This window comes from Uloborus diversus, chromosome 1 (assembly GCF_026930045.1).
Source record: "Uloborus diversus isolate 005 chromosome 1, Udiv.v.3.1, whole genome shotgun sequence".
Lineage (NCBI taxonomy): Eukaryota > Metazoa > Arthropoda > Arachnida > Araneae > Uloboridae > Uloborus > Uloborus diversus.
Genome location: NC_072731.1, coordinates 220,415,585 through 220,487,673, shown reverse-complemented (window position 1 = coordinate 220,487,673; position 72,089 = coordinate 220,415,585). Strand labels below are relative to the sequence as shown.

The 72,089-nt window shown below is 32.2% G+C and overlaps 1 protein-coding gene and 1 long non-coding RNA gene across 2 annotated transcripts; one reads left to right on the top strand and one right to left on the bottom strand.

Annotated features, from left to right (window-relative positions):
• Positions 1 to 20,869: 20,869 nt before the first annotated feature.
• On the bottom strand, positions 20,870 to 32,398 carry LOC129234171 (uncharacterized). The gene is made up of 4 exons (XR_008581534.1): positions 32,239 to 32,398; positions 29,870 to 29,887; positions 24,843 to 24,869; positions 20,870 to 20,897 (listed from the first exon to the last, which is right to left on the bottom strand). It is a non-coding gene; the product is annotated as an uncharacterized LOC129234171 (long non-coding RNA).
• An 8,422-nt stretch (positions 32,399 to 40,820) lies between these two features.
• LOC129234170 (neuropeptides capa receptor-like) lies at positions 40,821 to 68,631 on the top strand. The gene is made up of 5 exons (XM_054868084.1): positions 40,821 to 40,912; positions 61,065 to 61,355; positions 64,033 to 64,308; positions 65,671 to 65,802; positions 67,820 to 68,631. The coding sequence occupies exons 1-5, from the start codon at positions 40,864 to 40,866 to the stop codon at positions 68,440 to 68,442; spliced, it is 1,371 nt and encodes a 456-aa protein (XP_054724059.1). The 5' UTR covers positions 40,821 to 40,863; the 3' UTR covers positions 68,443 to 68,631.
• The last annotated feature ends 3,458 nt before the right edge of the window (positions 68,632 to 72,089 follow it).

Sequence of the window (72,089 nt, the reverse complement as noted above, 5' to 3'; positions counted from 1 at the left end):
GTATGTGCCTAAAAGTAGTAAGAAAAATATTTAAATTTATTGCTAAAATTAAAGCACAGACAAAAAGACGTAAATTACAAAATGCTAAAACGATATAAATTTAATTCAAAGAAATGCTTTTCCAGATATACTCGTAATATGCATTTTTAAGATTTAAATAATTATTTCTTTCCTTCTACTGTCATAGATTTATGCTTTTAGCGCAGAAAAACAACGTTCGCAGCATTAAAACAAAAGTAAGTGTAATTATTTTCGCTTTTCGTACTCTTATTCTGAAATTATTACTTAGTATGAATCACCAGCATTATTTTTATTAGTGCAGAAGTATTGTTTTAGAAGTAGTAGAATAAAAACATACAATTTATAAAAATACTTCAAAACCAATGGAACAAACATATTAATCTAAAAAAAAGAAAAAAAAAACACCCTTATAAACTAAATACAATAAGCCAAAATAATAAAATACCAGGTTTGTTCCAACTTCTTTCATTTAGAACTGTAAAAACAAATTTCTGGAATTGAGATGAAGGGCAGCCGGAATAAAAGCAATACATAAAATATTTTTAATATTGTCACGATCACAACAACTTTAATATACAGAAGGTCCACTCATTACAAAAATGCTGAAGATGGACTTCGTTGGCTTAAAAACAGCACTGTGCATAAGTAATCAAGCTTTGAGACATGCGCTACAGTTTTTGGATTGCAGATTTAACTGGAAGTTTGGTTAAAACATTTATAGTGTTTTTCAATTCTTATTCAGTAGTTTCGCATGCATTTTCCTCAAAATGTGTTTAACGTCTAACTCCACAATGAAAACGTGCTGTCATATTGATGATGCCATTTAGTATTGCGACCAACTGTTAATTTAAACATCCTGTTTTTATTGTTCACTTAAACATAATCGCTCAGCACGTAACTTAAGAAAAATCACGTGGGAGATGAGCATGCACAGACATATAAAAGTAGCTTATTTTGTTAAAATAATCTCTACGTTTACAATGTAACTGCGCTGTTGTCAATGGGCTTTTTCAAATACATTTGGATGGAGTAACTTTTCGTTAGGAAGTGAAGTATTTCATGAATTCGCAAGATTCTAATTAGTTGAACTTCTTCTATAAAGAAGATGTACCAGTAACTTTTATTTAACTTATTTTACTTAATTTTATTGTCCATCGATATGTCGAATTGCATCATGCGTATTTAACTAAATTGATCTTTGAACTAAATATCTGTAGAAGGTTTACCAACCCTCATAAAATACAGAGAAAAATCTCCAAAAGATGAGAAACAAAACTAAAAGAAACAAAATATATCCAACGTCAAAAGGAAAATAGTTGAAAGGCAGCACATGTAACTTTGTTAAACAAGAAGCAGTAGTTAACCGTAAAAGATGTTGAAGTTTCAATTAAAGGAAAGCATCAATCATTGTTGGTGACAAGAAGTAGTTTTAATAGGGATCGATATTGTCATTATCGTTAATGAAACGGATAAAATGGTATAAAAAGAAAACCCACTTTCCGTTTCAACTTTTAAGTGGTCTTTGCTCGGCAAACCATACTGAAAGAAGATGGAATGCTAGTTTTATTGAACGAGAAATATTTTTCTTTTATTTTGGTGGTTTATAATTTCCATGTAAAGGAATACGTTAGTTTTAATTACAACAGCCTTTTGATTAAACAATGAATGTTTAAACAACTACCAATATCCGTCTAAGATTTTTCTGTGTTTTCATCATTTGGTGTATGCAGATAAAGATGAAATTTGTTTGCTGGTTAAATTGGTCTTGATGAAAATTTTCAACTAGTCCAAGAATGATGGATGTTGGAAGAAAGGATTAATATCAAACATGTCTTTTTTTTCAACATGAATTTAAATGTTTTTTTCTCTTTGAAGAGTAAGACATTTTGATAAAAAATTAAAACGTTCCTGTCTGAAACAATAACCGCTATTGTGACACTCTGAGATATATCTTTTTTTTTAATAATATAAAAAATAATAGTATTTACATTCTATATAATTCATTTATTTATTTTTCTGTAATTTTTTTGGTGGATTAAATCATTATAAGGTAAACTACTTAAACGAGAATACTGCAGTGTAAAGTACAGAAGTCGTATCTGTACTTTTAATCAAAATTAAGTTCCGGTCACCAGGTCATTCTTTGTCACTTGTTTTACCTAAATACAATGTTTTATTGTCATTTGTCAGAGTTAAATATATTTTTTAACTATTTAAAAAAGTTGCTTGTCAAACAAGGAGGTGCAAAACTTTAAACGGGAATTTCTCATTTTGAACTCAGCTGCAGACATGGGCACCCACATTAGTTTTAAGGGGGGGGGGGGGTCATAGACATTTTCCTCATGGTTTAGCATGATATTTTCCCCATGTAAAACAATTTCAGTACAAATTGGATTTATTGAAATTTGACATTTTTAATAACTTATTGATTAATGGCTGGAGAAGATGTTTTTGCATTTTTACGAAGAAATAAGTACTAAAAGCAAGAAAATTTTAATTTCTCAGGGGGGCGCTTGAGCCCACACTTGCCCCCCCTACATGGGCGCCCTTGGCTACAGATACGACTTTTGCACTAACTGACAAAATTTCCTAGAGCAGTTGAGTCCGCTTAATGGGATAGTCCAACGAAAAACTATATCAATAAGCGGGGCATTCTATTATCCGGGATCACATAATCACATTACTATTGTTTAGTTTATTAAAAATCATTAAATTAAATGGGATATTCATTTAACTATTTACGTGGGCTCTATTATTGTTACTATCATACGGTTTTAAAAATAAGACGTTACTTTTTTAAAAGCACAGTTAAAACTACCAACCGTTTCACCCTTTTTCTTAGTGAAACCTGCATTTCCAGGAGTTTGGGGAACAATGGCAACATTTCGTTTTTTATCCTAAGCTGCTTTTACGAAAATCCTTTCCAAATATTTGAGTAATATTAACAGACACTTTCATTTACGCCAAGCTTACGATCAGAAAAGTCCTATTTCTAGTCCTAAGTCAAATCTGAAAAGAAAATATTCCTTCTACTTCTCTCAATAACATCATAATCTTCTCTTACAAAGAACTTGCAAACGAAATGTTTTTTGGGCCAGAAAGTTGTGCTTTTCAGTTGCAATATAGTTCTTTCTACATTTGCATCGTTAAAAATTTAAAGAAAACTTGCTTCGTTTGCTCTATAAATTAAAGGAATACACACCTACTTCTAATTTTGAACATCGATGTTTTAATGCCCCACTCAAAGACGAAAAACTAATTCAATCATTTTAGTTAGATTTAGATCTAGCGAAAATAAAACAGCGAAAACAAATTAGTTAATTCAAATTAAAAAAAAAAAAGTTGAAAGTAACGTTGAATGGGCAGCTGGATTTTAGTGTGCCTAAAATGTCCTTAACCTTCCTTAGTGTCTCTAACCTTCTAATTTTATAAAAATAATAAAATAACAAATTTTAATCACAGAGGAAAAGAAATATGGCACTTTTTAACAAAGAAATGTTAGCAAAGTTTAGGCCAGTGGAGGCAAATAAAAGTATGGGTAAATAGAAACATTATTCCCCTTGGGTTGATTTTTGTAGCGAAACTATTCGTTAATGCAGACGAGGCAACATGCCACATACAATCGAAGAGTAATAGATACACCCTTAGAGAAAATGTCCCCAAGGCGTTATATACATCCTTACAGTACTGGGTCACTTGTTTCTAAACGACTGTGTAAGTATCAGCATTGTTTGAAGAAGTCACAGTGAAAAAAGTTGTTAACCAAAGATTAGTGGTCATTACTTTGACCACTTACATTGTTCTTCTGTTGTTCTCTTGCTATCACTTACATTGTTCCATTCAGCTGATCCACAATCGCGAGATAGCTGTAGGAAACAGTTTTATTACTCACGTGTGTAAGGTTGCAAAACAATTTAGTTAACTACGGGGCTCAATATAAAAGCCTACTTTTACTCAAAAGAAAGAAGGTACTTGATAAAAGTTTGTATTAAATTAAGAGCAAAGTGCAGTTCCCCCCTTCTCTTATCGCAATAAAAAGAAACCAATTAAAACGCGCAAGAGAAAGGCATTTAAAAATATGGAAAACATTCCAACTCAAGTTAAAGTACGTCTCTCCTGAAGTAAATTAATTAAACTGAGCTATGTCTTACATTTATAACAAGATTTTATTTTGCTTTAAATGTAATGCGTAGCTTAATTCGAAATTAATATTAAAAAAAAAAAATGCTTAGTGCTCGTTGAGCGGGTTTCAAACTAATTTTGTCGCAAATTTCAAGGCTGTAGGGGCTATGGAGACTCCTGGTATAGGAAAAAAGCCGTACTTAACATTTGAGGTTTCTTCTTCAATTTAATAGTCTGCAGTGACATTTGGCTTGATAGCTCTGCCTTTGAATCGAGTTAAGCAATCGATATTCACTAAAACAGAAACGCGTACATCTCCTGTTCTAATAGAATTGAGAAAATTTGAGCAGACCTCATGTTTTTCAGCAAAAAAGCTGTTTCAAATGACATGAAAAATAAAGGAGTGATTTCGCCCTCTTCTACGGAACTTTTTTGTGAAATTTAAATTAAAAAAAAAATAGTTACAAAAAAGGATACTAGTTCTAGATTTAAAAAAATAAAACAAAACAAAACAAAAACGTTCCGAGGTTACACTTTTAACTTTGACTAAATATAAGTAACTTTGTACTAAATTTCAAGGTTATAAGCGATAGGGAGCACTAGATGGTCTCCTAAACACAGGACAGCCACGATCCTAAACTATTTAATTTCTTTGACAAAGATTATACAAAGATAACCTCGCCTTCGCTAAATTTTCGATGTGCATTTTAGGTGACCTATTCACTCCATGAACTGCACTCTGAGATACGTGAAAACATGCTTGCCATTCTTCCTATACTTTCAGAAGAATAAATTTTGATGTAAATTGTACTCTTGTGCGTGTTTTGCATATATTTTATGAAAAATTTGTATTATTTGTCTTACATTTTTATTACATTTGGTGGATTGAGCGGGTCACACGTGACCTGTTGGCCTTTGTTGGTGTATAATAACCCCCTAGTTTCTGGCGTAATAGGGAACACGAAGAGCAAATGGAAATATGACTTCATTTACTAATTAATGCTAATGAAGTCAGATTTTTCATATTCAGTTATTCTAATAGAGTGTTTGGATGCAATGGACTAAATTTTATCGCTCAATTCATTCTAAAGGAAAGGTGAAATCTAAAGCTAAGCCATTGAACTTTTGTTTTTATTTCGCCACCTTAACGTTAATATTTATTTCTTTATTTTTTACTTAAAGATCAGTGATTTCGGCGAAAAGTAACTTTCTTGTTAGCGCTGTTTGTTTTTCCTTTTCACTCTCTTTCTCTTTGCTTCAAACTTAACTCGGCGATAAGATTTCTTCATCGCTCTCATTTTCTACCTTGACACAAATAAAAAGAAAAGTTCTATTTCTAGCTCGGCGATCAAAACCGAAGTTTTTTGCTCATGTCAGTAGGCGATTATTTTTCTGTTCGTTCTTTTTTGCACTTGCACTGTGTTGCATTTTCAGTTTGTCTTAACAAGAAGAAAAAAAAATCAAGCTAAATGGAGAACAAAGATTGGTCTTAAGGAAAATGATTAAAAAAAAAAAAAAAAACGGTATTCGGCCAAATTACTAGGGAGCATGCGAATAAAATCATAACAAGAAGTTTGCATGCAACTTTTTTAATTGTCAACCAAAAGTAAAGATTCTTTCGACAGCACTGTATACAAAACTTTGTTATAAGAAAACGGATATTTAATACACTGAACATTTTTAAAAATTAAAAATAAAAAAAAACCGCACACGAATATCCAAACTTTCTTTTTTTCGTTTAATTTTGAGTACATCAATGAAACAAATGTAAAGTCTAACATCGTTGCTTAAGGTTTAAACCACAAAATAGTTAAAATGTTTGCCTTTTTAAACTATAGTACGAGTATTTTAAAATAGTGTTCATATCCAATTACTTCCTCGTACGCCTGTTAACTAACCAGCTTTTATATACTTAAAATAGTTTCATCCCATAATCATTTTCAAGAGTTAGAGATAATAATCATTATTGCGCTTTTGATCCTTTCCTGGTTTCGACTGTATTTTTGGCATTTCAGATCTAAACTTGCAAGAACATAAACTAAATAGAACGACTAAATTGAACCAAAATGTAATATAATAGTTTCTTTAGCTTTAGAGGGAGCATGACGACAGCCTAAATTCTTCCACCAAGTTTTCTACGAAGCGACTCTGGAACCAACTAATGCATACAGTGTAATGTATCCAATTATATTTTTCCGCAGGATTTTGTTTGTAGTAGGATGATTTCCATCTCTAGCAGGCGTCCTTAAACTACGGGCATCTTAACTCAAAAACATATTTGTCGTCTTAACCTTAAGCATAGGACAACATGCCCATCCGCCTAACCCCATGCAGCAGGAGCAGGTGGGCCCCTTTAAGAGACTAATAGAAAGCCCATACTTCAAACTTATTATAACTAACTTGTTTATAGTAAAATCCCGATTTTTTACGAGCGGCTAATCCGCGGTATTTTACCCTTGGGAAAAAAAGAATATCGACGAGGATAAACTAAATGTAGATAAATGCATACGGTTTAACTTAATGAGTGCAAAATCTGTTTTTAGACATTCCTATTGATTTCTCTTCCCCCCCCCGCCCTTTCAACGACATCTAACCTTCCAAAGGTCACCAAAATCTGACTATATAAACCTGATTTTTTGATCTACAATACTTACTGATTTTTGAATTACATTACTTTAAATTTTAGATCTACAATACTTTTACTGACTTTTGAATCTTCACTACTTACGCACGTAAACGAAAGACTGTATTAGTTTTAAAAAACATCCTCCAATCTAGTTCCAACTGTTGTAGGTAATCTGTTTGCACGATTTGTTCTCTTATGTGTATAATCCGTCGGTAATAATGAGTAATCCTTTTTTAACCTTAACCTGAATTTTTTACCTAAATTCTTATTGTTTTAGCTCTATTTTTAATGTATGCTGTTGTTATTGATATTTTTTAGCTATTGCATACACTATAATCGTTTAAACACAGGTTTCAGACTATCCGCGAATTCGCGTATCCGCAGTTATCATGCCATCCTATTCCGCGAATAATCGAGAATGTATTTCTATAGCACCACAACATCGACTAACATGACTAAATAAATAATTTGGAAAAAATTTTCGGATACTTACCAGAGCACTCGAGATGACAAAATCATTTATAAAACACCATTTAAAAAAGTTGTTAATCAACGAAAACTATTCGTGCTCTCTCAGTATGAATGTGCTTTCTTTCGTACCTACCAACTGACCAGCAAGCTGCTTTTCCGCATGCTTGAAGGTGACGTTTTACGGCATCTTGTACGATACGGCGTCTTACCCCACTACAGCATAAATAAATCAAGAAATAAAAAATAACTTTTATAAGCAAGTAATGTTTAATTTCGTTGTGATCAGTTTTTCCCTTTTGTTAAAACTTTAAATGTGTTGTCATTTCTAAGCAAATATTTTCACTGTTTTAAGTAAGTCGGATCCCGACTTACGCGAGAGATGCGTTCCAAGACTCTTTGCGTAAGTCGAAATTTCGCGTTTTGGTAAAGCGTATGCAAATGGTTTTTTAATAACATATTGAATTATTTTATACACTGTTAACCACCTTTCAAACTGTTTTAGACCAATTTTTTAACTACATATTACCGTTTCTTACTTAAAGAGCTGGATTTTTCTGTATTTTTTTAAATGCTGCATTATTCAATATAAATTATTGTTACGATGTACAAAACCAATTATCAATGGAAGAGAGAGACGTAAAACCAGTACAATACGTACAGTGTGCTGTAGTAATAATAAAGCGCTTTACTATTATAATACTGTATAGTAGATGCACAGTTATAGTTACATTTATAACTTAACAGTTGAAGATGGTGACTTTTGCTGCGCAATCCGAACGTTATTCTAATACATTTTTAAATACAATACGTTCGCATTTACTTTTATAAGGTTTATATAATGCCGCTCTTTCAAGGTTTCTCCAATTCAGCGTAGAAGAGCAGCATACAATTTTATACTGTTTAAATTTTGCTTAGACACTACTCCGCGAGCTTTAGGTACATAAAAAGTAAGTTCTGAACTTATACGGATTACATTTTCTTGACTTTAAATTGAAAGGTGTTGAAGGTTAACTCATAGCAAATTGTCGTGCTACATTCAATCCACTTTTTAGTTGTTCAAGCATATCAAGAATCTTTTACCTTTTCTTAAATTCTCACAAACTTTCGCTTTTTGCTTCCATCTTCACCAACTTAGGTGCCACAATATTTCATCATGGTTCATATTTAGAATAAATAAATGAAAAATGTGTATTGGTTATTATACATCCTAACAAAGCGATGTTAGACTAGTGTGGTGTGTGAGAACTTGCGTAGTCAGTGATGCAAAAAGGATGAAAGTACATTCACGAAGTCAATATTTAGTAGTCAATAACGAAGCACCACGATTCGTTTCCAAATATTTTCGTGTTGCAAGCGAGAAATTCCATTTAGCTCTAATATTCCTTGCTCGTCAATAAACTCGCGTTATAGCCATTTCGCATAAATCAAACAGCGATATAGCAGTAGTCGACTGTATTGTTAATTTTATCGACATGGATGGAAGTTAATTCATAATCATGTCAGTGTTATGAGTTTCGAGCTCTTTTGATAAAGAAAACATATTAACCCGTAACAGGGGAGGTGAAAAAATAGGACGTAACAGGGGACGTGAGGTCTCAGAGACCGCTCCATTTACATTTTTTTTTCTTTTAAATCGTGTAATAACGCGGATAAGATAAATGAACCTATATCCGCGGCTCTAACGTTAAGAGCCATGTCTACTACTGCCGAAAATTATAACACTGAAGGGGAGGGGCAGTCTCGCAGAACGCTTCTAAAGAATGCAATGAAATTAAAGCAGATGCACTTGCCTAAAGATACTCATAAGCAAGGACAGTGTTCAAGGTCTCAAAACAAAAAGCTATTGGGAAAAACCATTTAATTAGACTGAAAATGAAATAGAGGTGATCGGATGAACTTTCGAGCGGTCTGTGAGACCGCACCTCCCCTGTTAAGGGTTAAAAGCTTAGTTTTTTTTAATCATTATTACTAAATTAAGCAGCACCAGATTATTTTGCTAGTATGTGTAATAATTTTTCATTTTCTCCTGAAAACGTCACGATATTTGAAAATCAACGTTAGTCAACGAAATTTTGTCATGTACTAGTATTTCCTTGTTTTATAAATAAATAAATTTAAAAAAATACATAGACAAATTTCTACGAGAATTTCTTTTTCGTTAATTTTTGACAATGAAACTGATAACAAAAATGTGTATCAAGTCTTCGTTTTTATCACATGATTACTTAAATATCTTATTGCAATACATTACATAATTTTATTTCAGTAAGATTTTTTTTTATGTATATTAGTTTAATGTGTATTGTATGTTATAAATTATGCTATCGTACTGGAGATTATTAGATGCAAAACTTAGATTGTTTTAAAAACTCATATTGGGTACATCGCATAGCAGAAGAATATGTGTAAAATTCTGGCCTGCTTTATATTTACACTGTAAACGAAACCATTCTTTAAACTGAAATTGTGGAGTTGAGAGATGTGAATGATTTTTTTTTATTTGATCCCAGCTGTAAGATTCAAAGGCTTTGCAAAAGTCTTTTTACTTCTTCAAGAACATTCATTAAAATCAGGAAACTTCGGAATAAACTAAACTTGAAAAAGAAGATTTCGTAATTTAATTGGAATACTATCTACCATTGAACTAAATCAGGAAAGTAAATAACACAATTTCTCATTTGTTTTATTTATCTTTTAAAAAATGATAGATTCATGTTCATGAACAAATCGTGAAGCCTTATTTAATCTCTGAATTTCGTTTCATTCTCTTTGATCAGTTTACTGCGGGTGTATATGTAACTTTTAAATAAGGAGATGAAGATTAAATTATATATAAAACGTGACTATGCTAGGCATTGAATTTTTCAATGTAAAAATGGTTCAGACTTTTTGAATTCGAGGTAATTCAATTTTTATTAGCATCATTTTTCAGAAACGAATCACTTAATTTTAATGTGGAAGTGTGGTTGATGTAAGTTTTCATGTAACTTAATAAATCCAAACGTAAAAATGTATACGTGTTTAACAATTCTCTTTATCTTTGCCGGCTAAATTTTGCGAGTCGTCGGAAAACCATGAATAAAACAATCTCAATTAACTTCCTATGCGTGATAGAAATTTGTTCGTGCACTTTGTTTCAAAACTTTCTCGAATATCTTTTTATTATAGAATACAACTTTAGTATTTCAAAAGCATAATTGGCATACAAACGAAATTGAATTTGACGAATATTAGAGGTTTTCAAATTCCTGCTTTGACTTTGTTTCCTATAATTAGGCTCTCCTAAATAAATGAGACCTTAAATTCCTAAAGGTCCCTATTGCAAATAGTATTAATCAGTAAATTAGTTTCTTTTCCCGTTGGTACGATGTTGTACCAGTGTTTTGTACTGATATATAAAGGCAATTGGACTGTATTATCTTCCACTATTTTCTCTCGTTACCACTGCTTGTTCGGGACATTTGTAAACATACTGTTCTAAAGTCTATTAATACTGTTCTAAAGTCCATTTACAAGAAACATTCCTCATGTGATATAACGTTCTATTACCATATCGAATAGTAAGACAGTCGATGTCCTGTGACAAAAGATCTGAATTTAAATGGTTGTCTGACACATATCGTACCCCACAACATAAACGATGCTTCATCTCAAAAATGTTAAAATACTACAGATATCGAGTTTATACTGTAAATAAAATACTACTAATTAATTCAAAGTATACACATAAACTTGCTATTCTTTCTTGCTACAAAACTCACACCGAGTTAGTTTACATACCTGCTGCTATATATAACAAATTGTGAGAGAAATTTAAATCTTCATTGCTAAAAGAAAAGGAAAAAAAAAAGAATATATATATATATATATATAATATATATATATATATTCATTGTAAATGTTTTGCGCGTATTGTAGCATTTGAGAATAAATTGGCTAAGAGTAGTATTGCGTAAAACCTAGATTTTCACCAACGTTGCTTTTTTTTTTTTTAACTGTGTTTGCTGGAGTGGGATATGTTCTTAGATAAATATATATAGCTAACTTTTTGATTTTTCTTTAGTCATGAAAAATGAGAACACTTGACACATTTTGAAAATAGTGTGAGAATAAACATTGGAAGGTTGAAAAAAAAACGTCTAGCATGAGTTAAACATTTGATCCTATGCTTTTGTAGCTCTTTTCGTAAGAATTTCACCGAACTTTAAGATGAGCTTTCAAATTGGCTTTTTCATGATAGCTGTGAAGGCTATGTGGAACTTGGGTCCAAAATCAATGTATTTTTTTTTATCTAACGTATTATATGAGTGTTTTTAATGTAAATAAATGCCTGGCATGTGCAATTGAACATCCTATTTAAGTAAGTGCAGAAAAGCAACTACTTTAGTACGGAACGTTTGCTTTAATTTTGTAAGCATTGTTTAAGATGAGTAATTAAGTAACAGGACTGCGCATGCTCTAGTCGTTAGACTTGATGGAGAGGAGTGAAAATAGAATGCAGTTGGTAATTGTTCTTTTAGTGCTGTTGGCTCGTTATTTCCTCCCTCTATCTAGTTTAGTTTTTTTTTTTCATTATTTTTTGAGTAAGACGTTTTCGTAGCCAAGTGCCGCTATCATGGTAAACTTAAAAATCGAGTATCACGTAAACTTGAAATTCCTAGTGAAAGTTTTGCAAACATCTCCTGAATAAGAAAAAAACTCCTTTGAGTTAAAAAAAAAAGAAAAGAAATAGCAACGTCAAAAAGCACAAATTGCTTATTACTGAAGACACGTATTTCGGCTTTACAAGGAACAACTTTTTCAAAGCAAAATAAATTAGTTTATAACTGAAAAGATATCCGACAAAAGCCAAGATCCAAATAAACAAAGAGCTGAAAAATAAAAACAACCAATTAACCAAACATTAATGAGAAAATTATAAACTAATAAAGAGCCAATAGGAATATACACAAAGAACACGAGCTTTCTCACAGGTATGATACGCAAGAAAGAAATAATTCGATTGGACGAAGATTGTTCTTGACTTAGTTATTTCTTACTTCTCTTCATTGTTTGAAATTTTTGAAAGAGGTGTTTGGCATGTTACGTAGTCAAATTTATTTGAAAGGCATTGGCTATTTTTAGGAGGTACAGAGGACGTTGAAGATGGTGAACGTTCTGGTCGAACTATGACAACAAGAACTAAAGAAAACATAAAAAAAAAATAATGAAATTTGCACAAAAACCGACGGTTGAGTGTTCAGATGTTGTGAAACATTAAGAACACTGACAGAGGGACAATAAAAATTTTCCTTACCCAAGATTATACAAAATATAGGAAGTAAGTTTGCGCACAATTTTTACCAAAAAATAACATCCTCAGTACTCTCCATGAAATAGATCTTGGTGAATAAACACGTTAGTGTGCTTGATCATCTACTGTACTCACTATACTGATCACGACTTTATTACTGCATATATTTTTAATCATTCTTATCTCAAATCAAGATTATTTTTGAGAAATATGTTGTTTCTAAAATGTTAAATAACTTTTAATCATTTTGTAATAAATTATCCTCATTATTTATCTTCTTGAAGTAACACCATTTTCTCTTCAAAATTGTATTTTAAAAAATCATTTATATGTTTTCCTTTAAAATACAATAAACCTTAATTATGTACACAAAATGTTGATTTTGATAGTGTTACTGTATTTTGTGTTGTCAAAATTACTATCAAGCCAGCTTTTGTTCAGGGTTTCTTTGCAGGACGGCGATGAAAAGTCACTCTACATCTCCCACCAAAACCGAGAAGGTCTTGTTATCGTTCGGGGGAGAAGTGGAGGAGTTTTCTTACGCACCACATATCACACCATGCGACATCTATTTGTTTTTAAAAATGAATAGTGCATTATGGGGAGTATATTTTCATTATACATTTGAATCCGCTTAGTGGAATAGCCATGTTGCCACAAAAAAGATCCTAATAAGCATTATGTTCCATTAACCGGGATAAAAAAAAAACTAATTATATTGGCTTGGTACATTGAAAATGTCTTATATTAAGCGGGATATTCTTTTAACCGATGCTTTAATAAGCGGGCCCGACTGTAGTAGAAGTGAAAGGGAAAGCGGCAGACTTACCAAAATTATGCAATACTAAATGAGCAACAACTCAGCTTTGAACAAAAGAAAACTATAATGCAGTGATGTGATAATAAGGAAGGGGAGTATGTTGAAAGGGACTAAAAGGTATTTGTATATATTTTCAACAAAGCTCATTTTGTGACCAGTGCTGTTACTTAAATGTTACACCTTGTAGATATAAGATTCTTTCCTCCACTGTACTTTATTTTTTATTATTTAGTTTTATAGCATCCACGCTTTGAAGCAGACTAAATTACGGTTCTTAACTGGAAATGCTTCATTTTGAAAGGTAAGAACATTCTTACAAAGAAAGAATCTCTATTTATAAAGTTTAATGATTTTAAAATTATTGGCAATCGCTGTAACTGGCTTTTGCTACCGCGAAGTTGAACAGGGCGTAAGAATAATAGTCTATCTACAGTGGCTCCCAAAAGTGTTCGTACACTTTGAAATTTTTTAGTAAAATCAAAATAAGGCGAAACTGAATTTGAATATGAAGTCGAATATTTTTTTCACATCATTCTTATGTCATTTTAAATACAACCCAGTAGTTTTTTTTTTTTTTTCAAAATATTGATGGATCTTCTTTTTGAAATGGGTCAAAAAACGAAAAGACAGAGAAATAACACGCCACAAAAGTCATCGTACACTCAATTATTTACGAATAAATTCATGATTAAAAATATCATATGCCGTTTTTTTATTGTTTTTGTATTGTGTTAAACCTTAAAAGTCATTTGGCTTTATTTTTTAATTTATTTATTCCTTAATATTGTGCTAATTACTTAATGGCTGGTATTCGTAAAAAAGAACAGACACCATTCGGAATTTGAATTTTTCCTCACAGTAGCGGTAAATAGCTTTGAAATGTCTCAAAATTAGTTAATTTATTCCATTCTATAGTAAATTGGAGAGGAAGTTGCGGGATTGGGAATCCCGTGGGATTGAGAGTGAAATTCCACAGGATTAATCCCGCTAAATATCCTGTGGGATCCCGCAGGATTCGAGATCGGGATTTTGGGATTAGAAACCCTATATTTCATATTTCTATCTCATTCTAAAGTTGTTGAAAAGATCAAGTTTACATTTCATAAAAAAACAGTAAACTTGAGTGAAAGCAAGGTTAATATGCAACAGTTAAATCCGAAATGACAAATTAGAATAATTTATGCTTGTACCCGTTGCCTCTCCAAACGTTTCGTAAATTATTGTCACTTCGCCAACTTTTGTATGCCTTTTATCTGTGTGTGATACGTGAAAAAATAACAAAACTCTAGTAGAAAGAAGATGAACTTTATTGTTCAAAAAACAATAGCTTCATCGAACAGAAGTATAAAAGAACATTCTTTGTTGAAGAATCAACGCCACCAAAGAAAACTCCATTCGAAGTTCCATCATCCATGTTTACTCCAGAGGAATTAATTTTCCTCATTCTGAAAGAAAAATAATCAAAACATGAGATTTAGTTGATTATTTGAAAGCAAAAAATAAATTTAAAAATACAGAATTTATAAATTTTGAGAACAAGAGAAACAAACCTTTTCATTAAAAGTAATCTAGAATTCGAATAAAATTCAACAAGTAAAATTGAAGTAATTTTTTTTTCTCATTAATAAAAATTATCCATTCCAAATATTAAAACATCTAACACTAAACATTAATAAATAACTTTGGAGTTTTAAAAATTATCTTTTTCATATGTGTAAAAAAAAACTATTATTGGCGCAACACATGCATTAATCCTTAAAAATTTATTCAACGACCTGATGAGCAAAAACCTTGTTATTTATACCTCGATACATTATCTGCATCAATAAATGATTTTAATAGAATGTACAAATTTATTAGTTTTTAATATATATATATATATATATATATATATATATATATATATATATATATATACCGTCGGTACCATGCTAAACTAACGAATGTGAAAATTGGCATTTTTCAAGAGTGCCAGAACACTGAATACAATTTTTCTCCATCTGATGCTTTTAGTTATTTTCACTTTTTTGATCCTTATAAATACTTTAAAGTGTAAAAGTATCCTTTGAAGTTATTTTAATTTTAATAATTTGTAAAAATATTAATCAACCATCGAATTTGGAAAACGCGATTTTTCACATTCGTTAGTTTAACATGGACGATATGCGTTTTAGTTTTGAATTAACCTAATAATTGCTAGCTATTTATGCGTCTATATTTTATCGCAAAATATTTTTATTATAAATGAAAAATTATCATATAAACTTTGTGCTGCAATGTGATTAAAGTGACCCCAACACAACCGAAAGAAGCGAGAGAACTGAGTTGAGTTCTCTCGCGACTTTCGGTTGCGTTGGGGAGCTTTTTGCACCGATGAAGATGCTCCATTGCAGCCTTGAAATAAGATATATGCTGTATTTTCCTTACATTTTGTGCTTTATTTACGTTGGTTTTTCACTTTAATCATATTTTTATTATACTTCTATGTAAGTAGCTGTCTTGTGTGTTTTTAAGTTTGGTATTTAGTGGAAATATCCTAAGTAAGTAAGTGATGCGCAAATTGTTTTATCTATTTTAGCAACGCATGTCATTTCTTCACTATTATAAATACTTCTCTCTGAACTCCAAAATTTTTAATTATACAAGAAATACATTTGCATTAGTATTGGGTGAATTACAATTTCCCCCCGCTATCTCGAATGAAAATGCCATGAGACTCAATATTAGGGCATTCGATTGGACTCTGATTGAAGAGTTATCTTATTATTGTATTTTTTAAAAGTGTCTATTTCGAAGAATGAAGCGGAGAAAGCGTGATTATTTCTTATTCTAAACATTACTTTAAAATCAGAAATATTCAGGTGCTCTTTGTACAAACGTTTGATTTTTGAACTCGTTTAAGCATCCTATATAGAAATAGTTTCTTCTAAACAGATATACTTAGACATTGCGTTTCTTCTTACAATGTGGTGTAAAATAACTTGTCTGAATATGGAATTTTAAATAATTTACTTAAGAACTACTAAGATAATTGAAAATTTGTCAAAATACAAGCTTAAAATAATAATAATAACATCACTGTTTAAAAAGCATTCTTTGAATGTACTTCGGAATTAGCAATTTAAATGGACATTAAAAACACAATGATACAATATGAAATCTTAAGTTATTCACTTAAAAACTAGAAGATAATTGAAATTTGTCAAAATACAAGCTTAAATAATAATAATAACATCACTGTTTAAAAGCATTCTTTAAATGTACTTTGGAATTATCAATTTAAATGGACATAAAAAACACAATAATACAATATAAAATCTTAAGTTATTCACTTAAAAACTAAAAGATCATTGAAATTTGCCAAAAAACATGTTTAAATTATGATAAAAATAATATCACTCTTTAAATATACTTCAAAAATATCAATTTATAAGGTCACTAAAAACACAGCGATACAGAAAAAAAAGTGTTCTTACAAGCAGAAGCTGAAATGAAAAAAAAAACAACTTATTAGTATTTTTTGTATGTTTAAGAAGGAAAAATACATGTTTATGACATAGTAAAAACACATTTTTAAAATCTATCAATAATTTGATTTAAAGCAGAGGCATATAATCTTTTAGACTTTGCAGAACGCTTTGAGTTTACGTCTCACTTGAAGAAACCTCTGGATCAAAGATTGGGGAAAAAAGGATAGTATAATCGTAGTTTTTTATGTTCTCAAATTTGCAAAATTATTATTGAATTTTTTCTTATTAATGTTTAAGCATCTCAGTAAAGTAGATATTCTTTTTTTTTAAATAAACAAAAACAACAATATTTTAAATCATAAAAATAATAAATCGATTTTTTTGATGACTTCCCTATGCTTATTTTCTATTGTCAAGCATTTTTACTCTGAGACAATTTTATTTTGTAGATGTAATGATACCTTATTTATCATTTGGAGAAAGTTTTAAGTAAAAATAGGACCATTTCTAAAGCCAACAGCCTCTAAGATTTCGATCATTTAGGAAAATTAATTTTTTATCATAATTTGTGCTTTTGATTAATGGTTAAACGAATAGAGATAGCTTACAAAACCCCTGACGAAATTTCAAAGAACCGTTGGGTTCTGCAAAACCCAAGTCCAAGACCTCTGCTTTAAGCTGAAAATCATTTTTCTCATCTTAGTTTAAATATAAATGGATCACATAAATGGATAGAATAAATGAAACAGAGATACTTTTTTTTCTTTCTTTTTTAAAAATATTATATGATTTATTTATTATATGATTATATGATTAATTTATTATGTGATTAAAAATGATAAATTGTCATATATATTTCAATTATAATATATATGATAAGATAAATGATCTTTATTGCTTTAAGAAAATAAAATGGGGAGGGGCAAATTTATTAGCATATATCGTCTCCTCAGAGCTACAGTAGGATACCATAGCGTTATTCCTGGGATCAGTTGTCTTACTGTTGCTCTGAGGCGACGATATAGAGAGATCAGATATTGTAAATAGCAATCAATGAAATTAAACACACAAATAAGGAACCGGGCCATTCCATTAAAAAGTCAACCTTTTGTCTCGCAAGTGACGGCTCATATATTTCATTAAAAAGTATTAATTTTAAAGGGTAATGATGCTATTTTTTGCTTAAAAAATCATTCATAAGTTTGCAATTTGCTAAGCAGAGAAAATTCGTTCATTAATGTTTTAAAGTATCATCTTTAACTAAATATATGTGGCATCACATGCGGGACAAAATAACCGTTTTCCGTGGAATGGCATAAAAACTTTCATTTCAAATGTTGAAGTAGTACATTTATAATTTCTTTTCTAGAATTCATTATATTTTCTGGAAACCTTAAAGCAGTAACTAAAACACTGAACGATTATAAAAAATCGGCCACTTTGCCGATTATTTATAATTGTCAAAATTAAAAACTCGCTGCATTTTTATTTTACTGTTGTTGATGGTTAAAGCAATGATAAATTTTAAATATTGTTTTGCAATAATGCACATACATGCAAAGTTACACACGTCTCATGTGTCAATAATTTTCTCCATGCTATCTTTAACATAGTGTTTTATGGCTGTCTTATACTTTTCATTAAAAAAATAATTTAAAAAAAATCCGGGGTGGAATGGCTACTAACTTAAAAATTAACGTGTAAATAAAAGAGTAGTTTTGGTTAATAATGTTTAGAAAATTCCGCTAAAAAACTTGAACAAAATTTTAACCCTTCTGAAATTGAAATATTTCACCTTAAAAAATCAGTTTAATTGTAGTTAAACGACTGATAATTAATGCGCTGATTAAATTTAACCAATTGTAGGTAATCGCTCTATTTGCTTATAAGTGCATCGCAATTGATAACGAACGTAACTTCAAATTCTCTAAATTTTTCAGACCGTTTGGAGAACTGTAAAAAAATATATTGGTATAAGTCGACTATTTTGTTGATTGCTTTTTAAACAGATAAAATATTTTTTTTTCAATAATTATCTGCAGCAAAACCATGGTATTATTAAATAAGCCATCACTTAATAGAGGAAAGCCTGATTTAAAAACAAGAAGTAGTACTTACGAGTAGATACTGAAATGAAACAAAGAAGGACATAAGTATTGCAATGCAGAACATGAAAAAACAAACATTACTTTAATTAAACACTGAAAATAAAAGTTTATTGGAGGCAGTGAAAAGCAATGGGTGTAAGTGGAAATTTTCAAGTTTTGGGTAAAACGGGCTAACTTTCTAGGTAACTTTCATTGAAAAGTTTTTTTTAAATCAGGCTGTACAGTAGCACGTACCAGGACATTTAGTACTATGTCTTGAACCAAGACAGAGGAGAGATTTACATACTATTTGTACTGGTTATTTTTTAATATTGCCACTTACATATCTTTACTTCTTTCTACCTCATTTGTAAAAAACCATACAGAAATAAATGTGATATTAAAAGTGAAAAAATATGATAATTTATCAGTACATCCTACTTTAGACAAATTTTTGTTTGCGTTTTTGTTACTCTTATTAAAGATTAAATATATGTTCAATGTCAAAATAGCATTATTAGCATGTTAGTGATTTCTCTTCACAGCCTAACGTGATATAAATAACAACCATTAATGTTTTTCATTCTTGAAAACGCTCCGTCAAAAATAACAGTAATGCTCTAAACTGTACCACGGTCGGATGCCTATGTTATTTCCGAAACAACTTCTTCTTTAACCCCTTCAGACCTAGTGTCAGGCATACCTGACATGAACTTTAAATTACTGCTAATAATTGAAAATTTGATTACGTTAAGCGACATTTTTGTAACTGACTCTTTAGTTTCTGCTTATTATTATCTGAACCAGAACTTCTTATTTTGGTATTGGCAACACTTCCAAATGGCGATTGGAAGACTGGGATTGGCACGTTTTTTTAACCATGGATTCTCGTCGCAAGTTTTATTTTTTGACTTACTTTAAATCTCTACTAATAATAAAGCTGTAAGTCTCGCTGTCTGGATCTCTGTCAGGATCTCTGTGACGCTCTTAGGGTTTAAACCGTTCTGCCAATTATCTTAAAATTCCGCACAAAATTAGTTTGTAGCATGGGGCAGTTATTAGGAGTAAAATTAGTTTGTAGCACCTCGAAGCAATTTTTCAAAAATTTGAATTTGTTCTTTTCCTGTTCCAATTTTAAGAATATTTTACCGATCAAATTATCATAACATGGACGAGGAAATTACCAAATTGTCGCAACGTGCAACCGTAACATGGGCGAGCAAATTAACATAGCAAACTGTCGAGGAATTCATCATCCATTATTTGTAAATATACTAGCTAAACAAATGACCTTTCAATTTTCTACTACGGGCAAAGCCGAGCGGGTACCGATAGTATATAACATTGTATTTATCATTTAACATACTTTTATTTTGTTTTGTTATTGTTTGATAAACATTTTTCAATACAGTTTTTATGATAAATTATCGTTTTTTTTAAATTTTTTGTTAAGCTAAAATGGATATGTCACAATGTATGTCCGAATTTAAATACTTGTCATAACTTTTTTTTTTAATTTTGTTTTACCTACAAACTTGACATCTTGTTTTTAAAGAACTCTTTTATTTAAAAAAAATAACTATTTCGTAACTTCGACCGAAGGAGCAAGTTTCATAATAGTGAAAACGAAACAATGTGGTTGAAATGGAGTCAAGTACTGTTTTAGTCTTATGGAAGGGATGTAAAATACGGATTTACTCGTACACGTTATCCTACTAGTGTTACTACCTCATGCTTCGACATAGGTACAACTGAACGACTAGGCAACAAACTTATTTCTACTTAAATAAATCATTCAATCTGCTTACTGAGTATTATTATATTACGCGGTTAAATTGATAAACATCAGCATGTTTTCGGAACGAGATCATGTCGGATGTAGGTATGTATGCATAAAAATACACATTTTACATTTTGATTTGTTTATGTTGCATATGAATAGGTATAACATGATATTTACCTGTTGGAGTTGTAGCATCAACGTCAGCTACATGGGAGTAAGTAAAGAATAAAAAATAATTATTGAAAATCATAAATACAAATTATCAATCAGCTTATCAATATGTAGGTCAAAAAAGTTAGAAATATTTACTTCTTTTAAATTTTGGATCAATTGAGCAAACATAAGATTATTTTTTTCCTTTAAATATGAACAACAATTTTCCTTGTAGCATTTAATAAATGATGCGAGTGATATAATATAATTATGCTTGTAAAGTAATCTTATCATTCCCCCTCCACTACCCATATTTAGTATAAAATTAATGTAATCTAATTCCTTCAGTTCTGAAAAAGTTTTCCTAAAATGAGGCACATAATTATAAAGGCACACATAACACTGGTGAACAAAGGTTTCGTTACATGAAAGATTTATAATGTTCCTGGGGCTATTTTTAACGCTGATTTCAAGTATCTGCTTAGAATTTTTCCGTCACCCACGGTTTTTGTGTAATTATAGGTTTTAAGTTATTTATTTTTTCCATGTTTTCCTATAACACTTAATTATAAAAACGGAAACCTGATAAACAAACATTTTGCTAAATGAAATATTTATGGCTTTTCTAGGGTAATTTTTACAGCTGATTTCAAATATTCAGATAGAACTTTTCCATCACCTACATTTGTTGTGTAATCACAGGTTTTAAGTGATTTATTTTTTCCGTGTTTTTCAACATCACGTAATGATAAAAGCTCATCAATAACAATTAAATTCTTGTCATAATCAAGAGAAAAGGGGAGATAGATAGTCACTATAGTGGTAACATGGTAGTCATCCTTAATTGCACCCTATTTTCGCGATATAACACCTGAATTGAATAATTTTCTGTTTTTTTACATTTGAATTCCAACATAAAGAATTCATAGATTTAACTGTAAAGAAAATGCTTTAGTATACTGTTATAGTGTTGACTCTAATGTATTTGTTTGTATTTAATATGAAACAGATGAGACTTGGTACTAACTCTTTCGAAACTAATTTAAAAGCTATACTATTGCATGGTCGAAACACGCTGCCTTTGGTATCTCTAGCATATTCAGTCAAAATAAAGGAAACATATGGAGATCTTTTTAAGATAAAAATTAATACAACGCATATATTAGGATAATTACATTCTGGCCTAAAATTAAACTAAACAAATTTTATTGACTGCTATTTTTTCATAAAAACAATGATGTTTTCTCCTCTGCGAATGTGCAAATGGGAAAGCAATAGCAAGAAAAATTTGTATATATATATATATATATATATATATATATATATATATATATATATATATATATATATATATATATATATATATATATATATATATATATATTGCGACAGGACCCTACTTTCTAGAAACGGCTCATGTCCTCCCAAGCCTGCCCCTCCTCCTGGGCGGTTACGTGTGTGTATGTGTGTAAGGACCGTGTAGACGTGTGAGTATGCAGGACATGGACGCCACCGCCTAGGAGGAGGGGATTCCGGTGGACAGTGCTGCTAGTGGAGGCTAGGACCAGAGGAGCAGCTCCGTCCTCCGGTGGACGGCGGTGCTGCAGAGGCCCCTGGTCCATTCTGAAAAAGGAACCGCACATCAAGGACGGTCAAATAAAAGCAATAAGCAATCGTGATTGCTCAGAAAAAAAAAGACTGGATCTGTTATTCTACTTCTCTTTCATATTAATTTAATCATTTTCAGAAACTTTTTATTAAGACTTCGTAACACTGGTGCTGAATTTAAATTCCTCAAACCAGTATTTCTACGTATTATTCAATTAAGGTTTAAATAACGCATCTTTGGAGAGATTCTCATTGTCCAAGTGAATAAATACTTGCTGATTAATGCCAGACGCTTATGAAGGATGTTCCCGATGCCAAAAACAGAAAAAAAATGAACAAGAGAGCTAATTTTTCGATCATTATTTTAGTAATAGTCATTCACGAGAATATGCGCACTTCTTTCAAATTTCTGTCTAGTGTTACAAAAAATCTGTGGGTGACGAAGAAAAACTCTTTGCATATTTGAATTCAGCGCATTATTTTACACTAAGATCAGGTATTTTTCACCATGAAACCAAAAAAAAAAAAGATTTTAAAAGTTTTTTTTTTTTTTTTTTTTTTTTTTTATTTTTATTTTTTTTTTATAGACTAGTGTTATTAGAGTCAGAAAAGCAAAATAAGTTAAATTTGTGTCCGAAGTGATATTGACTACCACAATGCTTAAGCAATTTACACGTAAAAACTGGGTCTTAAAATAATTTTTCCGGAATTAAGAATGAAGTTCTATGTGCGATTTGTAATGGAGACTAAATTAGTTTTTAATAGTACGGATTATATGTTAAAACAGTTAGTTAACTGAAGTGTATACTCACTTGCATGCTAGAGGTAGATTTCTTGTTCAGACGGATTCTAACGCACATCGCGACATTAATTAAATCAGGAATGTTTATCTGAAAGACTATTAGAAGTAATTAACTAATTTGTGCATCGTTAAGCATCTTAACTAAAGTTCGCCGTATCAACTTCGTGCCAATCACTGTGTTGTACCTAGCTATACGTGCAAATGCGTTGTTGATTGATGCGTGTCTTTTTCTGTATAGAGGCATATTTTACATTTTGCTTTATAATAACTAATAACAATAAAAATATTTAAGTGCAAATGCCAAAAATAGTTTTTAGCAAATAAAACGCGCATAACTGATAGTGTAAAGTGATAAGAAAGTAAAAATCTTGGAAATAGATGACGCCAATCACTAAGCGCTTAGTTAACCATTATCCAGCTTTTAGATTGAGAATTTAAAAAAAAAAAGTTTAAATAAGTTTATGCGATTAAATTTACACACGAGGATAATCTCGTGTATGTTAGTAAAATTGATAACGTAAATCTCAGAATATCTTCCGCAACTCAAGTACATTTATAGATTGATTCTAAAATGAATATCGTCAAAATTCCCAATTTATTAAACAACTACTTAGTAAGCTGTGATTATACGTAATGGCATTCATATTTTCCGTACCAAAACATAGATTTTACATTTTGAGGCAAAAAAAAAAAGCTATTCAGGTGTGTTTACTTCAAAACCATGTGAATTCATCATTTTTTGTCCTTAGTTAATTTTATAATACTGTACCAAGAAAGACATAGTATTTGCATTTTCATGCAAAAAAAAAAAAAAAAAACTGTACCGGTGTGTTTACTTCAAAATCAGCTAAATACAAATTATTTTCGTCTTTAAATAATTTAATAATAATGTACCGAGGCATAGTTTTTATATTTTCATGTAACAAAAGAAAAAAAAAAACAAGTATGTTTACTTAAAAAACCTGCACAATTCAAATCAGTTTTGTCCTTAAGTTATTTATTAATGCTGCACGGAGACACAGTCCTTACATTTAGTGGCAAGAAAATAAAGCAGTGCCGGCTCAATCGAAATTATTTTGGTCCATAAATAATTTACTAATACTTTACCGTTACATAGATTTTATAATTTCATACAAAAAAAAAAAAAAAACTGTACAGATGTGTGTACTTAAATATCAGCTAAATCCAAATTATTTTTGTTCTAATACAGTTTCATGATACTGTATCAAGGCATAATTTTTATATTTCCTTGCAAAAAAAAGGAATGCATGTATGTTTACCACAAAATCAGCTCAATTCAAATACTTCCCCCCTTAAATAACTAAGCAATACTGATGCTAATTTGAAAACCAAAACAAGAATGAAGTCGTGCGCCGAACGTTTATTTTTTAAAGGAAAGGTAATACAAACTAGAAAATTTAAGTTGTCAGAGCGGGAAACGTTTTTGTAACCCTCCTGAAAAATTTCCTAAATTTGATAATGCTGGTTTCGATAATAAACGTTTAGCACAATAAATAATAGAAAAACATCGTTTAAAGAAAATGCCGTTAACAAATTGCGAATACATCATTGTTTAATTAACTCACCTGCTGCTGTAGCACCAGTCGTCGTGTCTAAAATAAATTAAAATAAATGGTTTAATAATTCAAATATGAACAACTTATATTTTAAGTTTTTAAATAATGCAATTTTAAATGTAAGCATTGCCATTTATTTTTCCTTTCAATTCTCAGCATTTCAGAATGCTTCTGAAATTTGAAGTTAAGTCGGATGATTTTACATGTTTTAATTAAATTTCAGTGTCATTATATTTGCCTTATTAATGCTTCTAAATTTCAATAAAACTTGTAATATTCAACGTAAATATTGACACGGTATCTAAAAGTGTTACATAAAAAGATTATATCAGTATTTTATGCTATAGTTAATGCCATGCTTTAATTAATTTATTAACTAAGACAGTTTATGTAAAATAAATAAAAAGCAGTTCACGACTTCACAAAACGTTTTTATTTGTTACTTAGAATATATTTCGAAAATATACCATCGATTTTCACCAGAGCTGTGGAATTGGAGTCATATAGTCGGAGTCGGACTGATTTTGGGGTAAAGGTTTTGGAGTCAGAGTCGGGAGTCGGAGGTGCAAAACTCCAAGAGTCGGAGTCGTAGTCGAAGTCGGTCAACTTCTGTCTAAGTCCACAATACTGCCAGTGTTGACGGAGTCAGAGTCGAACTGATTTTGGAGGAAAGGAGTAGGAGTCAAAGCTTCTAAATTCCGGAGTTGGAGTAGGTCATTTTCCATCTAAGTCTGTTACTCTGCCAGTCTTGGCGGAGTCAGAGTAGGACTGATTTTAGAGGAAAGAAGTAGGAGTCAAGGGTTCTAAATTCCCGGAGTTGGAATAGGTCATTTTCCGTCTAAGTTTGTAACTCTGCCAGTGTTGGCGGAATCAGAGTTGGACTCATTTTAGAGGAAAGAAGTAGGAGTCAAGGGTTCTAAATTCCCGGAGTTGGAGTTGGTCATTTTCCGTTTAATTCTACAACTCTGCCAGTGTTGGCGGAGTCAGAGTCGGGCTGATTTCGGAGGAAAGGGGAAGGAGTCAAGGGTCCTAAAATTAACGGAATTGGAGTCGGAGTCGAAGTCGGTCATTTTCCCTCCGACTCCACAGCCTAATTGAAACAAAAACACTTGGAACTACTGCTTGAAACAAAAACACGTTTTATTATAGCTTTGACTTTTAAGGCACTAAAGAAATTATATTCCGTTTTCTATTACTGATAATTAGTGATTGTTTTTCAAAAGTTTGAATCTGGTTCTCTGATTCTCTATGTTCAAAAATATTTTGATAGTTCAATTATTATATGAAACGATTTTTAAACTTAAGCAATAAGTTAATCACCGAGATGACTTTATTTAAGGATATCAGTCTTTTTATTTTTCAGATTTTAATGTTAGTAAAATCAATTAACAGTGAACGAGAAACATATTAACCATCGAGAAAATCATTACACCCGATTACGACTGAGTAGAACAATGTCATCTGAATAAGTTAGCTTTTTCTTTACTCTTCAGTTCACAGTTATTTAATTACAGTTCATTGCCAATTCATCTTTTTTTACTCATTCATTGTTACTACTCAATAATGCAAATTGATTTTCTTTTTTATGTGTTCTCTTAATGCGTGTTGCATTTCAGTAGATTTTCATACATTCTGATATCTAATTCAATTTATGTACCAGTACTTCATCTTGTTAGTGCAGTGTCAACATTGGGGTTCCACTTAAAATGTTTTATATTGTTTTAGTTTCTTGTGAGAATAAAAATAAAAACCAGTACATGAAAAAAACGTAAAAAATACAGTTGTGTGCAAAAATTTAAGACCATTAGTCATTTTCTTGTATTTTGACAGATATGATCATTTGCAAACGTGATTGCATCATTTCATGGGTTAATTGTGTCATACACTTTCTACTGTTGTAAATAAACCTGCCCATCTCGTTTATCACTAGTTCGTTATCAGATTTTTCGTATACAGTGTTGTTGTATAATTGTTGTAATACGTAAAAAATCTTTACTTAAGTGTAGAAAAACGGGAAATAATAGTGGCCCTGCTTGAAGTTGGATTTTCTAAACGCAAAAAAGTTTGAAATTAAACTTCAACAACACAGCTATCCATCAATCTATGTGTAAATTCAAATTTTTAAGAAATTATGCGGATCTTAAGAGAAGCAGTCACCAAAGAAAAACTACTGCACGCGATGATCGTGTGATAATAAGGATGGACATTCAATGTCCAACAAACTCCTTCAGTAGAATAAGAGTTGCTATGTCTGCAAAAGGCACCAACGTCAGTGCGAGTACTCTTTCAAGGCGTTTCACTAAAGATTTTGGTTTATTATCCTGTAAACCTGCAATACCATTAAATCTGATTTTTCTACGAGTAGTCTTAAACTTTTGCACACGACTGTAATGATATTGTAAAAATAAATAAAAACAAAATAAATAATTAATTAACTAGATATTGGAAAAAGAATTTAACAGAAGAGTTGGAATACGCAGTTGTGTGCCTGACATTCTGTTCTCTCGGTCTTTCTGCCAACTGCCTACCCCCTTTCCTCCCCACTGCAATTACATTTAATGGAATCATTTATATTCAAAGAAACTTTTATTGTTCGAGAGATACAGAACACGATACTTTATTTACTTATTAAAATATTTAATTGGACAATATTTCGATGAATTTACAATCGTCCAAAAAGTTAATATTAGCAACTAGATGTAAATTACAGATTAATCACGAATTAAAAGGCTTATTTTCCTTAATCAGATTTTTTTAAAAAAATTATTAATTTGCACATTTTTTGTTTTGCCTTGGCTATTTTAAGAGCGTTTTTTGAGCAATTTAAAGATCTCTAGTAAAAATGACGCCAGGGTAATCTTTATCCAAAAAATTAAAATCCCCAGAAACTCTTTTTAGCACCGAAGAAGCTAAGATAATTGATACGTGTGCTTTTTTTTTTGCAAAAAGTTTCATAATTGTTAAAATTCGTTTTTTGCAATAACTAAAATATAAGAGGAAACATTTTTTGAATAAAATTATATGTTTTAAGGCGATTTCTTGTCAAAGGTTAAAATAATAAAGGAATCTTTGGAGAAATAAATTTTAGCTTTTATAATATCTCGTTAAAGTTAATCGTATTGAAAGGACATTTTTCTTTTATTTTCATTTATTCAATCGATGCTTTTCCATAGGGGAGGGGGAATTTTTTCTGCATTTAATTTATATAGTTTGCTTGCTATAGTTTTATCCACTTACTATATTGAAAGAAAACAAGCTCGAAGTTTATCTATTATCGTTTGAAAAATAATGAAAATTGAACTTTATTGAAGCATGATGGCTAACAATTTAAGAAAATGAATTTGATATCACTTTTATATGAACTTATTTCTTTTCTTTCCACTCAAGTTATGATATTTTTCAAAATTTTCTACGTCTTTAAAAATATACATATTTGAATTATTTTTGAAATCAAAACAATCGAAAGAGAAGGATACGCCTGCTCTTTCAAAATCGATGTTGACCTACTAAAAAGAAGGTACAGTCGAACATCCATATCTCGAACTTCCACATATGGAAATTTTCTATGTAACGAAATCCCAGGAAACTTCTATGTTTATTACATAGAAAAATTGTTTCTATGTATCGAAAAAATCTCTATATATCGAAAAAAAATTCGAGACATTCGTAGATTTTTTTTTCCATTTTAGACTGTTTGTCTCATAAAAAATAAAGGTTACGGGAGAAAATTATGTTCACTAAAGGTTGCTATGAAACTCTTAAGGAATCTGGGGTTGAGGGGTGTGGAGATAGGTCGTTGTTCCGTTCTGGAGTTCTTAAATTCCTCCAGTTTATTTCAAATCTTAGTTTTAACCAGTAGCACTGTAAAATCAGTTTCAAATTGCTCCTTTTCTCTGTTTATTATCATTCCTAGTCTTTTTAGCTTCAGTAAAAATCATTCAAATTAGGTAGAATGATTTTTCACTTTTCTCTCGATTACATTGTTAAAACGAAAATCCCCCTTATGTTGCGGATCAAGTTGAATTGCCGAAGAATAAAGATGTATGAAGGAGCAAAAACATGTAATTTCTGTTAATTTTTTAATTATTGAATTTCATTTAATCCGATGCTCGTACTAATTATAAATAGGGTTTCATACACGAAAATTAGCTTTAATTTTAATCTTTTAGGAGATTTTTATGATAAAATAAGATCGTTTCCATATATTGAAATTTCTATATATCGAATTTTTTTTCGGCAATTTGCTACTTCGATATATTTTGTTGTGGACAAACTTGTTTGTTATGTTTATTTTCTTGAGAATTCTGAAGTATTAAATATTAAGCAAGATAAGCTATGATTTATTTTTTTCCTTTTTTTGTTTGATATTTTAACGAGCTACTACTCAACTGAGCAACCATTACTTAGTACGGTATATCATCATTAACCTGAGCACTTTACGCATTTTGCAAAGATGCGCTATGAACAAATAACTTATGTTGGTACACTGAGTTAATTACATAATTGAAAATGGTTTACTTTGTAAATAAACTTTTACTAGTGGATCACTAAGGGATCCATGTTACATAGGTTACCTACACCAGTTCTAGTAAATTATTGCAAAAAAAAAAAAAAACTAAGATAAAGCAAGATAATCAAGATACATCGAGAAATTACAGTTTAAACAACCTGAAAAAAAATATGTTACTGGATTATCTCTGTTAACTCCGTCATAATCTCTGTCTTGGTATATGTCATATCATGAACAAAGAGTCATGATATAAAACGTAAATTATCCTCGTATAATAATTCCGAGAACAATCTCATGTTCTGTAGATATTTGAATTACACGATTAAACTGATACATTGAAAAAATAAATCTAAAAATTATAATAATTTTAATAATAATAAAATTAAATAAGTTAAGAAAATAACATGAGATTTAACGTGAGCAGTACAGGTCTAGCATAAACATTAAAAAAAATTCTATCAATGGTTCGGTTTTAAAACAAAGCAAATGATTCAATTATAACTTATAACAAATGCTTAATACTTACCACCAGCCATGACTAGGGCTACAAGGAAAGAAACAAAAAGAAAGTTAGAACACTTTGTTTCAAATAAAAATGTAGCAGTGAGAAGCAAAAATATGTAAGTGGACTTTTTTAAATTTCGAGAAAAGCACATTCGAAGTTTAGATCTCAGTTAAGCTTTCATTGATTTGTTTCCGAAATCATGCTATATGGCAAAATTTACCAGGGTCACTAGCATTATTCTCAGTACAAAAGCAGAGGATGGATTCTTCTATCATTTGTACACGTTACCTTGAAATTTTTAGTTTTGGTATTTGCATCCCTTTGCTTCTCACTGCCTTAAATAGGTAAAATCAGTAACATAATGTATTTTTAACTGTAGTAAAAATAAAAATTTATCTGCGAATAACTCAATGTACTTTTCAAAGTTTTGTTTAATATTTTAGCTAAAGAACATATTAGCTTCTTGAACCATTAAAAATGAGCAACTACTTCAAACTATATTTTAAAAGGTTCTTCATAGCTCAAGGAAAATAACAAACTATTTTTTCATGATAGATGTTTATAATAGTTATGTACCCTAGTAAAAAATCGTTGTATTTAAGATTTCAGTTTATTTGGTTGAACAGTATGTACTTATTTAAAAAATAAAATCATAATAAAATACCGATTTTCATGAAAAATTCTCTCTCCCCTACGCCCAAGAAAGTTCATAAAAAAACTGATATTGGAATACATTACAGATTAATTATGAAACAACAACGGAATAAAGTCACTCATCTTGCACTAAATTGCAGAAACAAGTTTCGGTGTTTTTCGTATTTCGGGAGTTTTTGGCTCGTTAAGCTTAATAATTTAAGCTTACGATTTTAAAATGATTCAAATAACAAACAAAAAATATTTAAAATAATTTTATAATTTATTTTCTGTTTTATGATTTTGTGTAAGTATTTTTATTGCTTACGCCGCTATTCCTATTTTTCGGTCTTTCTGGATACTTTGCGACAGCAACAAGTTTCTAACAAGCATTCTTCAAAAAAAAAAACAAACAAAAAAATCCAAAATAAAACAGAAACCATTTTTTTGGCAAGAGCAAAATTTAAAGTTTGGGGTATTATATTTTAAAAACTTCGAAGTTCAAATTTTTAAAAAGTCAGTAATCGTCCTCTTTTAAAATTATTAAACTGTAAATGGCAACAAGATTACCAAGCAGAGCTCTCAGAACAACTTTTAAATGAAATCAAGTACAAAAATATTTATACCCAAACGCATGTTTTTGGGAATTTTGTTCTGCAACGACTGGTTCATGAGAGAGGGTAGGTTACTTAAGCGCTTCATTATAGTTTTAACAGATTTGTTGAACTATACAATCTTTTAATGGTTTTCTGTAATTTTATGATACCAATATTATCATCGGAACCACATTTTCACAAAAAACAAACTAGCAATTGTTTCATTACTATTAGCCTTTATTTTTTTAAAACCGATTATTTTAAATATAAGTTTGTATACATTGTTTAGTTTCACGTGGAGTGCTTCAGCTTTTTTACAGCATCCTTCACAAAGGCTACGTCATTGTAAATGACACTAATCACAGCATTATGACGCTGTCAAGTTAAGTTTGCTTCAAGTTTAGTTCATTGTCTCTTTTGATTTCTATTTGCGCTTGTTAGTCTTTTCAGCGCATTAGTTGAAATCTTATAAACCACCTAGTGTCCTTTTTCATAGTATTTTTTATTGCAAAAAATAGCATGTCTAATAATAACTGAAAACAAAATCAGCCGTTACTAGATAGCCTTTTTGAAAATGTAAAATACTTTTGAATTATTGATTGAATTACTTAAGCTTATGAGCTTACTTAAGCTTTGCATAACAGAAATATAATCATTCAGTCAAGCTTTTATTGATTAGATAGTACTCTCAGCAAGAATAAATCTGTTGGATTAGTAATAAAAAACTGTTTTTGTGAACATGCACATACATTACAAAGAAAATATGAAAAAAAAGTGAAAGTTGGAGCAGTTGTTTTAGTATGAACAGTAGCATAAGTATGCAATTAAACTCATTGGGGAACAGTAGTAAACATATAATCAGTAAATTACCTCCAGATAGCCTGGGTTAAAGCAGAAATACATGAAATACACCGCCAGCTTAGTCATTCTTGGCTTCCTTAAGAGGTTTTTCCATCTCCAGCTCAGTCACTTTCTTATGCCGGGCTGATAAGTTCTAATAAGCATGAAACTGCAGTCCTCGGCTGGAAATGACTGAGCTGACGGTGTATTTCAAGTAGTAAACATACTTCTTACTTTACTGTTTCAAAAAATATTTTTCTGAAAAAATAAGTGGAAAAAGTTTTAGCGGGAAAATTTTTCTTCATCCAAAGAATAACTTACCAAGGGGTGCGCACGACATTATGGTAAGGACAACCATGAAAAGGGCGAAAATGTAAGCAAAGATACTCATCTTGACTAGATTACTTCTTCTCAACTTTGATCAGTAGAAATGAAATCTGCGTCGTCTGGAACGGTGTGAAGAGTGCACGGCGGATCCTCGTTATATACCCACAGATATCGATTCCATCGCCATTCGTCCAAATGTCGTCACGACATGTTCTCGCAAATAATATGTTTCAAGAGATTAACCTCAAACCGCGGATGGAAAAAATGCATAAAATTATCTAATCGCATTTGAACAGACGCATCAAGCGTGTTCATGTATTTTAATAAAGACGGCGAAAACTTGCAGGTGTGAAAGGAAATTTAACCGCAAAAGATTTGCTGATATTATACTTCGAGCTAGAAAATTATTTGAGCACTAGGAGCTGTTTTAAATTGTAACCTATATTTGAAATTTAAAATGTGTTCCGGTTAATCCAACTTGTACTTGTTTATGCCAGAAAGCATTATAATATTTTGTTTAATGTTAAATGATTACATTTTTTCATTATTCATTATTCAGAAAATTAATTGTGAAAAGTTCGAAACTACGTATGTTACAAAAAAAGCATTTTTTCTTCGCAATATAAATAGATTGAATAAGTATCTGCTGAATATATATTTTATTTGATGCATTTTGGAGTACATCAAGTTATTTGCAGTTACCACTAATATAAATGTGTATTTTATAACTATTACATAACAAGAATTTACTTCTATTTATTCAAACAATTTTTTAAGCACTAGGTGATTCTGTCTTCTAGAGAAAGGGTTCCCATGCTGGGTGCCGCGGCACCCTGCGGTGCCATGGGTAGAGGAAAGGGGTAACACGAAGTGTTCAGTGTTGTTGTTTTTGATGCTAATGTAATAAAAAAGTAATTAATAATTCATAAAAATTTCACCCGTTTTCCGATATTTTATAATCGCGAAAATGCAACAAAAGCAAGTTACACCGTTCGTCTAAAAAGCAGCTAAAATAGGCTTCATTTCAGAAAGCGAACAACGAGTGATACTCTGTTAATATATATTTCGATTTCTTCCATAAAATCAAACACATTTCTTAACATGATGATGCTTGTGTATTCATGAATTAGATTTTGGGAAACAGGCGTGTCCATCGCCTTAGAATTTTTGAACGATTGTAGCCTTTTTTTCTGCAAAAGAATAACAAAGTATATGTCTTAAGAACTGCGTGTGTGTATAGTTTATCTCTAAATAATTAACAATGTGATACCTATTACGTCTAACATATCTAATTTTCTCATATTTTGTGCAATATATTAAGTAATACAATTGTAATGGTGGTTAAGTGTGCTGTTTTATGTCTAAGGAGCTCTAACTATGATAAAAGCCTATTTAAATTGCCGTAAGTAAGTTTTATGCGCTCTAATTAGAAAAATATATATAGTATCCTACTTCGCGGAAATTCAGTTATCGCGGTAAAGTCTGGAACGAATTAACCGCGATAAATAAACGCAAACGGTTAAAAAAATGTAGCCGCCCGTAATCCTACTGTACTTGCTTTAGTTGTTTTGTTTAGTTGTAAGTTTCAATTATTGTGGGTTCATGGTGCGATTTTAAATGTTCCCAAATTTGCGTTTGTAATATCATAGATAATGACCCCCTCCCTGCTTTGTAAAACTGTCTGTTACTAATTTTCACTAAATACTGAAGTTTTTTCTGGTGATCATACAATGATGTTAAATATTTTCTTCCAAAATAAACAGCAAAACTTGGCCTGTGTTTAAAATTGTGAACAAAGACAAACTAATGGAGGTTTTTGTGCTGCTTATAGATTTGCCTTATTTAGTTAGCGAATTATTTTACATTTTAACAAAAGTTTCAAATATTATTTTAGTTGTGATATTTTGGTTACATGGTGAAATAAAAGCCTAGATTCATTATCACGTAGTCTTTGGCTATAAAAACAGCGCCAGTTGAAAATATTGCTTTCCGTTATAATTGAATCGTTATGATTAATTATTACTATGTTCTTATTTCTATGAAGTTAACAGATATATTTATTAATTGATTTCCAATTGTATGCTTGATACATAAACTAGTTTATAAGTGTAAGTAATAAACTTACGTAATAAACTTTTAAAAAGACTTTTTCTCTCAAAATAGGCAAAAATAGGTTTTTTATCCTATATGTTAAAGCCCCATTGGTGAAAATATCTTTATGATTGAGAAAAATGGATGTCATATTTGAAATCAGCTCATCTAGTAGAGTAAAAATCACTCAATACCGTACAATCATTTTTTTCATGACTCGAATTTTGCAGATCTGTAATTTTTGACAATAAACACTTACTATTTTCCAACGGTTGCAAAAATCAATCATCTTTTTACTTCTTTCCATTATCGATTATTGGCATGGGTGAGGATAAAAACCGTAAGAAAGCAATAAATTTCATGCTTGCTCCAGAGAAGCTTCATTTCAAAATTTTCACTATGATTACTATTGACATTGCTGCCGTAAGGCAACGAATTTTCGTTGCAATGAGTTTTATGTTTAATCATTTAATGGGGAAATTACATGACATTTACTGTTTTCCATCATAACTATTTTAAACTAAGTATTTTAGGAATAAATTATAGCCTATGTTGGTTCTCTGATAATTTAGCTATCTATGGTGAAAAAATTGTTAATATCGGTCCAGTAGTTTTGAAGATTACCCCGGACATACATACGTACAGAAGTAGCCATTTATGTATAAAGATGAGGATACAATGCCTAAGAAAGCAATAATAGTCATGCTTGCTCCAGAGAAGCCTTGATTCAAAATTTTCATTATGATTACTATTAATATTGTTGTTGCAAGGCAACGAATTTTCGTAACAATGGGTTTTATATTTATTCCTTTAATGGGGAAATTTCATGCGTTGCTATGCATTAAACAGGAACCGCCGCGCCGAGTGCGCTGCATCAAGAGACGTCTGATCCACCTCCTGGGGTGACGATGTTGACCAGCGAGATTTGGCAAATTTACCGATTGGCATTTACATGCCTAATGCCAACTTAAAGGGCTTTCTGATGAAGCTGACCTCTACCTTCGGAACCTATGCTCCTTAATGAATGAAAAGAGACTGATTTTGGACGCCAACACTTGGGCCCCTTGGATCAAGAAGATGAACCGTCTGGCCGAAGTAATGCTGATGAAGTTCCCGCTGGATGAAGAGGGTAAAAACCCAAATTTCATTACTCTGCGGGAGTACCATAGCATGACAATCTGCCAGGCAAAAAACCCCCAACTTTAAGGCCACAGTGCCGTATCAAAAGAGAAAATCTACTGAAGACGGGTTTCAGAGCCCTACAAAAATCTGCAAGGTTAAAAAGAATGAGAAGGTTCAACCCTTAAAGGGTGGAAACATGTTCAATGCTCTTATCCAATGTGGGGGGATCTCCACCGATTTGTCTGACCCAGACATGGATACACAAGAGGAGGTTGTCGCAACCGTCCCTCCTAAAATCAAATCCATACTAGCCACGTACCCAAAAGAATACAAGGACTTTGTCACTGGGCTTAAAACAGAGACTCAAGCTGAGTTCAAAGTAAAGGTTTCCGGAGAATTTGCCAGAATTTTTCCGGCCACTTCTGATGATCACAGAGCCATTTCGGAGTACCTGCTCCGAATTAAGATACAGCATTACGTGCAGATGGCTAAACATAATCGCCCTGTCAAAATTGTTGTTAAGGGATTGCCATTGACAACGGATAAAGATGATTTAAAGTGGACTCTTGAAGAGCTTGGCTACGGAGTTAAGAAGGTCGAGCAGCTTGTGCGAAAGGGTTCCACTCCTTTGCCGATTTTTCAAGTTCACCTATCACACACTGAAGGGGTTGAAAAAGTCTTTGACTTGACCAACATTCTATACACATATGTCACTGTGGAGGCATATAAACCTAGGAAAGGGCCTTCTCAGTCCCACAGATGCCAGAAGTTTAACACAGCTCTGAAAACTGCTTTATGACCCCGAGGTGTGTTCGGTGGGGGGGGGGGGGTCACATCTCTCCAGTGACTGCCCGCACAATTCTGCTAAGATGGATAAACCTATGTGTGCCAATTGCCAGGGCCCTCATCCTGCCTCTTACAAAGTATGCCCAAAATATAAAAACTTTATTAAAAAGTCCTCTAAAACTTCTCCCAACCCCAGGTCATTTACTTCCAACTCAACTAATTTCCCAGCACTCTCTAGTCAAAAACAAGCTGAGAGTAAGAACGATGGCACTGCAAGTGCCCTCAATGCTCTCACACACTCATTCGCCCAAAAGGCCCGAGGCTCAGCCATCGCAGGAGCTTCAAACAGAGCGGCTCAAGCCACCTCTGCTAGCGACGTGAGCACTCCGGCCCCAGAGCAGCCTCGTCGCAAACCATCAATCGGTGCTTTCTCGGAAGCTGCCGGAACATGGGACTCCATTAAGGAGATCTTGGACTTTTTCAAAGTTCTGAACCTTTCTGCCATCATTAAAACTATCAAACTGCTTCTGCCTGAAATTAGAAAACAATCTGACCCTATCAATAAAGTTTGGGCGCTTTTCCAAGCTTCCGTGGAAAGTGATGAGTTATTTCAGCGCACATAAGGGCTTTCCCCCTCGGCCTTTCTCTTTTGTCGTGGAATGCCTGCGGGCTGCTCGACAATATCACTGAACTTAGGCAGCTTGTTTATGAACAAGCGCCCGATATTATCTGTGTGCAAGAGACGCATCTTAGACCAATCAATCGTGGGATTGGGATCCCCAATTATAACTTTTACCGCAGTTATCGACTTCCAGATCAAAATAGTAATACTAGGGTGTGTGGGGGGGGGTACCTTAATTTATGTTAAGAGCTCAATTCCACACCACCAGAACCCAACGCCAAGCCTTTTGGCACTTGAAGCTACCTCTATCAAAATTGCACCAAAAGGCTTTTGCCCCATCACGATTGTCTCTGCGTATGCCCTAACACTCAGACAAAAGAGGGCAAAAGAAAAAGCCTCGAAGCTTCATCGGGATCTAGAAGCAGTCGTTCAATACCCTCATAGCACAATAGTTTGCGGAGATTTTAACGCACACCATACCTTCTGGGGCTGCAATGGAACCATCGCCACTGTTAGAACTATTTTTGACTTTGCTCAAAAGGCAGGAATTACCATCGTAGCTCCTCCCACACCTACACGTATCACTGTGACCAGCGCATCTACTATTGACTTTGGGATGGTCAAATTGCATTCCTACAGTTGCGTGGTGACTTCGTTTGCAAAGCTCTCCTCGGATTACAACCCAGTCAAATTTGTCTTTGGCACGGTTACAGGGAATCCTGCACTTCCACACGCCTCGAAACCTGATTGACCCAGGTTTCGTAAACTCCTGAACTCCATTCACTTTGATTTTCAGGACATCAATACTGGGACTGAGCTCGATTCTTCTGTTCACAATTTAACTAATACCATTATTAATATCCATTCTAAAACCTCCATCCCCATTTTAGAGCAAAGCTATGCTAAGGAGCTCTCCCTCCACATCAGAAACTTAATTAGGTCAAAAAATCAGCTACGAAAAACTTATCAATTCCGCAGGGATCCTGCTTCCAAGTCCGACCTCAATAAGGCACAGGAGCTAAATAAACAAGCAATTAAAAGGCAAAAAAATGACTCATGGACTCAATATATTAACTCCCTTACTGCAGACGACACTTCCATTTGGAAAGCCGTAAAGCGGCATCGGGGGACGTATAGACACATTCCGCCCATTAAAGGCAAAACCCTTCCAGGAGGCCAAACTGTAACTGCAGTGACTGATATTGAAAAGGCAGAACTTTTTGCCGATCCATTTCGAACTGCAGTACACACCTAACAACACCAGACATGACGATACTGAATCACTTGTTGACATCACACTACACAATTACTTTACAACTCCACACTCTAGCAACACCCTTCAGATTCAGCCCTCAGATGTTCTAAGCTATGTCAAAAAGTGTAAGAAAAAGAAAAGCCCAGGCCTTGATAGAATCACCAACTCTCTAATTAAAAATCTGCCAATTCGTACTATTTTCTATATTACCTAACTCATCAACAAAATACTTGAGTTGGGTCACTTTCAGCAGGAGTGGAAAATTGCTATAATAATCACTATTCCAAAAAAATAAAGAGTAACAGCGGAGCCGTCGGAATACCGACTAATCATCTTGCTCTCTGCTCTCTCCAAAATTACTGAATTCTGCTTTCTCAATAAACTTCTTCGCTTTCTTGCGGTTCACAACTTCATACAAGCAGAACAGTTCGGCTTCCGCAGGAAGTACTCTACAAACCACCAACTACTTAGAGTCACAGAACTAATCAGAGAGGCTGAAAAAAATCATCAGAAAACCATCGGTCTTTTCCTTGACATAACGGAGGCATTCAATAGGGTTTGGATTGATGCGCTAATTGACAAACTTATACGTCTTGGGTTACCTCATGCACTCATAAACATTATCAGCTCCTATGTTATGAATAGGCACTTTATCGTTTGAGTGAGAAAAACTCTCTCAACACCTAGACACATACGGGCCGGGGTGTCTCAAGGCAGCCTCTTAGGCCCAACTCTTTACTCAATTTTCACAAACGATATCCCACACATGGACAACACGTATCTTGCCATTTATGCAGATGACACCTGCATACTAGTCTCCGCTCAGGGACTTTATCAAGCCTTTTCAGCAATTCAAAACCACTTAACACATCTAGATATCTGGCTAAGGACTTGGAAAATCAAAGTTAATGCAAGCAAAAGTATAGCTACCTGCTTTTTTACAAGAACAACTGAGCTCCCTCCTATTAAATTGCATCTTTATACCGACCCGATTGATTGGTCTCACCGGGCGAAATATTTAGGCATAACTTTCGACCGTAATTTAACCTGACGACTTCACATTGAAGAGGTACGCAAGAAGTACCTCACTTCCAAAAAACCACTGAATTGTCTCCTGCACAAAAAAAGAGTTTTATCAACGGATAATAAACTGCTCATTTATAAGTCCTGCCTAAGACCCATTATTACCTATGGAGCACCCATATGGGCGACTTCTGCAATCTCTAACTTTAACAGAGTTGAGAACTTGCAGAGAGTGATGGTTCGAGCGGCGTGCGAGCCTCCCTGGTACGTCCGTACGGACAAGCTGGTGGAAGAGGTTGGCATCCCGACGCTCCACAACTTTTGCAAAAAGCTCGCCAAGAGATTTCACTACAACATCCCCCGTGTTAACAATCCACTACTTAACAACCTTCCAAATTACGATCCATTGGATCCTGCAAATTCTCGCAGGCCTCGCGCTCTGCTAGCTTAGTTTCAAATTCGAAACGGGGTGAGTGAATCCTTTATAGGGTTCACTTACCTCGTTTCGACTCTAGTTATTGTGCTACACTCTGGCTGGGAGCATGCTCCTATCTATTTTCATTTCACTATTTTTTTTTTAATTTCTTATCAACATTATATCATTGTCTTAATTTTATTTTATTATTTTTATTCTTTCAAATAGCCTAGAAATCCCTCACGGGGGGAAAAAGTATAAAACTTAAAAAATATGTAGGAAGCAAAAAAAAAAAAAAAACCTTAAACTTATTTAAAAACAGAAGAACTTTAGTTGAAATTTACTTTGAAGAGTCTTCGGCTAACCATTATGGTACTCCTGTTAGAGGAAGCCACATCTCTCGTACATCCACGCAACCATCTTCTGCGACAAAATAAAGCCATGCCCCCAACCGGGGAACTATCAACATACCACACCAGAGGATAAGGGGCAGGGCCCCAGATGCCTCAAGCAACGAACTTATATTTCCGTGGCAAATTTCATGACATTTACTGTTTTCCATCATAACGTTTTTAAACTAACTTTTCTATGGAATAAGTTATAGCCTAAATTGCTCCCTGATAATGTAGCTATCTATGGTGAAAAAATGGTTGAAATCGGTCCAGCAGTTTTGAAGATTACCCCGGACATACATATATACAGAAGTAGCCATTTACGTATAAAGATTATTACTTAAGAAAGCGTTTTGAGATTTTTACAAGACGTGAAACTTTCCTGCATGTTTTTCACTTACTTGCGGGACAGTAGACCAAAAATATTACTAGCTAATTCCGGTATAAATGTTATAAAACTATCACAGTATACTTATGACAGTTGAAATATTTATTTCTTTTTTCCAAGACAAAAATCAAACAGGGGGGAAAAAAGCAAAATTCTTTTCCTCTTCGGGTGGTTACATATGCAATTTATTGTTGAACAACTGCTTGAAATTAAGTTATGGTTGTATTTTATTTTACGAAGTCTGATGTGCAATAGACATATACTGAACAAATCAATTGATATAGGTTTGTTATGCATTTTTACAAGAGTATAGGAGTATACTTCATTAATTCATACCAGAGGTAGATTTTATCACCTGAATATACACATCATATTTTTATTTCTAGAGCTCTTGAGAAATCTATGTCGAATCGCTTTATCTGTAATCCTTACTTGCTCAGATGGAACAATCCTCTTATCACGAGTTTCTCCGAAGATGAATCAGAATTAAAGACATTTTTCAAATTCTTTTTATCATAATTTTTTATGTATGATGGATCTAAATGCCAGTTGACGAGTTGTTCTGAGGCTTGTAGTAAGTACATTTTAGTTAAACGTAATTAACCTTTACTTTCTAGAAAAACTGGATGTTGGGTTTAGGTATAAGAAATAACCTTTGCATCTCGCCGAGCAATTATCCATTTATCTGTGCAATAGAGCCCCAATAATCCGATGCCGCTTGTTATTGCATTACAGTAGCAAATATAAATATTTTCCTACATTACAATGCCAAGTATGCATATATTCCTGCATTACAACACCAATAATACATTTTTTCTTCAATTACAAGTTCTAGGAAAGTAAACTATTCCTGTACGCAGAAATATGTCCACTACCCATGTTCGGAGAATTTGGATCCTGGAAACTAATAGTGCGATTGAATTCGTTTATGGGAACAGTATTTATCAAATTAAATAACTTCTTTCCTGGAAAATTTGAAATTCCACTGCAAATCTTGTTTAGTAAAGTGTTAAAATGTATATGCAACGTACTTGAAGCTAGGCAGGTAACTGCAGCTACTATCAATTTTTCATTTTTCACTTTTTTGCAATTTTTTCTTCTATAGTAAGTTAACTTTATTGCACAAACTTGTTTTTTTGGTTTCTACTGAAAAAAGAACGTGAAATAAAACGTCTTCAACATTTTCCTATTGTTAGTATTGAATCCAAAAACGCGTTTCTTTAAATATTTTGAAAACTCATTGCGGCAAATGCTGCTATTTACCTGCCCAAGTGAAAAAATCAAAAAAATTGCTCAAGCTACTTTTTTAGCCTATTTTTCCAGAAAAAAGTCAGAGAAAGTAGAAAAAAGCATAAAAGAGCATGAAAGAAGACTTAATGCATGTTAAAAATATCGCGAAAAAAAAGTCATAAATAAATAAAATATTAAATAAATATCGAAAAATTAAAAATTGGAAAGTAGGTTATTGAGATAAGAAAAAATATCAGTCGGTCTGTCTATCCCACACACACCCTTATGATTTTTAAATGAATAGTCCGATTCGAATCAACTTGTTTTTGTTTGAAATATCTCTGCGAGGACACCTCATTGCCATATTTCATTTTTTGATTTGAACAAGTTTTCGTTCAATTTTGAACAGATCAATAAAGTTTAAAATTAATGCCGTCGGAGGAATTTAAGTCAAATATAAATTCTGTACTTTGAGGCGAGTTTACTTCAATCAAACTTGGTAGGAAAACGTTTTTGAAGAAAAGCATGTATAGAACATATAATTTTGACTCGGGCAACTTTCCGTTCAATTTTTAACCGTTTAAAAACATTCATTTATCAGGAAATGAGTCCAACTCTTACTTCTCAAATATTGGCATTGTTTTGCGGACTTTAAGGGAAAATAACTGATTCCGGCTCTGAGTCTTGGAATTAAAAACCTTCGACTTCCGAATCTGACTTTTTTTCCCAAAATGAGACTGACTCCGACACCGACTCAGCAGCCATGGTTTTTACTTTGAAATAATTGTTATTAATATGATCTGCTTTTATTTTCACTTTAATGTTTAAACTAATGTATTCGTGTTTGACGGAGAAATTCGGAGTTCTTTATAGAATTCGATAAGTTAAAAGAAATAATGGCAGATCAATTAAAAAGAAAACTACCACCATCTTGAGAATTTTGTTGATAATTTGCAGAGCATGACAGAATTAAATCATAATTCCGAAATTAGAAACATACGAAACAGAAAATTTTAAAATTAAACGATTCGGCAATTTGAAAAAAATAACTCAGCTACAAATGCAAAAAAAAAAAAAAAAGAAAGTGCTAGCCAAACAAGGTAAAGAAGTATCATTTTCTTCGTTTGATAACAATTCGTAATATCATATAATTAAATTGTCTAGCATTAATTGTTATTCTTGTCAGTGTTATGGTCACAATGAAAATGTAGTTCCATCAAGAATTGATAAATATCGAACTCAACTTCGTGGCAATGGCTGCTTAGAACTACGAACAACGTAATTTGCATTGATTTCTGACGTTTAGTAATCCTTCTTGAATTCTCATTTCTTTCTACACTGTTAAAAATTTTCCGGAAAATTTACGGTAATTGTTACTGGCATCCATGTTGCCAGTAACAATTACCGTAAAAATCAAATGTTACTGTAAAATTTTACGGTTTCCTCGGTAGGCCACAGCAACCAGTTGGCGCTAGGATCGCTTATTTCTCCGGTATAAATTACCGTAAAAATCAGCGATGCGTCGGCGATGCAATTTTACAGTAACAATTACCAGAAAATCTTCCTGAATTTTTAACAGTGTACGTTGTTCTCAGAGTGTTTAACGAAGCAGAAAAATGTACTGCAATTTCAGGTTCCTACTATAATTAATGACCTGAAAAGTTCTTTTGATTAATGTGCCATTATTTGTATAAAAAAGATTTTTATTTTGATTTTCCCACAGAGGCTCAAAGCAAACAGCTCAGTGCCTACACTCTTAAGAAGACATGTTTAGAGGCATCAATGCAGCAGTAAAATTCTCGCTTCCTACTCATAAGGACTTCCTGCTTGAAACGTGAAGCTTAATAGAATGCCCTCGGTGGAAGTTAGAAACAGACGTAATTCTATTCGCATCATTAATGTAGCCGACTGCATTTCGAAACTTTCAGAGGGCGAATTAAATGCTTCGAATACATTTGTCGGATTACTTTCGGGGAAATAAACAGGGTATTGCAAGTAGTCGTAAACCTTTCGTTATAAAAGAAAACCATGAAATCGAGAAGGGTCCAGTTTATTACGTAGCTACTAGAAATAATCATGTTACTCTGAAAATCTACTGGAAATGAACTGTACCTGAACGAAGTTTTTACAGTTATTTTATTTCAGATAACAGTATTTTATTTCATTTTCCTCTGATTTAACTATATTTATTAAAGTATAATTATTTTATTAAGGCCTCATAAATGTCCCTATAAATTGACACATTTGGAAACACACACACACACATCGTAATGAAAATCTTTTGCCCAGTAGTAAAAGAAAATCTTGCGAGTGTAACATTATAAGCTTAAAAACCGGAAAATAGGTTTCAAAGTGAATAAAACAGTTACGTACTTTCTCAATTTTTGCAATGACAAACCCATTTAATGACAATCACGATAGGCATTTGCGATTGGCAATTTTCCTGATTTTATACTAGTTCTAATTTTTGTAAGGCGTGGTCAAGTTTTATAATGGCTTGATTTGTTCTCCAGATTTTTTTTCATTTTTTTTTTTTTTTTTTTGCACATCAGCGAGATCAAATGACTTTGCTTAAAACTTTAATGGTGCGTGTATTTTATACAAAATATAATTAAAGTACAGTACTTTCAAGCAGTAAAATACCGTGAATGTTGCCTGCTATGCCGAATCAATTGCTTAACACATCGAGCTTTTTGTGGAAACTAGAAAACACTTCTAATTTGAATTAGTTCCTTGTACTGTTCCATTTCAAAAAAATATATTAATTTTTTGAATCATTTTGAACATAAAAGGGGTTTTTGTCTTTAAAAAACTAAAAAACAAAACCTGCATCAGTTTAAAGATAGAATCCTTAATGTCACTAAAAGCATTTTCAAATCGAAGTGAGGAACATATTATGGTGGTTTTGTATTCATATTTGTAGCAAGGTAGCATAACTAATTACACTGGTGTGCAAAAATTAAGGACGAGACGGTTTTTTCAATATAACTTTGTACAAAAGCTTTCCAAATCAACACATTTAATACCGTAAGATCCCCAATACGTATGGACATGCGTAATGTAAGCAACACTTACTAAAAGAGAAATCAGAGGGATAAAAAGAACCTTTATTGAAAAAGTAGCATGGAGCGCAATGCGACTGAAGGCCGAAACATCCCTGTGATGTGTGTCCAGCAAGAAACATCCGGTCTTTAGTAGGGGATATGATCTCCCCCGACTGCTAGGCAGGTTTCACAGCGTCTGCCCATGCTGAGAATGAGGGTGTCAATGAGTTGTTGAGGCATTGCTGCCCATTCCTCTTGCAGCGCCAATCGAAGCTCCCGAATCGTTACTGGTGGTAAGCTACGAGCTGCCAAGCGTCTGCCTAGAAAATCCCATACATGCTCGATGGGACTGAGATCCGGAGATCATGCCGGCCAGTCCATACGTTCAATATCCTCACTCTGTAAGAGCTGTTCGGCTGCTACTGTGCGATGACATGGTGCATTGTCGTCCATGAAAAGGAACTGCGGACCCATAGCGTCTCTAAAAAGACGCACATATGGAAGAAGAATCTCGTTACAATAACGGGTCCCGTTGACTGAACCTGCGTCGAAGATGGAAAGGTCTGTACGACTACCAAGCATGATGCCTCCCCAAACGAGAACACCGCGAACTCCATACCTGTCCCTTTCAATGATGTTCGAGGGATGATTGCGGCTTCCCTGCTCTCTCCAGATGAGTATGCGATGAGAATCGCTACTCAGACTGAATCTGCTCTCATCTGTAAGGAGTACTCGTCCCCATTCATTGTCTCTCCAATTCCGGTGTTCCCGGCACCACAGAGAACGCCTTCTCCGATGGGCAGGCGTTAGAGTGCACACCGTATAGGGCGTCGTCTAAACAGATCACCACCGTGCAGTCTTCTGGCCACGGTAAAACGCGATATCGGTCGTCCAGTTGCCTGTGTCGTGTGTCTAGCGATTTCTCCCGCTGTCTGCCGCCTGTTTCTTCTGGCCTGTAAGACAATATACCGGTCATCTGCGGGTGTGTTTCCTCTTGGACGACCACTACTGAACCCCCGGTTAGCTGTTCCTGTAGTTTGAAATTGTCTACTAAGTCGTGAAACGATGCTGTGAGCACAATTCCGAATTCTGCAGCTACACTTGTTACGCTGCGGCCTTCCTCCAACTTCCCAATGATTCGACCTCGGGTAAAAGCATCCAGATGTCCTCTAACAGATTGATTATTCGCCATTTCTCGCTGAGGCAGCAACTCGGTGTGATTTTAACTTCTATACGGCGTGCAATCTCTTTGCCAGAAATACTGATCTTACACCGACAACATGCTTTATTCTACTCAGACACTTCCCCATTACGTCTGCCTGCATATCTGCGCATGTGCTACCGTACATCACCTTACTTAATCTCCTGATTGGTCTTTCTGTCCGCTCTGCCTCTTCGTTCAGCTGATATGCTAATTTTTCGACTTCGTCCTTAATGTTTGCACACCAGTGTAGTTCATTTAATTTTTATTACACTCTCAGAACCTCATGCTGCATGATTATGCCGCATGTTAGAGATCATACGAGCGCCTAGTTGGATCAGGCGCTTTTAGCTATATATTAACTTTTTAAATGCAGTTTTGGATCGTGAGAGTCAAGGTGCCTCCATTTGGTGGTAAACTGGGAGTCGAAATTATTTAGTGGCGCAGAGATTACATTAAAGTTGGTACATGAAGAATGGATGCTAAAATTGGAAGATAACAATAGGTTTGGGAGAAGACTGTTGTCCTTAAGCAGCCGTTTTGGAGGAAAACTCTCAGGACTCGGTACGGTAAATGTTGAGCTAAAGGAACACTCGAGAGGAAGTTTTCTTTTTTAATTGCAGTCGGACCCCGGTTTAATGAACCTCTATTAAACGAATTTTTCTTTTCCACCGACTAAAATGAAGGCAAAAACCCGTATTTACCGAATAATGAACCCCGAATTAACCAATTATTTAAACAGCCGAAAAAAAAAAATTGTTAATTTGAGTTAGGAAATATTGGATTGTTTTCCAAATGTTATATCCATATTCTCCGAAATAGAAAAAGACTTTTCTCAGTGTCAGCAATTTTGACGGGCGAGGAGGCAACCAACGAATATTGATTTTGATGCAGAAAGCGATAGCGGGTCATTCCGTGTCAGATCATCACACGGTTTAGGACGGACCGTCACAGAACTGGATGAAACTTGGTACATGAAGAGATTTAGCCCAGTTATGAATGAAAATGCTAAAAAAAAAAATTTCTTTCACCTCATTCAAAAGTTATTAAATATTAATTATTCAAATTTTCATCAAAAAATGCTACACTTTGAGACGGTTAAATCTCATTTTCTCAGAAACTATAACAGATACAAGCTTGAAATTGGTCCTGTTTTGAAGCTCTTTTAATGTGCTTTAATTTGATGTGCAACTTAATAAAATCAAAAAATAATAATTTTAAAATTTAATTAAATTAAATTTTAAAATTTTAATTTCTTAAAAATGGACAATTTTAAAATTCTGAAAAAATTCACAAAATTACTTTGTATTATCCTCTAGCATATTACCAAGTTTCATAATGGGATCAGATGATACAGGGAGGACAAGTTTTACATATATCAAAGTTTCTGCATTTTGGACAAAATACCTTTCTGATGGATTACTCAAATATTATTCTAAGTTATTAAATTAGCACAGGAAACTATAAATGAACTGCTAATAGTAATTTAAAACCTTCTAATGTCTTACACCTACTTTAAAATTGAATGAAATTAAAATAATAATCTAAAAAAATAAATAAAACTCACACTAACTCTTAAAAAAAAAAAAAAAAAAAAAAAGAGAACGTCAGCATTGTCCTTCATTTGTCGGAGTTTTTTACTCTCTAAGCTGCAAAATATTTGCAATATTGTTCTTTTCTTCAGCTGGTAGAGTATATGTCCTCCCTGTTGGCGTGATGGGATTTACTTTACAAATAATGTCCGAACAAGGTATCCATAGAATGTCTGGCACTGTTGGATATGAAAATGAAGGAGAAGGTCCTGGTGGGTGGAGGAAAGTGACTTTCACTTCATTATCTTCATTTTTGGACAAAACATAACTTAGCCACCATTTTTTATCATATATGGAAATGACATATCCATTGAGATCTTTCATCATTAAAGGAACACTTTCTCCAGTTGAGATGACAGAATATTCAGTGGATGATGGAGAAAAAGAAAATGCCTTGCCGCTCACCTTTGTTCCACAGCTTGAGGGAATAAAGGCATGCAGCTTTTGGGTACCTGGTATTTGCACTGCTTGCTGGAAACGATGAGAGAGCTGTTCTGCGTTTTGAATATATTCATTTTGGCTGGCGTAACTGAAGTACATGGTCTCTGAAAGGTCAGATTTTGCCTATTGGTACAGTTGCATAGGTGTCGTAATTTGGTTTTCATACGGCCTTTGAAGACTTGCTCTTGCTGCTTCTCTTTTGAGTGTACCACCCACGCCATCACATGGGCCTTTACCGTGAACAGTGGCAGAAAAATGCCACTCAGCCTCAATACCAAAATCTCTTTCATGGCAGCATAGATTTAAAAAATTCTTTTTATTTTTGTATGGTGCAGCTGATCCATCGGAGAAATAAAAAATTTTGTCCAACCTTTTCTCCAATTTAGATTTTAAAAAAAATATTAGATTTTGTTGAAATAGGTGAACAGCTACTGTGTTGTGCTCAAGACATTCTGAGATTATAATAAAGCTAAGGTGATGAATTTTGTTTTCATTTTTGAAGTATATAAGAAAAGGGTGAATTGTGGCTTGATTTCTGTTCCAGTGAAATGATTGTGCTTCATTTTGCAAAACAAAGCTATAGTTTTCGGAAAAGTCGCAAACTACTGCCACCTCAAACTGAGACAAATTTTCTTTTGTATGGGTCATAAAAGAACTCTGCTGTTTAGCTATAAAGTCGTGACGAAGAAGAACTTTCAAATCATTACAAAAAATTTCAATGAACTCATTGGTGGGTTTTTGTAAAGTTTCCAGATTGCATCTGTCTACATAAATCCATTGGCGGAATGTTATCGTTTCAATCATATTTTCTTCTGTACCATCTTCCAATATTTTCTGTATCTCATCAATGCCAGGACAATTTGCACAATTCAAAAAATAACAGTCAATGGAAGCTGGGTTGCACACCCTTTTTACAAGACAATCTGTATATTTTTTTATCTTTCCATTTGTGATCCAGCTCATTTTGGAATTTTCAATTTTTAATTTAACATTTTGATGAATGGTACACACACAAACTGCATGTGTACCACTTTGTCCTGCTAAAATACAATTCTTGGGTCTTAATTCGGCAAATTTGGAAAATCCAACTTTGACATCGTGATACATTTCTTGAAAAAGTTTGTATGCTTCTTTTAGATTACAAAGCATTAATCTTTTAGACATTTTAACTTTATTGCCTTCACTGTCCTTCACTGAAATGCAATCTTTCATTCCTGGCATTGGCCTACTTATATCTTCACTTTCATAAAATTGTTTTATAATCTCAGCAGTTTCTATGGGCAAATTTTTCCCTGGATGTTGATTGGAAGTGGACAAAACCTCTTTTTGTTTTAAAAGCTTTTTAGCTTGGCGTGCATGGTAGTTCGATGTTTTGAATTTTTCAGAAATTTTTCTAATGCTCCAGTTATCTGGCAATAGAGTCAATATCATTGTCTTTTTTGCTCGACTGCTACAATTTTGATAAACTTGTATCAAATGATCAACCATTTCCTTATTTGGACTCTCTTTCTCACTATCGGAATCAGCATTTGGAAGAAGTTTTCTTTTCACTGCAGAGCTAATTTTTTTTGCTTTCATATGAGAACATTTCTTATATCTTCTTTTTTTCTTGTTGACCGGGGATTCACCTAACTGAACAATAGAGTCATTTAATGATCTGAATGAGTCTTTAAGTAATGATCTGTCCGAGTAATTGTCACTCTCACTTTCCCTATCTAAGTTCTCACCTGGTGATTGATGACTAGTGGAGGCACAATTATCTACAGTTGACTCAGCGGTTTTCTTCAACCGCAAAAGCTCCTTTCTGCATCTGTCACATATTTTAGACTTTTCAGGCATTTCTGGTACAAATGAATACATCCATGGCATTGCAGATCTCAATCCTTTTCTTATGTGTGAGTGAGAATACTTTTTGAACGGATTGCAACAATTTAAATGATTCATGATAAAATTAAATACTTAGCAAATAATATAAATACGCTGAGTGTCAAAATTAGTTTAAAAATAGACTGTTTCAGTTCTGATATAAACCAACTGAAATAAAATAACTGAAAGTTAAAGAAATGAATTTTGCACAGCAGAAGACAAGGCTTGAATGCTGACTGAAGATAGTTTCAACAGGAATTGTGTATTACAGAACAAGAAAGTATTATAAACACCAGAAAGAATCCCTCTATCCCCCCCCTTTTTTTTGTGGAAGGATCTTTTTGCAATCCCAAATATACCCTCCCCCTCTCCTCTCCTAAAAATTTTCAGATCATCTTCATCCCTTCACCCCCCCCCAAATAAATAAATAAAAATGAACATTTTATGCTCTATTTGGCAAGCATTTCTAGAGGTTTAGTTTCCCTCTTCATGTGCTGGTTTTCTTTTCTAAAAAAAGACAAGAAGAAGAAAAGAAAACACTATGACTTAAACAAAAACAAAAAAAAAAAAGGATCTTGCAAAAAAAAAAAAAAAAATAGTTTCAGTTTTATTCCTTCCAAAAGTCTAGACGCCTTTTGATGCAAGGGCACTTTTCTTTTTGTTCAGTTCATATGTGTTACAAAAGAAGTTCATGTGAGTGTACTGCTTTTGATTATTTTTGGAAGGGGTTTTGGTAACTTAAGGTGCAAAATCCTTTCTTTCAAAAAAATATTGTCGCCCCATGCCATAAAATTATGACAGGCTTTTATTAATTCATTTCTCCCTTTTCTTTAATATTAATAGTAACTATTATTTACTTATTTATTTTGTGTACTCTAAAATTAATATTGCTACAAACAATTATTTTGGAAAATTTTACAAAAACAAAATTTGATTATAACCTCCCCCCCTTTTTTTTTGGAATTAGTAAGTTATCTTTTGAAACTAAGGGGGGGGGGGGGTGCTTTTGAGATTTTATGGTACTGCTGACTGAACTCCACAAGCTAAAACATGAAACATGTTGAAAAATTGGTCAATCCCAAACCAGTGACAGGTGGAGAAAAAAGCAGTGAGGCAGAACGAACCATTGGATCTCATTCTCAATAGCCACCCCCAGTCTGTTTCATTTTGTTAGCAAAGAGGGTGAAAAGGGTAGCTTACTGTTTCAGATCTGAATTTGTAGTGGATTATTTTAAGATCACATCCCCAGAGAAAATATTTTCTTTTTTTTCCCTTTCTTCCTTTCCTTTTTTAAAATTTTATTTCTTTTTAATTTATTTTTCTCAATAAAATGAGATTTAGATGATTAATATTTTTATTAATGAGTTATTTTTCGGGAACAAATCATACTAAGAAAAACTTCATTTCTAGTAGACAGTTCTGCATAAAAAAGTGAACATGTATGAAGCATATTTATTTACTTATTAATTTTTTTGCACATAAAATAATAACTATTCAGCACAATAACCCATATTTTGGCAGATATGTGAAACTTGTCCTCCCTGTATTAACTGATCCCATTAAGATCCCAATATGAAACTTGGTGAGATGTGAGAGGATAACACAAAGTAATTTTGTGATTTTTTTCAAAATTTTAAAATTGTCCGTTTTTGAGAAATTTAAGTTTTAAAATTTATTTAAATTTAATTTTAAATTAAAAAATTTTGAATTTTGTTCAGTTGCATATCAAATTGAAGCAGATTAAAAGAGCTTTAAAACAAGACCATTATCAGGCTTGTATCTTTTATAGTTTCTGAGAAAACAAGGATTAACAGTCTCAAAGTGTAGCAATTTTTAACAAAAATTTGAATAATCAATAATTAATAACTGCTAAATGAGGAGAAAGAATTTTTTTTTTTTAGCGTTTTCATTCATAACTAGGTTAAATCTCTTGATGTACCGAGTTTCATCCAGATCTGTGACGGTGCGTCCTAAAATTGCTCCAAATTGTGTTGATTTGACGTGGAATGACTCTAGCGAAACTCTCATTAAAACTTATTTTTTCAAATGCTTTACATGGCCTGGAATCTAAAAACATGTCTTTTGCAGCAGGCTGCAAATCATAGAGTATTTTCTTTTCTCCATAAAATAGAAAGAGAACTATTTTGAGTCAAGTATCAAGGATATTGTCAAACATCTATTACTCAGTAGTTTAAAATTTCAAATTATCTAGTGTGTGATAATAAGTTTGTGAAATGCTGAATAAAAAGTGTACAATTTCTAATTATGGATATTTAAGCGGAGTTGCTTTTTGGGTGTTTCAGATAAGGTAAGTGCCGTTTTTATATTTTTTTTCACACACTGATATTACGAATAACTCCGATTTAACGCATAAATGATTCGGTCGCGATGAATTCGTTAAATCGGGGTCTGACTGTATTTCTAAAAATAAACTAGATTTTGTGTTTTTTCAACAAGAGAATAGTATGTCGAAACATCAACACTGCCTTTAGAACACTCAGTTGTGTGATTCAGCAGAGAAGAGATTCTGTTATGTTTTTCGTTTCATTCGATTATTTTTCGAACTTTTCCGTAAAGGCCAGCTAAATAGTAAATGTAAGAAAATTAATGCGTCGACTGGTCTTACGTGACAAATGAATTGATTCGAATGACGAAATCTAACTTTTCCTTTTAATCGAAGTCCGGAAGCGCGCCGTTCGAAAACCAATATCACTAAGCTACAAACTTTTCAATTGTCTAGCGACGGAGAATGACGTATCGAGCAACGCCGGTTGATTCGACTTTACCGATGATTAACTGCTTACACTGGCTTTCCAAATCACGTTTATGTAAGAAAGTTACGTTTTTTTTTATTTATTTATTATTATTTTTTTTTTATAAATGTGTAATTCTACCAACGTCTAACGATGAAGCGTGACGCAATGAGCAGCACCGGCTAATTCGACTTTACTAATGATTAACTGCTCGCACCCGCTTACCAAATTATGTTCCAGATCGACATACAGTCACTTTTTTTTTCTTTTAATGTGTAATTCTACAAACCACAAAAGTTGAACAAAATGAAAGTTGCGAAATGATTTTCTAAAAAGAGAAAAACATCCGAAAAAAGGGGAAAATATTACTCCTGTTCCACATTACGATCCTAACAATTAAATCTTGCAGTCTAAGCCAAAATTAAAGTATAAATATTTTCCTAACATTTAAGCTTTAAATTCTGCTCTTAAAGGAATCCGAGTGCTGCTCTTTTATATGCATTCAGTTTTTTTCCACAATAAATAAATAAACAAATAAATAAATAAATAAAATAAAATATAGAAATAACTAAATATTTTAAATGACAAATAATTGCATACAAAATGTAAACCTGCGTAGTAATATAAAATGGCTGTCGTAATAATAATAATTTTTGTAATAAAGGATGTTTAATTTTGGTAAACTGTTTAAAACTCACCTATTCTATATTTTAGTGCCCAAAATAAATTTCATGATAAAGAAATAACATAGTGAAAAATGAGTGAATTCAATAAATCTTGAAAGTATTGTTTACATGTTTATATTGGAGTTCTATACAAGCAAATGATCGAAACGATATTGTTTACCCTTGCAAAATGTAAACAGAAGTGCGTTGAAGTATGAAAATACACCGGAGCTTTTTTTTGAAACTTCAGCATTTTAAAAAGCTTTAGTTTGAACTTCGTTACATTTTTTATGCTACATAAAAGTGACAAATTTCTAATTAAAATTTTCATTCTTATCGAAAAATAACAACAAAACTTTCATCTCTCCTTTGAAGGAACAAGGAAAAAAATCACTTTTATCAAATATTTATTAACGATGAACAGTAGGAAGAAGTTACAAATTTCGAAACATGTTTTTCAAAAACATGTATTTCCTCTTTTGACATGAGGATCCTTGGGGATATAAAATGCTGAAATGTAACCTAAAAGCCAATTTGAATTCATGTCAATAAGAAAAAAAAGTCAAAATTTAAAGTTTAAACACAACAAAATGAAGTTCACGAAAGCTAATTTAACTGCATGAACATGATGTGGGAGTAATTCAATTGAAAGCAAGTACCATTTTTTAAAACTACTATGTAAGTTAAATAGCATTATATTAATTTTCTTTTGCTATGAATAATTTCAGAGATTTCGTCATTTCTGTAAAGATTTATATTTTCTCGCTCAGTTATCAATCAATTAGTGTTGGAAAATTGCATATTTTCTCACAGTAGCAGCTGGTAAAAGTTCACTCTGCTTTTAACCTAACTTACTTGCTTTTTGAAAATTAGATTTCATTTTATATCAGTAGATATTAGAAGTTTTCCTTTCTTTTCAGTAACTTTTTTGGGGGGAAAATCACAATTATTTTCTGTTTCAGCAATTTGACCGCATTAAATGTAGGTCTAAAATTTTAATCGAAACAAAACGTTAACTCTTGCGAAAGATGATTTCGGATAAATGCGTCCACAGGTTAAAGCATACACTGATAATTATGTCAATGCTGACCAGAAGGGACTTCTGACATAATTTAAATATGCTGGGAAAATGTCTATTGAAAATTTCTATAAGTAGAGATCAACACTGACTCACATAGATAAAATACAATCAGTAAATAACTCACATGCCTTTAAAGAGCTGTAATGTAAAGATTGAGAAGGTTCGAGTTTTATTTATTTTGTTCTCATATCAAACAACTAAAGTTAGCAAGGGTAAGTTGGATATTTTAGTAGTAGTTACTATTAACATACATGGCGTGTTTCGTTTAAAGACTGTAAACAGAATTTATTTGTAAGAGTGGTCGCACTTTCCCCTTCCAAATTCCAGTTGTGCATTTATTTCGGGATATTGTGAGAACCTATTTTAGAAAGAATGAACCAAGAGAAATCGTATTTGAAGGATAACCTCCCCCCTCCAGAGGTCTCGGTTTTAACATTGTTGCCAATCCTAATACAGTAGTTAATACATGTGTAATGCCTGTTGTGACCAAAAACCACCTCCAGAAGAAATTTCTGGTTGCACCGCGTCAGTGCGGAACGTGCACGTTTAAGTAGTTACGTACGTTCAAAAGACATCTGTATTTTTCTGTATCATTTATAGTGGTAAGTGTAAGAGTTTATGAAATATATATTTTGAAAACTGGGATATTATTTTATGATAATCCTTTAAATTAAAGCTATCGTTTACGATATTTTTTTTGTAAGTTCCTCTGGTTAAATGTCCTTTAAAATCATTTATGATTTTAATATCCTCATCAAATTGTAAAAATGATGAAGAATAAAAATATGCAAGATTTTGTCAATTTTACCTAATGTTTTAAAATAATAATAATAATAAATAGTTTAAATAAGGAAAAAGCCGAGCTTACTGAAGACAAAAAACACTCAAAGTTAAATTAAGTAACTGGAAAAATATTTAAAAAAAAATAAAGTTGAAAGTAGGCTTATAGGACCACAAATTTTATTAATAAGATAGTTTAAATAAAGTTTACGAGGAAGATAAAAAGAATAATTAGGAGATTCAACACTAAAGTAAAACTGCCACAGTAACTGGATGAAATTATGCATATTTAAAAGGTTTTCATTCCCGTGGAAGAAAATAGCTGACATTTATTTGGTGAACAACTAATTGCAAGTATAATTTTAAAATGTTTTAAAATGTTATTCTTCTTATTTAGAATTACAATGACTATATATTTTTTGCCACGATAAAGTGTGAAACATTTTTGCCGTAAAAAATGATTAGATTTCGGGCCATTTTTTATGCTTTTAAAACATTTTTAGTCTCTTTAATCTCCACGGAGTTTATTATTTTGCTAAAAAAAAAGCAATTTTTTTTTTCATTTTATCATTTTGCTTCAGGAATTCTTGTTGTTACAAATTTTTATGCATCATTTGCCTATGTTTGCGTTATTTACATATTAAAACGGCTGAATGTTTTATTTTTTCTTTTTAAAAATATCTTGACATTGTTTGTAGTTTACTGAATTATTTATTATAGGAGTCAGTTCGAGATATAGTTTTTGCAACAAGTAACATCTGTCACTATTTTTTTATAGTAAGCGTAGTACTTTACTTTGAATCTAAAAATTAAATGTAAAACAAGGGGTGAGAAACTGGCGAAGTAATCAAGACCTGAAGGAGGAAAAACTAACGTAAAAAAAATATCTCGCACACGAAGAGAGTTGTTTCGTAACGGACGAATATCTTGCTAAAAACTGAAAGCAGAGATATTTCAGTTTTAAACTGTATATATACTTACGCATTAATAAACTTGCTGAAATATTTGATGTTGTTTATTAAAATATCTTGAAATTTGCAGTTTACTTAATTAAGACTATTAAAATAATATGAAAGCCAATTTGAATTTTTTTAAATTTTTACAACGACTAACAGCTGTCATACTTTTTTAAATTAAACATGTTGAGTAACTTTAAAATAAGAAAAACACAACATGTGAACTAATTGAGAATTGAAGAAGAAAAATAAAAATCTGGTACATAAAAAAGTGATCGTTCATCAATGGGCGAACATCTTGTTAAGAACTGAAAGCATCAACATTTTAGCTTCAAACTGTATAAACATGATTGCAGTTTCGTAAATGTATATTAGGGTACCTAAGCTGAAGTTTCGAACACGAGTCCATTAGTTCAATACCCGACGTTTTGTAATCTCTAAAAGGATAGTGGTCCTACAAATATGACGTTAGAAGTAAATCCTATTATCGGATAATATATGATGGAGAAATGCACGTAACTTACAATATTTAAGCCAACAGTTAAAGGTCAAGAGGATTGTTAGAGCACTTAAATAGGACTGGGCGATATCAGAATTTTAATATCGTGATATATCGCTCTCCAAATATCGGTATTTTCGAAATATCGGTACATTTATGTCGTTAAATTCAAAATTTTATGAGAAGAGGAGGGGGGCTGGAAAGCATATACAAAATGCACTATCTATTACATAAGTATCTGCAACAGAGAAAACCCATAAGCCATCTTGGTGAATAGATATTTCAGCAATTTTTTCTAATAATAATAGCTACAGCTAGGATTCTCATATGTGTGCGGGGGGGGGGGGGAATCATGAGGCAGATTATACCACATAAACTTTTGGAGAAACTACTTTAGAAGAATTTGAAGTATTTTTATTAGTGGGTCGCAATTCTTGGGGGGGGGGGAGGGGGGGAAAAATTGAGGGGTGCCATCGCAGTTGGGGGGAAATGGGCACCCCTAGTTACATCAGCTGCATGTTAAGATCTGCAACAGAGAAACGCCTCCGGACATCTTGATAAAGTAAGTATATATTCAATTGATTTATTCGAAAAATAAGAGCTAAAGCAGGCATGCGCATTTGGAGGGGGGAGGGGAAGGGTCATCACGCTGAGTAAACCATTGAAATTATTGGAGAAATTAATTAACATCTATAATAGAGAAAAGCCATCGAACATCTTGGAAGGTAAATATCTCAGCAATTTATACGAATAGTATTAGCAAAAGCAATAGATAAGAGTAATAACAGCCCTTATAGGGGAGGGAAGGGTTAATCTCTTTAGTAGATTTTTTGGGTGGGGGGAGAAATCGAGGAGAGCCACCGCCCTTGGGGAGGGAAATGGGCACCCCTAGCTATATCATATACATTATAATATCTGCAATACAGAAAGGTCATGAAACATCTTGATAAGCAAATATTCCAATAATTTAGTCGAATAATAATAGCTAGAGTATGGTACCCATTCGGTGGGAAGGGTCCCCCCGGGTGAAGGTCTTGAAGTTGACTATACCATTGAAATTATCAGAGAACTTATTTGAAAAGGATTTTAGTTTCTTAAGTAAGGAGTCCTTTTTTTTTTTTGTTGTTGAGGAGGAGGAGATGTTTGGTGAAATTAAAAATGACAGGGGAGCATCGCACTTATTGAGGATTGGCAGCATTTATCATAAACTAAGTTACACCTCGTTCCCATGATTCGCGGAATTGCCCTAAAGTTTTTTTGCTGTTCAAAATTTAACGAAAAGTTGTTCAAATTTTAAAAAAATGAAATGTTGGAATGAGGTGACCTCAACGAGAATTTTCGAACAAACATTTTTTTTTTGTTCGAATCGCGCTATTTACTCAAAAAATCTAAAGACATTAGGGGGCTGGGAGGCAGACAGACCGACAGATAATTTTCCCCATCTAAATACCCTACTTTCCAAATTTTAATTTTTCGATATTTATTTAATTTATTTATTTTTGACTTTTTAAATAATCTATTCGAAGGGAGTTACAGATATTAAGCCTCAATGAAAAAATTACAAAATATCGTAACGATTGGAAAAACCATGTTCGACGTGTGACACGAGGGAGACTTCCAAGAGTGCCTTTTATTACAGACCAAGGGGCAAACGAGACCGTGGTAGGTCCAAGAAACGGTGGGGCGACCAAGAAGCCGGAACAGGCTACATGCCTAATCCTTGACGACGACGACGACGACAATGATGATGATGTCTTTTTTTTTTTTTTTTTGCAATATTTTTAAGATGCATTAAGCCTTCTTTCATGCTTTTTTCATCTTTCTCTGATTTTTAATAGGAAAGTAGGCTAAAAAGGGGAGAGCTGACTTTAATAGTATACATGGCCTTACTTGACGCACCCAACTTACTTAGATTTATTACTATATCAAATCTGTTGTACAAAATGTTACTGTTAAGTTATGTATAAAACGTGAATAAAGGGTTTAACAAACATATTGGCATAATAACTTAAGTTTTCGATTCAAGCCTTGAAACAGTTTGGAAATTCCATTCTCATGTGTAGCTTTTTCGGACAACCCTGAGTGTATGAAACCGGCATTAATCAAAGTACTATCAGAAAAACAGATAACGGTGATCATGTAAATGCTTATTTTGGAGCTCAAACGGAGAAGTAGTATCACAAAAAAAAATCATATTTCAGAAACGTCTTTTAATACATATAAACACCAATTTACATGCATTAAATACAAAGCAAGAACATATATATATTTATATATCTGCAGGATATAAGTTCTTAGAGCATATTTAATGTTTCTCACAAGCAATACTAAATAAAACTTCGAAAGAGCAGAAAATAATTTTCAGTTCTTAAACTACTTCATGAAGCTTAGCCAATGATATTTTTAAAAGAAAATAATGCGTAAAAAATACAAAAACTTTAGGGACATGAAAATGTGATATGGAGTTAGAATTGTCTTTCTGCTTCTAAAAATATAATCAGAAACTGCATCCGACATTCGAAAAAAAAACGGGCATGTTCTAGAAATTAAAAAGAATAAGAATATGAAATTGGAAAAATGTCAGTACTGAACTTTAACATTTTAAAACGCAATTTAAAGCACCTTTTTAAAATGATAAAAAAATCAAGATTTTTCTCTTGCCTGCTTGGCGTTTATTAATCGACCAGCATTTCTTTCGTCTAACTAGGATTATTATGAGTCTAATTTGACGTATTAAAAAATTTCCAGGGAAAAAAATGAGCTATGATGCGGAAATTGAATGTACTAAGGGCCGATAACAAAATAAAATTTCAACGCATAAAAAAAAAACACTTAATCAATGATTGATTATTAATGTTGAAGTATTAATCAAAAAACTCATTTTTTTCATTTTTGTTAAGTTTTATTTTTCTACAATCTTCCTAAAAATGAACTATGGACTACAGAGTGTCCATTATTAAATATTATATCCAAAAATGTATTAGTACTAAGGCTTTCTAAAACAAATTATACCCGAAGGCATGAATTCGCCAGATTAAATCAGTAAAATACTAATTTTTATATCAACGTTTAAAATTTTGGTGTTCACAAGTTTTTTGAATGCAATATTGAACAATTTCGTATTGCAACAGCATTTCCAAAAATTTCTCAATTCGATTAGCATAACAATAATAAGTATAAGTCATGTCCATTGCAACCAAAATATAAGTTTGGTGGACCTTATATCTTAAGCAACGAATTATATCTTTAGCAACTTCCGTGGCCCACAGAGTATTACGAAATGATTTATAACTTCATTACGTGCACGGCAAGAATTACGATTAAGACTGGAATGTAGAGTTTGTGACAATGGGTGGGATTTGTAGTTATACGTTGGATTTGAGACAGGATCTGTGATTTATATTGTTGGTAAGGAAATTTATTTAACAAGGTCTTTTACTTTAAGTAATACCAATTTGTCACGCTTATGTTCAATGAAACTATAATCCTACATAAACTTACATGTGTAGGGTCATTGTAGAAAACTAAGATTACGATTGAATACAGATAAATAAGACGGATGTATTTTTTGTTGAAAATAATGTTATTACTGCTTCTGTATGGCAAATCAAGTTCACTTGAAAATTTATTTACCTAGTATTACTTTATAATGCCCATTAAAAGGAGACTTGTTTTTTAAAAATTTAAACCGTAAATGTAAAGAACTTTTTGGTTTTTGCAAATATTAATGTAAAATAAATTAAGATTGCTAATAATCTTAATAATAGCGACCTGCTAATACGTCCAGTAAAAATAGAATATCTGTTTCCGGTTTCAAGCAAATATTTTGTACTCTAAGCCAGGGCTAAGGCAGAACTACATGCAACATACCAGACAACCCGATTGTCACAATCAGAGACTGCAGTTTTGTTCTTATTAGAACTCATCAGTCTGAATTAGTGAATAACGGAGCTGGAGGTAGATGTCATCTCAATGAAGCTGATCGTACCAATAAACTGGTAGATGAATATAAATTTATCTTACCAGCAAGTGTGCGCAACATGACGCTGAATAGGCTTTTCGCCTTGCACTTAGTCATATATGTTACGGTTGAATGCATCTGCAACTGGAAATATACATTTGGAACACCCCCGAGTTTCTTTTGACGACAGATGTCGTGACGTTTATACATACGTATGAAAGTGAAATTGAAATTTTTTTGTGCAAAACGTCTGCAAAATCTAGTCATGCATTTCCACCTTTGGTTACAAGCCCACGATCCAATTTAAAAAATAAATAAAGAAATGAATTTATTATGAAGTTAAGAACTATAAATTTGCATGCATTTTCATGAGTGAATGCATTCATTTCTTTTTAGTTATTGAAAAATATAGCTGTTTATTTTCATCGTTAAATTCATGCACGATTATTTTTTCTCATTACTTTGTTGGCCAATAATTAAATTCGTAAAAGAAATACAATTGCTTGTTTTACAAAACCCAATTATAGTTTTAAGATACTGTGTTCTAGTCAGTAAAAAGTATTGCATAAAAGTTGTTCTATTGTTATTATTATTATTATTTACTTATTCAATTTTTATTTTGGATTGCTGGCATTACCTTTGCATTCTTCTTAACAGGATTGCCAAACGACTTAAAAGTATACTGGCAGCAGTATCCATGGGGACTTGGCGAACCAGTGTGCAAGATGCGAGCGTTCATTGCAGAAATGACAGGATATGCGTCTGTACTCACCATTGTAGCTTTCACCATAGAGCGTTACATTGCTATATGCCATCCACTTTTCCTCCAAAAAATGCCAACACTACAAAGAGCCATCAAGTTCATAACTTCTGTCTGGATAACCTCCTGCCTGTGTGCCCTGCCTTTTGCTTACTACACTAGAATTAATTACATAGATTACCCAATAGGTAAGTTGCTGGTTGATAATACATAATGGGGTTGTTTCCTTCAGTCAAAAGTAGTACTTTTTGTCACTGAAATTGATAGAATAAGCATTAAAAAAAACATTCACTCAGAAAATACTTTCATTTTCCCAACAGTTGTTTTTCAATTAATTTTTTAAACTGTCTGACTTTTCAAACAAGGCGTGGTCTTGATAACGTCACAAATGATGCTCTTTGGTGCATCTTTCTACCGCGTTTCCACGTTATGATAATCAAGAAGCGAGTTAAAATTTCGCTCTATGCTTGCTATCAACCATATCGTTGCCAATACATGTGAATAAAAATGCGAATTAATTATTTTGCTCTGTAAATGGCAACACTGCATGGCATTTCATCATTTGTGATGTCATAGGCAGAAGCGTAAATAATGAAAGCGCACCGATTTAAGTTATTTTTTTAAATATTAAACTGAAACAAATTATTTAAAAAATGGTCAGATCCTATGTTTTTAAGCTTGCTCTGACAGAAAAAAAATACTTTTAAAATTTCGGAAACGACCACATCGTGACACATTAATGAAAATTATAATTTTTTTTTAACAATGGATTTCCATTCATTCTGAAACCTCTTTTGAAGCATGAATATTCCACGTAACAAATTTAAAAAATCCGGATTTTTTCGATATAATAGCTTCAAAGCATATGTAATGATTAATTAGACCGGCTCTGGCAATAGATTAATTTCTGCAATAGTCTTTTGTTGACTGTAAGTAGAAATACCCTTTTGAAAGATGCAGGGGGAAGATTCAACACTTGTTTCATTCTCATCCATTTTTCATGTACCATTTTCTCGCAACAATCTCATATATCGTTAATATCCTGCTTGATGCCATTTACCATGCGCTTGTCAGGAAAAATGCGCTGATAAATTTTCCACCATACATTCTGTCGCAACAACAATGTAATATATGACGAAACGAGATCGGGTTTAAATTATCAAAGCAATGTTTTGAGTTCAATGCGTGCAAATTTTGAATAATTAAAAAAATATTTTTTACCCCAAATTAAAAAGTTAACGAATCATTTGAAAGAAAAGCAGAAATAAAGAATTAGAAGCTTCAAAACATTGAAAGTAATTTAGTGTTCGAAGTTTTTTAGTTTTTTAATGGTTTAAACAAGCTATTCTATAATACCCGACTATTCCATATTATACGTAAGTTGCAATTTTTTGTTACAGAACTTTTTTGTAACAACAAAATGAGAATATATATGTACATAAATATATATATATATATATATATATATATATATATATATATATATATATATATATATATATATGAAGTTGTTCCAAAACAAAACGATAGTCAATTTTCCAGGTCTCAATAGCTCTTTTTTCCCGTTTCGGTCAATTTAGTTGTAAAAAAAGTTACTTAAATTTAAACAACGGCAACCAGTGCCGACTTGCACCTTAACGGTTAAATCCAACGTGTGAATACTGTTTAATTGGCCGTTTTGGGACACCTTAATACACACACACGCTATATAGATATATATATATATATATATATATATATATATTAAGGTGTACCAAAACAAAAAGATAGTGAATTTTTCAGATCTCAATCGCTTTTTTTCCCCCGTTTAGGTCAAATCAGTTGTAAAAAAAGTTTCATAAAATTTGAACAACGGCAACCAGTCCCGACTTGCACCTTAACGCTTAAACCCAATGTGTCAATTCTGTGTAATTGGCCGAATCGAATTTTTTTTTATCCAAATCAAAAAAATAGTTAGGTGTCCAGCAAGTAGTTAAAAATTTGTAATTTTCTTCACAAAAAAATTTTTTTTATCTATTTTTTCTGAACTGTAAGGTAAATTCTAGGAAGTTATCAAGCTGAAAAATATAAACCGTAAAATCAATAATGATTGGCGTTAAATAGAAATTTTTGCTCTCTTGGAATAATTAAGTCTCCCTTATAGTTCTCTAAATATGGATTTTTTTTAACTTTAAGTTAAATTTTTCATTTTAAGTATATATATTTTTTTTTCATTTCCAAATGTTGATTCAAAAATGTCTTCGCTAATATTTTTTTAACTTGATATTTTATTTAAATGTATATGTAATTTTAAAAGATAAATAAAAAAAAAACATTTTTTGAAGAAAATTATAAATTTAGTCCTTCTGCTGTTCATCTAAATATTTTTTCATTTGGATGAATATTTTTGTAGTACATGTGAGGCTATAGGGACAATGTTTATGATTATGAAATTTCGAACTTCCAAACACATCTTTTTTTTTTTTTGATCAAGCCAATATCAGTCTCTATATCTATTCTACTCATTGCTATTGTAAATAAAAAGAAATGCTATTCTGCGATACGCTCGACTGCAATCAACTGGTTTATCTGCAATTAATCTCAATTTTTAGAAATTATTAGACCGACTAAAATCTCTATTTTCAGAAGTTACTAAAACTTCTGAAAATAGAGATAGACTCAGACTCCTACAGATAGACTCCTACAGACTTTTAAAAAATTCTTTACTATCATTGAATATCCGCATTTAATTGTGTGGTAGAAGGGCAGAAATATTTAAGTTTTATTTTTTTGAAAAAAGAATGTGATTTCCAAATCAGAACCACGTGTGTTAGTGTATGCGCGTGTGTGTGTTCAATAGTTAACATTTCTTGCTTCTTCTTATAGGTTCTGGCAATTACTTAAAAGAGTCCGCATACTGTGGTCTTCCGATGGAAATTCAACACATTACGAGACCCTTACTTCAAGCTGCAACGTTCATATTTTTCTTTTTCCCGCTCACTCTAATTCTCATTCTCTACATAAAAATATCTTTAAAGCTGAGAAGAAATAAATTCGCAATGATGGCAAGTGAGAACTCTAAGTCCGGGACTTCTAACAGAGTTGAGAACGAGGTAGAGCTACGAAAGTCAGAGATCCGGAGATCAGTCAACAAAATGCTAAGTAAGTACAGAAGTATGGATGGCCGAGGCTGGTTGGTTTAGGTTCGAGGTAAAAAAAAAAAATAAATCATAGATAAGGACTATGCAATGCAGTTTGCAGTTAGAAATAGATGCCATGTTTACGCGGCTCAAAAGAAAATGAGTACCGATGTTCTGGATATCATCATAGGATCAAAAACTCGAGATGACGTTGACCGGAGTAGCTCAAGTAAAAAAAAAATTATATATATATATATATATATATATATATATATATATATATATATTTATATACAGGGGGATATCTTACACCAATTACAATTCTAATTTGACTAAATTTAGTGTGTTTGTTGGCACCAATAAATCGAAAATTGCCGAAGTATTTACCGAATAAAATGCATAATTTAACTAGAATAAAGAAAGAAAATATAAAAGTATCTTGGAGTGATGAGGAAATCATTTCAAATGCTTGAACTTTGCACTTTTAAAAGATTAGGAACATATTTATGAATATTTTTGATAAAAATGTCTTGTCAATCATACAACATAAGATTCTATGGGAATCTTTCCCAAGTTTTGCCAAGGTAACATAGAATTCGGTATTTGATATTTTGCAGAGAATTTCGCTAGATATCGCCAAGATGTCGCCAAATATTGGCAAGTAATAGAGGTTACTTTCGTTTTATATTGATATTGGACCTTTGTCACGTCAAAAGAAGTATAATGGTGACATACTATGAGTACCAGTGCTGTGAAGTTTAACTTTTCTGACGTAATAAATGGATAAAATATTTCAATTTTCTAGTATAATGAAAAAACTGTTGAAAGGCTAATTGCATGCGTTTTTTTTTTCATATTAAAGCGATTTAAGATTACGTATTTCACCGAATAATGTAGTTAGTAGCATAAATACGAGGCGCATATGTAGCAACTATATATTCCGCTATTAAAATTTTAAAAGTGAAATACTTATTATCGCGGAAATAAACTTTAACATGCATTCTGTACTTGGTTGAAATATTTATGTGCTACAAGTTAACGTTCGTACTCTTCAAACTTTATAATATTATTTTTCATTGAAATTCATAGTTCTGTATCTTGCCGTGCTAAGCACTAAAGTCGTATTTACATTTTTTAGACAAAATTGCGTTATCGTCTGCAGGTGACTGTGACATACTTTACCCGCATGAAATGTTTTAGCGTTATTCGTGCAAAGAAAATATTTTCTAATAATTTCTAAAAAGTGCCAACTGTTTTAAGTATAATGAGGCCCATAACTTCAAAAACCAATTTCTCACTTTGAGTTCAACTGCGGATACGACTTTTGTGTTCAGCACGGCATAGTTAATGAAGATATCATATAATATAAAACTATATTTTTTAGTTGCAGTCGTCATTGCTTTCTTCATTTGCTGGGCGCCTTTTCATGCTCAACGCTTGTTGGCAGTTTACGTCGCACCCGAAGACTGGACAGTGACATTGAGAAGAGCTAACGAAATATTATATTATGCAGCAGGTTGGTATTTTTCAGATATCGATCCTAATACGATTTAAGTCAAAAAAATCGTTGAAAAATATAAAGAAATATAAAGTATTTAAAACCCATTATATTTTTATATGTTAGCAATAATTGAGGAGCGATCAATTTCATACACCCCCTTCACTTTTTTGACGGCCCTGCACATAAGTGTCTTGGGAAAGTTAAACATAAAAAAAGTGTTCATCTTTTCTTTTTGCCTTTTGTGTATCAGCCAACTTAAATTTCGTTCTAGCAGTATGTAGTTGGTTCTGAATAATGTAGGGGAAGCCTTCGTATACTCCCCCTTTTCCATGGTGTGTAAGCGGCGATGCATACGTATGTCGTGTTTACATGAGCCCCCTCGAGAAGCGGTATGGCGCAACCAGGGTTAAAATTTTAAAAAATGATACCTACATTTCTATAAAAGAGAAGAAAAAATGAAGTTTTGTAACTTGTGATTAGTCGAAGACCAACTTCTTTTTCTGATTGTTAATAATATTACGTTGTTCTGACACCATCCACCTACAAATACAATAATATTTTTTTTTGTTTCTTTTTAAATGCAAGATTATAATATTGAAATTAAAAAAAATACCTTTGGGGAAAGTGGGTCTCGAAAAGCGGGTATAGTATTTAATCATATATTTATTTTTAATTTCTTGACTCGTGTGCGGACTTAGATTTTCTGTTTCAACAAAATAAGTATTCCTTTAAAAAGTTATTTTTTAGGATGGCAATTATTTAGTCTATTAATTTAATCAGTTAGTTCTTTATGTATTATAAACAAATGTGCTGAAATTAAACTGGATAAGTACAACTATTTTATATACTTTTTATAATGGCAGGTAGTTAGTCAACTATTTTAATTATTTATAACTTCATATTTGATTTGCAAATGTACCAAATCACAATTAGCTAAACTTACCTGCTTTGAGCTCCCTGGTAGGGCAAAGCATGTTTTTCAAATGTTTGTAAAGTTTGATAATAAATAAATTTTGGGTTGGAAATAATACAAAAATCACTTTTTATTTTGAAGTTCCAGAACTCTGTCAGGAAATAAAACCAATATACCGATAAAAGTCCAAAAACTACAATTTCCGAGCGTTCTTCGAAAACCTACACGCTTTGGGTCACCCTCCCCTATGAATTTCGTGTTTTTCGAACACTAAAACCTTTTTTTTTTTTGTTGCTTTTTTAGAGGAGGGGAGGAGGTGACATCCCAAATTACCGCCCCGGGTGTCACTCATGCTAGGTACGCCACTGGTATCGTTACTGCAAAAAAGTTTTTTTTTTTTTACATTACCCCTCGAATTAACTATTCTTCGAATATACGAGGAAAGTGCATTGTTTCTCTACAGTTTTTCTTTCTTTTTAACAAAACTTCTTTTGTTTAGGAATTTGTAGCTTTAGATGAATACAAGATTTTCGGCTAAGCCTATTGTATAACATCAATTTCCTTACCGGATGAGAGTTGTTGGCTCTACGAAACATGGTACTGGGCAGTGTTGACTTTGATGTTGGTTGGCTGTGTGCGAACTCATCAGTATCGATATCAATGTATCAATGTAGTAACGACTATAAGCAAGCAGCATGCACAGTTAAACATGCAAAATGTATGAGTGCATGGCGACATTGATCATTATCAATAATAAAAACCACCTACCTATTATGAAAAATACCAATTTCCTTTTTATTCCATTATTAATATAATAATATGGAACTTTAGATTTGTTTTTATTAAGTTAACACGAAAATCAAGTTTCTTTTAGAAATAACTTACTGAAGTCCGTTTACGTTAACATTTACCAGAAGAAGAATTTTAAATATTCAATCTTGAACAATATCTTAATGCAAAAATTAAAAAAAAAACATCATTTTTTCTTGGTTTTTCTCGAAGCAGAAAGAAAAAGACTGAATTATAAAATCCTACTTGTAGAGCATTTAGCTTACTAGTAGAATGTTTTCATGTAAATTTTAGAAAACAAAAGCATTTAAATCAACTTTTCTTTTCCAGGATGCTTTTACTACATAAGTTCCACAATAAATCCTATTCTTTACACTTCAATGTCTTCAAAATATCGCGGAGCTTTTATGTCCACTTTGCGATGCTTTATGGGAAGGAAGACGAGCAACGGCAGCATTACTCTCACAAGTCAACATACTCAGCATCGCCATGACACGTTGCATTTGGACAAGGAGTTGTCAACGCGGGTTTCCAAGCAGTCTTTCGCCGCTGATGCTTCAGTTTTTGCACATTGCCGTCAAGCCAGTCTCATTCAACCTTCATCCCTCTCGCAGACGCAAGACAAACTTTCGCCAGTCGAAGAAAGAGAAGTCAATGGAAAACGCCAAAGTTTAACCGTTGAAACTCATTCAGACGAAAACGAAGAAGAAAGAGAAAACAATAAATACCGTGACACTCCGTATTCAAATTGTATTGGTAAACAGATTATGCTTGTGGAAGAAGCTAAGCAGAATCCTTTTAGAACTTCCGAAGACACAGTGGCACATATTTCAATGAAAGATATGATAGTAAATGTTGATGGTATAAATCGGCAATGTTCCCAAGAAAGGAAGGGATGTACCGCTAATAATAAATCCACATTGTATAATAAAAGTAGCGAAACATTTGTATAATATCTGCATAAAAGAAAAACACATATAGTACATGAGTATAAATGAGTGTGTCCAGCCTTCTTGTTACGAAAATATTGTTATAAAAAATGTTTATCGAGCTTTTCTTCACTCATTTTAGAAAGATCCCCTTAAAGCCACATGTAAACTCGAGCTTGTTTGTACAATATATTTATTATGTCTTACTCTGTGGATTTTTGTCTTGTACTTATTTAATTAAAAAATATATTGAAAGGGAGGTTTTTGCAAACACAATGATGCTACTCAATATTTCCTAAAACAGAAAACAATTTATTTACACTATATTCAGTTAAAAGTAATTGTTATAAAAGAAAAATGGATTTTAATTTGGTTATTTGATGTATTGATGGTTAAAAATGTGCACTAAGTTTTGTATTAAAAAAAAAAAAAAAAAAAAAAAACGATTTTTTTGGAGAGGGGAAAAAAATCAATAACAACTGAATTAATTCGATTGCTCATTTCTAAATAAAAAAATATGTATGTATGGTAATTGAATATTGCGTAATTTTTAAGGCGGAAAATTAATCTTGGGTTAAAGGGGGGGGGGATGAGATGGAAAATTAATTTGATTGAAATAAATAGAGTGGAGTTGAGAAACAATGAAGCAAAGTAGAATTGAAAGAAGCAATTAACTGTAATTTGGGAAAACACTGATCCATAAACTTTTCAAGTTTTATATCTCTCGGTGCCAAGGAGAATTAAAGTATCTATAAAAGCTTAGTGGGTTTATTATAACAATGTTGACTGTATTACCAGTATTTTTCAGCTGCTTCTCGAATACATGAGACTTCATCCTAGTCGTAAGGACATTAGGGAAGGGATATCCTCCTATATTTTCATTCAGATATCTTTCAGTTAATTTATTTGACACATTTCGTGTTATTTCATCAAAAATATGTGACACATTCGAAAAGAGAAAACGTAAATACTGTTGGGTTTCAATTTTTGTTTTGAAAGTGTAATACTAGCGAATTATTTAATAATATGTTCACCAACTATACAGAAATTGAATTTTTTTTATTTGAAAATAATTTGTAGTAATTGTGCTCAGAAAAAAAAAATTACCTCTTATGTGCATTAGAATAACTGTGATAAGGGTTCTAATAGCTCCTCTAGGCTCAGTGTTGATTTTTCATCGTAATGCGGGGGAAAAAAAACCGGTACAAATAAATTAGTCATCGTAAAGTATAAATGAAAAAATTCGTACCATTTTTTTACTCATTGAAACAGAACATAATGTATTAAGGTATAAATTGAAAAACTTTTTCTCACTTAAAGGAAACAAATTAAGAAATGCTTTGAAATGAAAAATTAACTGTGTTAAATGATGAAGTTGCAAATAACAATTTAAAACTTTATTTCTTATACTGATTTGTAGGTATATTTGACTGACTTTAAAGATTTTGACAACCATTTAAAAAAGGACCACTTGAAACAGTTTTTCGAACATTTTCGAAGTGCTTTGTACATAAACTAATTTACTATCACTTAAGCTGTATCTTGAAAATTAGGAAAAATAATAGATTCCTTAATTGGATTTTAAATAAATTTTTTAATTATAATCAGAAAACAGGTGGAAAGGAGGCCCTTCTCAGTTTTCATTTTTAAGTTAAAAAAAAATCTAAAAAGTTTTTAGCGTCAAAAAATAAATAAATAAAATAAATAAATAAATAAAAGCCTGTATTGCCGTATGTACTCAAATGGATGAATCTTAATTTAAAAAAATAATAATAAATGGACATTAAAACGAGTTTAAAATTTCGTGACATTTTTTGGAGAATGAAATTATTCGTCATTTTGCCCCTTTAGTAAGACTAAGCTCTCTTTTATTACGAGAAGAAATGACGATTGAGTTTAAGATAATATTAAACAAATCTGTTTCTAATAAAAGAAACATTTAGCATGCAAAATTAGTTCTTGCGTCAATCAAAATGTAAAAAACAAAGCAATAAGAGTGCTATGGAGCCAGCTAATGACTTTATATTTCTTTTACTACACTAGCTTTGTGGATCGAAGAACAACAGCACGCGAAGACATAATTATTATTTTGTATTTCACAGACCGCTAACATCTTATTTTTAATTTTTTTTTTCTTTTTCGAATTTCTGAAAGTGATTTTGATAATCAGCGATTCAGATAGTCGGAGTTCGGATAGTTGGAGTTCTACTGTTATATGAAAATAATAATAATAAAATAGAATTTTTATTATTTTTTTCCTGTTTTTAAGCAACAAACATCATAGATTTACACAAATAATGAGTTCACACAGATATAGCAAAATATTTTAACAATGTGACTTGGAACCGAAACCATTGTGTTTCGGTTTCCAAAATTAAACTTTGGTAATAACCAGCTCAAATTATAGGAATACCTCTTCTTTGCTTTGTGGCAAGATATAGTGCTGGTAACCCTAGTAGGTGTAGCTACATAGCATGATTTAGAAAAAAAAATAATGAAAGCCATACTCGGGACTAATTTTTAAACGCGTTTTACTCAAAACTGTAAAAAGTCCACTTTTATTTCTTTGTTTCTTATTGCCTCATATATTGGTTCGTTGCTTCAGAAAAATGTTACATTCTGTTGTTATTTCAATTTTTGTTTCGTACTATAGCAAAACTAAACCTTCAAACTAGAATACAAGTTATAATAATAAGTATTTTAATCAGCCTTAATCAACTGCTAAACATTATATTATATGTTATGCTTGAAATTAAAAAAATAATAATAATTCATTCATAAAGGCACCAAAGTATATGAACTCCCTAATGCAGACGTTGAATGGCCATCTAATTTCAATAACTCTTCAAAAAATAGCAAAGCACTTTGTGTTTCATTTTTTTTCTGAATGTCAGTTTTCAATTTAAAATTAAAATATACCTTAACTCATCGAAGCATGTTATTTTAAGATAAATGTACTGTGAATTTAAAATTAAGGTCTTGTTTAAATAAGGCCTTTATATCTTACATATTTTTAACCTATTGTTGGAGCATTTTGTACATACATCACAATTTCGAATCATATTTTGTTAAAAACCTTTTGAAGACAATTTAGCTATGTGTAAATGTATATGAATGTTATTTAATCTAATAAATGTTGTACGTTACAATTGCAAGTCTCTATATTTTTACTCACTGTAGAAACAGCATTATGGTCTACTATTTAAACTTTGATCCATGAGATTTTTCTTAAAGAGCTTAGCCGCAATAAGATTAACTTGTTATTCACAATTTTCAAGATAGGTTTAAATATTCTGATCGAATTTAAACACAGCATCAGGACTTTAGCTTTAATGCTAAAACTCGTTTTATTTTTCCCCAAGCACTTTAATGTATTATTTTGTAATATGATTTGTATGTTTAATGCTATCTCAAACAAGTACGAAGGTCGTTCTATTCTGGACGAAAGGTTTGTTTTTATTACTTCCAACTTACCCTCTCTAAGGTTCTACAGAATGACAAGAAATAACTTAGGCGCACATAATGCATTATAATTTTAATGGTAATGAAAATATTAAGACCAAACTTCAAAATTAATATGAATACGTTATTTTGTGGAATATATTTACAAGTTTTCAAAATGACTACCTTTAGCCTTAATACATAGCTTTAAACGTGTCACAAAATTTCGT

Excerpts from the sequence above, each read along its gene's own strand:
- LOC129234170 (XM_054868084.1), top strand. The coding sequence starts at position 40,864 with ATGTATGATGGATCTAAATGCCAGTTGACGAGTTGTTCTGAGGCTTGT. Across the intron at positions 64,309-65,670 it reads ATCAGTCAACAAAATGCTAA|TTGCAGTCGTCATTGCTTTC; the intron begins GTAAGTACAGAA and ends TATATTTTTTAG. Across the intron at positions 65,803-67,819 it reads AATATTATATTATGCAGCAG|GATGCTTTTACTACATAAGT; the intron begins GTTGGTATTTTT and ends TTTCTTTTCCAG.